The 72,089-nt window shown below is 40.3% G+C and overlaps 1 protein-coding gene across 1 annotated transcript; it reads right to left on the bottom strand.

Annotated features, from left to right (window-relative positions):
- Window positions 1–15,657: 15,657 nt before the first annotated feature.
- RAB11FIP2 (RAB11 family interacting protein 2) lies at window positions 15,658–48,349 on the bottom strand. Its single transcript, XM_083505744.1, has 5 exons — window positions 47,036–48,349; window positions 39,114–39,556; window positions 36,245–36,713; window positions 26,466–26,511; window positions 15,658–20,053 (listed from the first exon to the last, which is right to left on the bottom strand). Exons 1-5 carry the CDS (start codon window positions 47,383–47,385, stop codon window positions 19,826–19,828), a joined length of 1,536 nt encoding a protein of 511 aa, XP_083361870.1. The 5' UTR covers window positions 47,386–48,349; the 3' UTR covers window positions 15,658–19,825.
- Between the last annotated feature and the right edge of the window lie 23,740 nt (window positions 48,350–72,089).

Genomic DNA, 72,089 nt, shown 5'->3' with positions numbered 1-72,089 from the left:
CCACAGCACGTGGGAAACATCGAGCTGGGAAAACCAAGTCAACCCCATCCTGGCTAGCGCTAATGGAAGTTGAAGGACAGATTAGGATGCTCCTTCCAACTTGTGACTTCAACTAGACAAAAGAAATAACTTCTTCACACAGTGCATGGTTAAAACTGTTGTGCTCAGCTCACCGACAACTGGGAAACACTGGCCTGCGAGCACTCCAAAGGCTTTGAAGACACTTGAACTCAGGACGAAAGGGAGAAATGAGCTAAGAGGAAGGCACGTTTGGCAAACCATCACCATGATCAACTCCCGCCTGGAAACCTATGTCCCTACTGTGGAAGGACATGTGGAACCAGAATTGGCCTCCACAGTCACTTACAGAGGGGAGTAAGGGAAGGAATGATTGGCAGGAGGATAAGGTATATGGGAATGGAGTGTGCAGATCAGAGGCTTAGGAGAGATATCATCCTGTGGCTTCTTCATAGGGATGTAAGAAGACATCTATTTCTACCCTGACCTGTATTCATTGCATTCAACACTATTTCTGTTCCACTGCAGTTCAGCTTCAAACAAAAACTACGTTATTCGTTTCTCCATCTGTTGTGGCAGAATTTTTACATAATTACCGTAATTATGTTATCAATAATCATTACATTATTCCACTCCATTCCCTTTCAATGCAAAGGAAACACAATAGAACTTGGGGGGGTCATATATTACATATCATTTACAGAATGAAAATAACAACAGTAAATCAGTATGGATTATTTCTATTCTGGACATAGCATGAATAAGCAAACATAGCAATTTCCGCTCCTGTTTCCATTTCCATTGGAATTCTCTGACATCCCCACCTCTTGGAAGTAGTTTACCTATCTCAACAGGTTCCCAAGGCAGCTTGCGATAACTGCAAGCAATAAAACCCAAAACAAAATGCAATTCACAGTAACTAAGAACAGAGAGCTAAAATAAGAGCCAAGTAAACTCACTGTAAGGAGCAAACAACAAAAGCAAAACACCTCAGGTCAAACCAATGGCCACAGTGAAGAAAAATGTTTTTATGTTTCACTGAAAGGCCATCATAGCAGAAGCCCCTTGGACTCTTCAGAGGAAGAAGTTCTATGGTCTGGGTGCCACAATGGAAAAGGCCATGTCCTAAGTCCCAGCCACACAAATAATCAATGGGAATGGGGACACAGAGCAAGGCCTCTGATGATAAACACGTAGAACATGAGGAGTCCCATGTGGGAAAAGGCAGAGGGTTAACCCTTTACCAACCTGCTGGCATCATATCCAAGACTTTGCCTCCTGTAGCATATGAAAGAGGTGGCTGAATTCACTGGAAAGCACTGACCCAGTACTAGCCTACATTTATCAAATACAGTGGTACCTCAGTTCTTGAACATAATCCTTTCTGGTAGACCGTTCAAGTCCCAAAACAAACAAAAACCGAGGCGCAAAGGGCTGTCTGCAAATTCAATTGAGAAAATTGAAAAACATGCAGTGGAAACCGTTCGACTTCTGAGGAGCATTCGAAAATGGAAGCATGTACTTCTGGGTTTTTGATGTTCGGGTTCTGAACGGTTCGTCAACAGAGACGTTCAAAAACCGAGGTACCACTGTAGATTATGAAGTAGACATAAAACCAGCTATAAAACCAAGACCACCCTACCCTCTCCCAGCTTCCAATCTGAGGCAACACCAGAACTGAAAAATTGCCTTCAGCTGCGTACACACCATACATTTAAAGAGCATTATTTTACCCCAAAGAATTCGGGAAACCAGTTTCTGAAGCACTCTGGGAATTGTATTAATGCAAGGGTCAAACTACAATTCTCAGGATTCCTTGGATGAAATAATGTGCTTTCCGTGTATGGTATGCCGGCAGCCCTAGTCGCTTTTGTTGTCAGGGCCTTTTGTTTTGTTTGAACAGCAGCAGATCATTATTAACATGTCCTGAACTTTGACAATCCTGCAGCATTTCAAGCCCCGATGGGATAGAGAAAGAGCAGCAACATTTGCAAACATGCCGAACAGCATCAAAAGCGTACAAACGCTTTCGGCACGTGCCCCTGGGAGCAAACTTTTTGCATTCACCTGCAACCTAAGGCTTGATCACACTCCGAAATTCAATATTTATTGCCACATGAAATGTGAGAAATGCTTTCACTCCAGCAGAAAGTGACATTACTGCCAAATGGCAGGTGATCACAAGGGCTCCATTTCAACAGTGCACCGCATACCAACAGACTCGCAGCCGCGTAGCATCCAAGACTGCCGAACGTATTACAATTATTGCATCTAATTGCACATAAATACTTCAAGTGAAACATTTTCAAATGACAGCCTCTGCAAACTGAACAGAACTGCAATAATTATCGAAGATGCTTTATGACAACACAGAGGTTAGCCAAGACATAACTCACCCATGGAAAAATTGTCTTGGCAGCAAAGTTTCAGTTAAATATTTCATCATAATAGCTACATGAAGGCTAAGGGCCATACGTGATAAGACACCACTCATGCAATTACCAATTGCAGCTTTGCTGTTATTATTACTATTACTATTACTATTACTATTACTATTACTATTACTATTACTCAGTGCCTTTCTTCTAGAAAAAATGGTGCTGGTACTCACCATGAAGTACCCTTTTTGGCCAACCAGCTGTGGGTGCTGCTGGCTGGGCTGGGCTGTGGGCTGGGCTTGATGCAGGGCAAAAATCTGCTGAGTGCCCAGAGCTGGACTCGCCACAGCCGGGAGACATGGCCTTCATCCTCTGTGCCATCCATGAGGCCTTTGAGGAAGTTGGAGTCCTCTTGGTGCTGCCTGGTCTGGCCGCCACCGAGGTCCCACCCTGCTTGCTCTGCCTGCCAAGCGCTTTCTGCCGACCTCAGAGCTGGCTGAATGGTGGCAGCAGGTGCAGTAGCAGCCTGGAAGCTTCCTGAAGCTGTGCCGCCACAGGAGGAAGACAAGGAAGAAGCCCCACTGCTGGGGCTGGCAGTGCCAAGGGGCCCACTGCCAAGGACATGTGAGAAAAGGTGGACCCTTCTCACACACTTGCTTTAGAAGCCAAGATTTATTTTTTGGAGGGGGAGTGTCAGTACTGTGTACTGGTGAGTACCACCATAAAAGAAGCACTGCTATTACTATTACTGTTAGAAAGCATGGCCCCTGGTCCATATTGGGCTCTTGGCAGGGAGAATAGATGGACTTTAACCTGTTCTCCCAATATGGGGTCTCAATCGAAACTGAGGCTGGTGCATAGCAAACTTAACACTAGTTCTAGTTACAGGTAGGTAGCCGTGTTGGTCTGCCGTAGTTGAAACAAACAAACAAAATTCCTTCCAGTAGCACCTTAGAGACCAACTAAGTTTGTTATTGGTATGAGCTTTCGTGTGCATACACAATTCTAGTTATTTAGTCCTTTACTTAGTAGCCCACCTTAATGTACACAATCTAAGCATTTTGAAGCACATCAGAACTATATGGGTTTTGTACGTTAATATTATTTATAACAAATACCACAAGGAAAATGGGGAAGTGTTGTGGATAGACATTTATTTTATGATGATTTGAAATCTGAACTTGTGTGTTGGAAACAGAGCTGAATATTCTTTCTGGCATGGTTTTAGAACTTCCTCTAGATATGATTAAGAAGCAGGTTTGTCAGATGGCACCGCTTTCATCGTAGCACATGCTGAGCTGCTAATGAAACCATGGGGACTGCAGAATTTTAATCATTTGCCGTGTCCTACCAACCTACACAGAGCTGTGTAATGCATCGCCTGCATGGAAACATTTGCATTGTACCTGTACATTGTACAGAAGGCTGGCGGAAAGGCTTAAAATGGAAAGCTTACAGCATACTATGCTAAAGGGTGAGCCATTTGATACAACAGCAATCACTGCCTCTTATTCCCATTTTAAGCTCCGAAGACACCTTCCTGCAGAAGACATTGGTATTTTCAGTTGTGGTCTGTACTTAACACAAATAAAATAGTGGGGTTCTGGACAGGCACAGACAATGCTTGCTCTCATTAACAGAAGTCATTTTGTCTTTTCCAAGTAAGATCTTCTTCTGCACCACAAAAATGTTGCAGAACTTCACATTCTGGATGCCAACCCATATGTTCGTATATGGAAGGCAGCTTCCAAGAATAACACATTCAAGTTTTGCAAACAAGCAGGCTCCAACAGCAACAAGAAATGCACCACTGTAGACAAGATGCCTCAGAGACAAATGTACTGCATGCCAGATCATGCATCTCAGAACAGGGATTCCCAAATTAAGTTTCATGAGATCTTTGCCTAGCTGCCAAGCACACTGACACCTTGATGTGGGATTTTCAATACTGACATATGCTGTCTTATTCCTGCACAACATACACAGACTATCAGGCTGCCATAAACAACCACATCAATGACTAAAGATCACGCAACCAAGACTGGGGTTAGGCAGTTTTGTTAGAATAACTACTCAAACCGTAGGCTTAGTGCAGCGGATGTGGGGGGTGGGGGAGCTACATTTATAAACATTTGTTTTGAACAATTTTGGCAGCATTAGGCATGCAAAAGTAACAGTGTTCAAATGTTTGGAGGCACCCTCTGCACTCAGAGCCTGGCAGAATATCATGGAAATCACAATTAACCTTTAGGCACCCCTCTTCAACACTAAACATTTGTACAGGCAAGTTAAAATATCCTATAAGTATAAGGTAGTAGTGCCAGCCCCTGTAGGCAGCTTCATAGGCATATGGCTGAGGAGAGGAGGAACATGAGATGCAAAAGTCAAATTAACATGGTCACAAGAGCTAAGACTTTCCCCCTTTACCTTGATTCACCCCAGCCTCTATTCTGGTGCTAAACATTGCTAAGATTTGTGTTCCCAACGGAACCCCAGCTGGCAAAGCATCTCATCCCCAGTTAGAAAGGTAAACAGCTAAGCAGACAGGTTGGTTCAGGGACAGGGCAAAGAAGCCAGGGTAGTCAACCTTCCTCTTTTTGAGATCATACATATCCCAACTTCCCAGGTGATAAAGCCCAACAACAACAAACAGTTATGAAGGTAGAAAGCCAAATGATGCATGAGGGCAATAGAGCACAGAATGTCCCATGTATCTACTGCCAACTGGGTGTAGACAGAATGTCCCATCTGCCTACTGGGTGCCTGGTGTATTCTTGGTACAAAAAACTTCTGGCTCTCGGGGGGAAATTTTGTTCCCTCAAGATGAAGATAGCTGTCCTACAGAAGCAGAAATGGGAGAGAGGTTTATGAACAAAGCCTTCAAAGATATGATAGCAGAGTCTCATTTGGATGACTTTGCCCAGTTCTGAGGGCCACACCTCAAAAAGAATATTGTTGAGCTGGGAAAGGTTCAGGAAAGGAAAAACAAAAGGTTCAGGGGCTGGAGCAAATCCCTTATGTGGAAAGGTTACACATTTGGAGCTACATAGTTCAGGAAAAAAGAGTAAGTTGGTGGACACAATTTAGAAGTGTGTATAATAGTGCACGTTGTGGGGAAAAAATGAACTGAGGTAAGTTCTTCTCCCTCTCTTGTAATACGAGAACTAAGGGCTATCCAATGAAGCTGAAGACTGGAAGATTCAGAACAGACAGAAGGAAGTACTTCTCCACACACCACATAGCTAAACTACAGAATTGACTCCCATGGGCTATAGTGATGCTCACCAATGAACAGCTTTATAAGGGGATTAGTCCAATTCATGGAGACAAAGCTATCAATGACTGCTAGTCACGATGGCTACATGTTACCTCGAGTATCACAGACAATGCATCTGAATACCAATCACAGTGGAACAGTGGGAGGGTGCTATTGGCCTCATGTCCCGCTTGTGGGCTTTCCATAGGCATCTAGCTGACCACTGAGAGAAACAGGAAGCTAGACTTTTGGTCTGATGCAGGAAAGCTGTTCTTATATTCTCAACTCATTCATGTTAGACTATAAACCTGGTGTGCTAGCAGAAGCCAGCTCAAAGGCTCCCACTAAAATGGGGCTTCCCTCATACACTCCCTCGTACATTCCCCCAAATCTTCTCCAGAGGTCAGGAGAACCCCCATAACATTGCATGAGGGAAAGAGAGGGTTGAACATTACATCTGGCAAGCCAAAATGCTTGTGCTGATGGAATGATCCTAATAGCATGGTGTTGAATTCTTCTCTGTGCCTTTCAATTAACAGGCTGGTTAATCCAATTAAATGCTCCCAGATCTATTTGCCAGCCTCTCACCTCCCCATTCTTGGTTATCACTAGGGCTCCAATAAGACCAAAACAACTGCAGAACAGTGCCCGCAATACTCATCTCCTGCAGATGGTTCTGGTGGAAACCATGGGCAATGGTACCAAAAGCCAATGAGAGATCTAGTAAGAACAACAGGGTCTCACTCCCACTGTCCCTCTCCCAACAGAGATCATGCTTCAAGGCAACCAAGGCAGATTCAGTCCTGAACCCGAGTCTGAACCCAGGTAGGTATATGCTTAATGCATTAAATGGCAGATTGTTTTCTGAATCCACATGAAAATTAGTATGCAAATACATATTAAGATACATAGAGCTAGTATGGTGCAGTGTTTAGAGTGCTTTACTAGGACCTGAAAGACCAGGATTTAAATCTCAAAACATCCATGAAGCTCACTGCATGATCTTGCGCCAGTCACTGTCTCTTATGTCTAACCTACCTCACAGGCACATTATGAAGATGAATGGTGAGGGGAAAACTTTGTAGCCACACTGAGTCCATTGGAGGAGAGGTGGAACAAAAATACTAAAGATATTATTACAAAATACATGTTTTAAATGCATGCATATTATTTCAATTTATACATTTCTAAATGTATTTCATTCTAAATTACATATATCAACATATTTTGATGCATTTTTGAGCTGAGAACTATATTGCAAAGTTCAGAGAAGTTTAAACTCTGAAGGAGAATTGTCCTTAGTTCTGTACTGCACTCCAGGAGTTGCACTGGAATTCTGCATTGGAATCCACACAGAAATGAAATTCTTCAAACATCCCCACATGCAAGAAGATTTTTTTTTTTTTTTTTACATTTTATTACTGAGATCTTTCCCAGTCGCTAATCTTGAACTTGGCTTCAGTTAGGCACTTTTGGATGCCAGCCATATAATTATTTAACTGATGACTAGATCAAAAACATGCTTTAGCTCACGAGAGTCAAGCATTCCTTCCAGCATCTCAAAATGAAAGGGAGCACTCCTGCAATCCTAGTCCTCCTTTAGTCCATACAGATGGACAAAGTACCTCAGGCTAAGCCCTCTCACTCCAAGATAGTTGGGTCATCTATCATCCTGCCAAGGGCTAAGGAGAATGTTATTACACATCAGGAGCAGATGCATGGAGAAATGAACAGGGAAAGATCATCTGCATCCACTCTGCCTTCTGCCACTCACACCCATTTCTTTAAGCAGTTCAGAAAGCAGTGAGTTCTCCAGCTTTGACGGATAGCTTTTAACTTGAGGTGTGATGGACAAGAGCAGCTTCTTTGTAAAAACAACAACAACTAGCCGCTTTAGAAAGTTCCTTACAGTTTTTCACAGATACCAAGGCACCTTACAAACCATTTCAACTGCTCAGTTGGGATAATCAAAGCACTTCATTTGCAAAACCTCTCTCTAAAACCCAGCAAAAATAAACAAGATTCACTGTAGTTCCATTTAAGAAATCTATCTAGCATCGGCAGACCACACAATTCCAACTGACATCAGTGTCAAATGTCTTGAGTAGTTGTTGCAAAATTGAACCATTTCCACAGTGAGCGAATCAACTTTCTTCCTTTGACTCTCATTAAACTGTGTGCTCCATTTCCCAGCAAGTTTTCCTTTCAACAGCTGTATCGATTCAACTGCACATGATAAATTCCATACAAAAGAATGCATGTTGGAGATCAAATGGGAATCCCCCAACCAGTTCCATTACCTTTCAAGCTCCAACGCTGACTGTGGGTGGAACTCTAAGTGAACATCTGAGACAATGCTTCCAGCCGCTCCCAACTTTGTTGTTGATTATCTGCCCAGCCAAACTTGGGTTTTTGGTTCTCAGAAATTCAGCAACATGCTCTATTGATAAAAGACTTCTATGATCCTGATTCCCTTCTTCCAACATTCTTGCCATAATATCATATTTTTCAACTTGATATCCCCAAGAGTAAGGCATGGTTTCAAAAGCCCCAGGAATGGGCTGCTTAACTTAGGATATTGCCTCCAGATCTGTTACTGAATTGTAGCAACATTTGCTCTGTATATTTCTTGGAAGCACCCAGCTGTAGACTTTAACTCTTGAAGAAAAGCAAAAGAAAAGACGCAGCTCTCAAAAACCATCTAAACAACTTTATTATCACAATATTACACAAGAAGCTTTTAAGTACTTTTCTATATAGTTACTTCTGCAAAATTGGTTTTGTTATTATTGAAGTGTTTATTATTACTCATTCATTTGAATTTGTATACTATGATTGAAGATGTGGCTTTTTAATAAAGCTTTGACTGACTAAATAACTTTTGTCTTGGTTTAGGTTGAGTTTTAGTGTCTGCTGGATTTATTCATTTGTGTGCTATTTTACTGGAAGTTGCTTGAAATGTTCTTTGTTTTATATTGCATTATTATGTAATATGTTAGCCACCTTGCATTTCCATGAAATGTAAGTGGGATAGAAATTGTCTGAATGAATGAATAAGTGATACTTTGGGAATGGTTAAAGTAACTCTATATTTTATGATGAAATATTAGTTAGAAAATAATCTTTGTTATGTAGTGACGCTCTAATTGTTTGTTGGCCCCTTTGACAAATATGAAATCTGTATAATATGCTTATGCTCTCTCTTTTTGTTATATCATTATCTTGTACTCAACTTTGGGGGATTTTTTGTTTTTCTAAATTTTTTACTTATCTGAAAATTAAGTAGTTTAAAAAACAAACAAACCAGATTCTTTTATGCAAAATTCTCATCAATAACTATGAAAATATAAAACACAAGTAGAATTTTGGTAGACGTAGGTTTGTCTATTGTTTTATTAATTCTATTCCAGCCCTATTTTCTTCTTATTATGTGGTCGTGGGAAGTTTCAAAAGCCGTTTTTGTTTTGTTTTCGTTAAGGGCATTGCTGAAGAGAAAACAGTCAGACAATCGTTGGTGCCTGTGAAGCTACGTCGTTTGAAATCCATCCCTCTTTATTTCAGCATCCACTTTACCTGGCAAAAGCTGGCATGGAACTTAATGAAACATCTATAAATGTAATGTGGAACTTGAAAGATTAAGATCAACAGGTTTGCCTTCACACAGAGTAAGCTCTTTATATATATAAAGAAATCCAGCAAAGAGAGAGCATTATCTCAGAACAGTTGGTGAGATTTACTATGGTTTTTTGGCTTTCTAATCAAGGATACATGTCGCTTTCAGACATGTCGATTTTCCCTACAAATCTCTATTTAGAGGTGCTTTTATCAATGAGAAAGATGAGGCTTATATATATCATGAATGGTCTGCGTCATATGTTTTACCAGTTGCCTCTCCCCAAAAACATTTGTAAACGTCATTTGCCTTTTATGTGAAGTGCTAATGTGTAACCTTGGGACATAGGTGGTGCTGTAGGTTAAACCACAGAACCTAGGACTTGCCGATCAGAAGGTGGGCGGTTCGAATCCCCGCGACAGGGTGAGCTCCCGTTGCTCAATCCCTGCTCCTGCCAACCTAGCAGTTCAAAAGCACGTCAAAGTGCAAGTAGATAAATAGGTACCGCTCCGGCAGGAAGGTAAACGGCATTTCCGTGTGCTGCTCTGGTTCGCCAGAAGCGGCTTAGTCATGCTGGCCACATGACCCGGAAGCTGTATGCCGGCGCCCTCCGCCAGTAAAGCAAGATCACGACTGGACCTAATGGACGGAGGTCCCTTTACCGTTACCTAATGTGTAACCTTCTTGCATTTCATTGGGTGGACAAAGATAGGGTTGATATTATTATTTATTAAGTTTATAGCACTCACCTTCCTCCAAAATTGCCCAGGACATACATTTCTTATGCCAGCATAAGAGTGGAATAATAAGGTTATCATGTTTTAGCAATGCCATTATGACATCAAACCTTTAAGTTGATGGGAGTCCTGCACCTTTGTTAACTATGTTCAATGGGAAGAAGCAGATTGCACAGGGACCTACTTTCCATATCAGTATAAATTTAAGAAAGGAAAATAACTATCATTATTAGAGAGGGAGGCAACCTGTTAAAAATACCTCCACATGTTAAATTTACCTTGTGGAGCCTGAATTTTCTTTTCTCTTCCTAGCATGGGCCTTGACTCTCTTTCCTACTTCAGCTCCAGGAGGTATCTTCCTTGATCTTCTTGTTGCACCTTTCATTTTCCATTGTATATTTCACACTTCTCTCTTCCTCACTAAAAAGACGAACTGGTTATTCTCACATAGCATCCTACAGTAAAGCTTCTCATCCCAAGGCAAAATATAAAATTCTTTCCTGGAGAGTCCTTGGGTTCTCCAAGCGTGCCTCTTGTCAACTGCGTGATTGGAATTGCAGTCCATCTCTATATGACCTTAGTGTTTTTACTGGCAAAAGGATGACTTTGTGTTGCTTTGTATTTGTGTTGCTGAAGGATTTTAATGCTATCTGGGGTCATTGTGGTGCTCGTAAATGTAGTTGCTGCTCTCCTAGCCATGGTGTTCTTAGTTAATTACATTTCTATCTTGCCTTTTCTCCAAGGAGTTAAAAGTGGCATTAGTTGTTCTCCCATGACATGTCTTATCCTATGGGAAGCCTGTGACATAGGTAACTGAGAAATGATAGCTGTTCCAAGGTCACTTTTAAGAACTATACCGCACTGGCTTAGTTCCTACTGACCACAGCTCCCAGCAATCTGTAGTGGAGGCAGAACTGTAGACTTTTTCTTGGTAGTGTGCTTGCTTCTTATGGGTGGAAGGTACAATTAGGCAACATTGGCATGGCATAACCATAGTGGTCATCTGTTGATTGGGGCCTTCAGTATGTAGCTAATATAGGATGGAGCCAGGACGACTCTTTTGATTGTTTCTTGTTGATAACATTGTTTGGGACTCTGTAGGAGTGGCCACATCTATTGGTACGATCACTCTCTTTTCAACTTGCATTCTTGTACTTTTGGTGTTGATGTTGCACAGGATATCACCTAATAAAAATGATCTAAGCACTGGCCATTTTAGCTGGACTCCTGCTTCTTCTGTTCTATCTTCCACCACACTACTAGCTGAAAGCAGTGTATGTGTGTTTAAAACCATGCCTTGGATTCTCTAAAATTTTGAAATTGCAAGAATTTGTGTGTTATAATCCAGTAACTGTTGAAATGGCACAAATCCCCTTTAATTGAATAAATTTGCTGAAAAGCTTCATTGATGTAATGGTTTTATAAGTCATTTAACTAGAAAAGATTTTGCTCTTTAAGCCAGCTGTAACTTGCCCTGAGCATTGTATGAATTCTTCAGTGGAACAGATAGCTTTTTTATTTGGTTGAACGTGATGTTCAGTAGTTTTGTTTATCAATGTAGAAAAACATGTCTCAACACAGTCGGTACTGTACTTCTTTCTTCATGAAAACCATCCTTCTGTCTACCATACTAATAATCCCGATAGATTGAAATTTATCAAACTGTAGTCCTAAAATTCATATCTAACTGAAACTGAAATACTTTTTGACGCCTCCAAAACTTGGAAGCTGAAGTAATATATTATGCATGTGTGTGTCTGGATATATAAAATAAGCATTCTATTGCTTATGGTTGAGGTTTTTATGTAATAGCGTAGATAAAACCATCAAGAAGGGTGACATTCTAATTAACCCTAGGTTTTGGGATAACTCCAAGTTTGCAGTTTTCTTTCAGCCTAGTTGCACCAGGTGCCTAACAGAGGCTCTGAGTCTGGGCAGAACCAAATGTTACAAGGAACAATGAGCAGCCTTTCTTTAATGTCATGTTTTAAGACTTAGCCCTTTCCTGGACAGGAGCCTGCCCCATTCCTTGCATGGAGAAGCTCTGGCAAAGTGGCATTAGTTTGTTGGTAACATTAGATCTGAAATACAGTGAAACGTTTGGCTGGCAAAACAAATCCAAGATCCAAGCTACATGAGCCATGGGAGATCTGTGATAAGCTCTCGCAATGTCCTTAATTTTCCGTAAAATATCAGCCATGGGGCATATTAATTAGAGCACTGGTTTGGGTATCTACCCATTCATTTTTCAGTTTACATCATGGCTGCCATTGCTCTAGGCACTATTAACTGTGGCATATTAATGACATATACAACATGGGCAATTTAAATAGGGGAAGCAGCCTAAGGAAAATGGGTTATTTCTCCCTCAACTTGGCTTCTAGGGAGCAGCAGCAGCAGGAAAGGGCTATCTTCATGCTTCACTTATGGACCGCCTCTTTTAGACACTGTGTAGAGTTGCTATATGTCCTCTTTTTCATGGGTAGAGTTGGCATAGCGATCCATACTTAAAAGTAGACGTTGGCAAATGTGCCCTCTTTTTTGCTGTTCAAAATATGGCAACCCTACCTACAGGAAACAGAATACTAAACTAGCTGGACCTTTGGTCTGATCTGGAAGGGCCATCCTTGTTTTCCAAACTATGCGTAAGAAATATGTTCTTCTAATGTGAAGGCTTTTAAAGAGAAGATTTGCAAAGGCTTTTCCTGCTTGTTGATATACCTGTTCATCACTTTATGTACTCCTTGTTGGAGCAAAAAAGTTTCTAACAAATTGTATTTCGGAAGAATTAGGAATAAAATTATGCATGATCGTGTTCACAAACTATTTTGAAAGTATTCAGGCATGCTCTCTCTCTCTCTCTCTCTCTCTCTCTCTCTCTCACACACACACACACAAAATATGCTCTCTAGGTGAATTTTAATAACTAGCTGCTTGTTAATTGTGCTATTTTAATGGTAAGATCTCACCACCACATAATAGCAGGACTGATAACTGATCAGCTCCACATCTGGTTAAAGCAGATTTCTGCTTTGTCTTTTCTATCTTGCTATGGAGCTAATACATTGACTTAACCAAAGAGCAAGGAGAACACAGGTTTTTCTAATGCTATTGTTCGCTCTCTTGTATAAATGGCATGATATTCATTAATGAGACCCTTTGAAGTTACCTCTAAAGGTGTCCTGGGGAGTCAATTTTCAAGGAATTCCTAATGGAAACCGCAGATATCTGAGAATGAGGCCCACATCACCTTAACAAGGCCTGCATGAATCATTTAGAGGAGGAGGTGACATGACACATTGCAGTGTTTTTCCTTGTTAAAGCTATTGGCACCAAGCGACAGGCACCTACGCAGGGCAACAATAGAAGCAATCTGGTCTGCCACAGTCCTGTGACACCAGATTTCTTAAGACGTTCCCTGCTGATATTGGTTAGTTTAATCCCTAAAGATTTATAAAAGTGTCCTAGAGACCTAGAAAATGGAGGCGACAGCAGGCTGAAGCAATACATTTGCCCCTGACATATGTCTTACAGACAACCCCTTAGTTACTAACCCATCTGCTAAACTTCCTAACATTTGTCATTGTCTTGCACTGGAAATCAGAGCTCCACACGGATCTCTTCCTCCCACCCCACAACTGAGCTGAACTATATTTAAGATTTGTTTCAGGGTGTTGTCCGAACGGGGGATGCGGTTAAGCTGTCTCCTTAACCACAATCTGTAACACAATCTGCACTGAGCTACAGAATAGGAGGACTGGGGAGGAGTCACCCAGCAGCAACCCTCTTCCCGTGAGCCAGTGCACTTACGCTAATCCCTGAATTACCTTAACATTCAATGGGAACATGGGCATTCATTCTATTTGTAGTTGTCCTGTTTTTATTGTGGTTTTATTTCTTAGATGATTTATTTTATCATTTGTGTTTTTGCTGTCCAGAGCTCCTTTGGAAAGAAAGGTGGGATATCAATTTAATAATGAATGAGCAAAAACATTTCTTGTCTTCAGGCACTTTTTCAACTGAAATTTCCAGGCAGGATTAAAAAAAAAAAAAAAAAGGACAGAGATTTAGGCATGGAGGATGAGTTGTTGGGTACAATCCTGCTGATGGTTATCTACACTGGCTGCATGGGAAGCAGGTGCATTTCCAAGCACAATTTAAAGCACAGGTTACTATCCTGTTTTGAACCAGGTTTTCTAAAGGAATGCTTGCAAATGTACAAGTCTTCCTGGGCTTTAAGATCAGCTATAGATGTAACTACATTCCCATTCCCCCCCTCCCAAAATCTTTTCCAGAAGGTGCCCCAACCCACCCCTAAAGCTGATTTTGAGGGCACTTAGGGATCAGAGGTGGGGAAAATTCTATTCCATTAGCAGAATTCTGGGCAGAATGAGAGCACTGGATACCACCTTGTGGACCAAACCTTCCTGTGTTAAACAGATTAAGTCTGAAGGAGGCTCCTATGCATGTTTGCTTGAATGCAAGAAGCTTCCAAGTGATTGGGAACCTGCTTTATCAAGGCTCCTGATCACAAAAGGTTCTACTATTATTATTCTGCCCATGTTCAAGTGAATGTGGGAAGATAGCTCCCTTTGCATAAGAATGCCAAGGTGGGGTGGGTGTGAGGGGATGCTGGGGACAGCAACCCATATCTCCTACCTGGGTTAATTCTACAGCCCTGATAATTCAGAAAAACAGTCTGCGTTGACACCATCTGTACTTTTCTGCACTTAGTTTCCTTTCTGACTTCCTGGTTTACAATTCCTTCACCCTGACTGCGAATGAAAACATATGCCATAAATAAATGTGTTAGCCTTTAAGATGCCAGAAGACTTTTTCTTTGCTGGAGGACACTAACATGGGCAACTCTCCAGGAATATAAAGGTAAAAAGGTAAAGGACCCCTGGACAGTTAAGTCCAGTCAAAGGTGACTATGGGGTTGCAGCGCTCATCTTGTTTTTAGTCTGGGAGAGCTGGCATTTGTTCACAGACAGCTTTCCAGGTCATGTGGCCAGCATGACTAAACTGCTTCTGGCACAACGGGACACTGACGGAAACCAGAGCATGCGGGAATGGCATTTCCTCCACAGCGGTACCTATTTATCTACTTGCACTGCTATGCTTTCAAACTGCTAGGTTAGCAGGAGCTGGGACAGAACAACGGGAGCTCACCCTGATGTGGGGATTTGAACTGCTGATCTTCTGATTGGCAAGCCCAAGAGGCTCAATGGTTTAGACCACAGTGAATGTCTTGTGTTGGAAATCATGACATCAGAAAATGCAGGGCTGGTGTAGGCTACAGTTGAACTTACTACATCCATCACATTATTAATGCAACTGAAACACACACTGCAAGGAGCAACAGAAGACCTACTGCTTAAAATGAACTGAAATGACTTGCTTACTTCATGACTACTCTTTTTATTTTCTTACAAAATTGCTGCTTTTATCCATTTTTCAGGTTTATGATTGAGAAGCTAAGTACAAATACTACTCTCAAAATTCCCAGACAATTTATGCCACCCATTTGCATCACTGATCATCAAACTTGTATTAGTTAATTTTTCACAGTATGAATATTACAAACCTTGAAGTGGATTTTAAATCCTTGCTGCATTGAATGTTTTAGAATGAGCAGACAAATGGCTGTGGCTATGGAGTGCACAGTAGCATTTTATTGATGTCTGACATGCAACAATAACTGGAGTGAATCTCTAAAATTAAGATTACAATTTTGATCAAATAAAACATGTTCAAGTTTACAAAAGCAGTCAAAATGATAGTTCATGCATTTCATCATTCTATATATACAGGTGTCATATAAGATGTGACTTTTAATTTTGGAAAGGGAAAATGCGTACAAATGATTAGTCATTGCACAAAAACAAAGGAACCCTCTTTTATCCAAGACATGCACCTATCTTTTGTATAGTTGTTTAAGTCTCTAGTACAGCATCTTCTTGTACTAAATACATTTGCAACCAATTCAGAACAGAATGTGCTGTATTTGCTGCAGATTCCCGGAACATAGAAATGCTCTTCAGACATTACTCATGTGAAAAGGGACATATACAAATGAGTTGTGGGATGTGCATGTGGTCCCACCCCATTGCTGCACACAAATTTATCTGTACTGTAAGCATTGGAAGAGCAGTTTGTAAAGTCACACGAGGAGCCGCCATGAATAAAGAAGGTTCTCTGCTGCAGATGTCACAGCTGAGCTCCCGATAGCAGGTAACAACTGAAGAGGCCTATATTCTACAGGACTAAGTGATGGCCAACAATGCTGCTGGCAGAGGTACCTTAATTGATAGATATTAATCTGAGAATCCTCACCAAAGAAGTCAATCTGTTAAAGTCCTGTAACTGTTGCATAATACTGCTGGTAATGGTACCTAGATTTAGAGTCAATTTGGACACGCATAAATGGGGATGTCAGAATGCAAGTCATACTGCTGCACAACCTGCTTCTCCTGCTCAGCCCTTAGAACGCCTGGGAGAAAAATATTTTAACAGAACCCACAACAGACTTGTTCATCTATCAGTGCTGTAATCCTTCATTAGTTGCTTGGGAGCAAAGAATTTTGACACACAACAAACATATTTTAAAATACATACATGTTCAAATTCTTCCACTTCTACAGCTTTTAAGGACACACAGAGCTCAGCTTGTGGGGAAACCCTTAGCCTAAGTTACATTTTTAAAAAATATATAGTTGTAAATAATGTTCCACTGCAGCAGGAAATATATTTTAAGTTTCCTTTTTAATTGAGCGAAGAGCTTGGGGTGGGAGGTGGGAATAACGGTTCGTTAAAATGCTTAATTGAGGATATGACCCCATTCATAAAGCGCTCAAATACAAGGCAAGGTTTTAACAGCTGGAACATTACAACTAGCCCTTGATTTACAGCAAACAACAATAGATGTAGCTAAGCATAATCTATGAATAAGTCTACATTCATTGGAAAGTGGCAATCAAGTTGAACATAAACATTTAAAATACAGCAGTGAAAAGTAATATAACACTAAACATTCTTTCTGGTAGTAACTTTTCACTTGATAGCTACAACCCTAAGAATGGCCTTCATATACTTTACAAGAAATGCTAGCCATTCTGCTCTTAGGTGGTGCAACTTGAAAAGGAATAAAGTATGATTGCCAAAAAGCCCTTCATGCTAATTTTTCACAAGACAGAGAATAGAAGGATGGGTAAAATGCGGGCATTCCCAATACTGTCCATCTTGGTGATGAACTGTACGTGGCATGAAAGGGTGGGTTTTGAAGCTCCTAAAACAACTCAGCAGAAATTGCTTAATGCTACAGGTAAATAAAAAAATATTGGGGGCAGTGTTTTATTATAAAATGAATATTGTATATAGTTTAAATAGAAACATAGAATCTGAAGACATACAAATACTGGAGTGTGCTCTCACCAAAGTTATTCTCAGGCCAGAGTTGCCTTGCGAATTGCCGAGGTGGTACAGGAACAACCACCCTCCTTTCATAAGCAGCCTCTCCTAATTTCTGCTTATAGCTGAACCTTGGTCATTGCTCCTAGAAGCATATATTTGTACAGGACAGTCCTGTGCCTACCCTATAGTGTAGCTCAGAATTGCTCAGAGAATATGGATCAGTATTCAAAGTTATATTTCCAGTAGTCACTTTTTGTCACAAATTATGAAGAGGTTTTGTTGCTTATAAACACTGTATTTTTCTGTCTTAACAATAATAATTTTATGAATGTATTTGCCATTGTTTCTGATATTTGCACTTAAATATTGGAAATACAAAGGTGCTTGAATTCACTTATAGATCAGATTGAAAGCACACGACAACCCTTCACAAAATGTTAACTAAAGTTCTGTGTATGAGAAAAGCTCTATAGTCAAACAGTTTGATCTTTCACATTAAGATGCTAACAGAAGTAATTCGAAAGGTGATTGAAAATAAAAGAGTTAATAATTAACATGAGTTCAGAATTCTGTGGCTTATACTCTTCTGTTGTAGCTGAGGAATGCTCATTGAAGACACATAATGAACTTGCATATAATGGAAGTTCAAGTTAAACACCAGCGGCCCTGTAATTTCCAGTATCATGGATGGTAGTCATTCAGTATGGTACTTTGGATCTGCAAGCTTTAAGTGAGCAATGGAATTTTAAAATACATTCTGGTATAAATGATGATGGTAAAGCATCTGTTTCAAACACAGTAGTTAACCTTAAAACACAAAAATAGCTTAGAATATGTATCCTTTGGTATTCATCTAAAGTGAAAGTACACAGACTTACAGAAAAAGATCTTCATGTTCTTCTAAGACACAGTCCCAACATTTAGAGTTACTCATGTATTAGGAATGACAAAATTGCTATAGGAAAGTGGAAATGAATCTGTCCATGGCACAATATTCTGCTTAATGTGGCTGAGGATATTCAATAATAGAAACACTCCCCTTTCCATCATATTCTGATGACAGCTCTGCCCTATTATTTTAGTTAAAAGAATGTTTTGATCAAGGAAAGGTTCTTGACCGGGTAACAACAACAAAATAGAGCTATTTCAATTAGTATTCTTTATCAGTCTAAAAGGAGGGGGAAACCCTCTTTAGGTCTATATTTGAGAAATGTAGATTACAAGCAAGAAAAATGAAAATCTCAAAAGAAAAAGAAACCTTCTTAACACTTCATGTACCTTATGTTTAAACCTATATTTCACTTCATGTTAGCAAACATTCTGTTTAAGGTTTTGTATAAAGCAAATTAAAACAATGCAAAGTTTTTATTACTTGTATAGCAAACTATCTTTCTCTTCACGGCAGTGCTTCCCATTAGAATTGCATTTTGCTACTTTGCAACAGGCACACTATACACAAATGTCACCAAGTCAAGAGACATGCTTAACCAAATATATCTGTCACTCATAAGTGAAGGTCAATATTTGATTTGGACAAAGAATATAGTACTTAAGAAAAGAACAACAACTCCCCATTTTAAAAAGCACTCTCCTAGATTGGGAAACACAAGCGAGCACACAATTTCCATTTCCCAAATTTGGCAAAAGCCAAGGAAATATGTAAATGCTGACGTGTCCATCAGCATTATCTCCCATAATTCATATAAACTTTCAGAAAATGAGGTATTCATCCATCACTTTCCTATGCTTTCTTTACTTAATGCATATTTGCATGCCATGTCCTCATATTTAGTATCCATACCAATTTTAATAAATTGCTACTTGCCATTTCAAAAGCCCCTGACTCTTATTGGGCACAAATGCTTCAAATACATTCCGTCCAGGAACCATTGCTGTCAGCATCCTTATGTAAAAACACATGACACTTCCTCACTGATAATCCTCTACTGGTGATTCCTAGTCATAAAATGCTAACAATAAAATCTCACATCTTCAGATTTTCCTTCGTTTAGAGCTGCAAAACACATCCCGCTTGTGCGCATACACATAGACAGCATGCTGTAACATCAAAGAGACTGATTGAAGTGCAAAATAAATATTCAAGTATGTGTCTGGGATTGTGTAGCTCACAATTGTGTATACAAGTTACTACAAAATTTAAAAACAAAACAAAAGACGCCTGCATGTAAATGGTAAGAGGAATGTTTCATAGCAAATGGAATTTAAATCTTACTTTTCCAAAAAGCGTTATGCAGCTCGTGTGTGGGTTGCCAGTTTTGACAATACTAATCAGTATTTGGAGTAAAACTCTCTCAGGATGTAAAGAGTTAAAAAGGGAAGCGAAGATATCAAAACACTGAAATAAGCAGTCCACCTTATTGAAGAAATACCATCGGGTGTTGGCACTGGCTTAGCTTTTTGAAAATTTGCCAGCTCGCCGAGAAGGTTCATATGGCACTCGGAGAATACTAGGAGTTTCTTCCATTACTCGCACAAGAAGATTGTCAATATAGTCCTCAAGTTCACGAATATGGGTGTCCTTCTTCTTCAGTTGTTCTTTATGTTTCACTAATTCTTGTAAGACCTCTTCATGTGTAAGGTTACGATACCCTGCAGCAGCATCAAAAGGATTTGCATCCTAGAATAAAGAGAGGTGGGTTTTTTTGAGGGGGGACATTACAGAACTTCAAACATCACATTAATACCAGTACTAGTACTAGAAGAGAGGATGCGAATCGGAAACCACATATAGCAACTCCTTCCCCCTTTGACATAGTATCTGACTAGCACAATAACAGCCTATTTACATAAAGAGGAACAGAGAAAAGCAGCTGTGGTACCTTGAACAAGCTGTTTATCTGGTTCAGCTAAAGCATAGCTAGATGATTCATCAAGTCTATGTATACCTTGTAAAGGCATTTTTACAATGCTCAAAATTCATGCTGGCTTAAAAGTGTAATATGCCAAATTCTTTAAAAATGTGAAAAGTATAGTCAAATCTTGTCTAACCTAACTCCTCCACCCAGTCATTAAATACTGGACTGTAATACATCAGGCACTGATGCTGTGTAACTCTCATCTTCATGGAACATGAGGATAACACCCAGTGGGTCACAAACTTCATGAATTAGTGAGCAGTTTGCTGTAACAGAATCCCAGATTCTTAATACCTTACGAATCATTATACAAAGAAATGTTGAAAGAGCACCAGAATATAGGAATACTGTCTCACTAAAGTACATATCCTTTGCACCAAATGGACTGATGTGGACTAAGGACTTGATTCTTAGGCTACACCTACCATGTGGAGCCACTGGAGATATTTCTACTGGGTGGTCAGATCATCTGAGAATATTCACTACAGGGATCTCCCACTGTGTGTAGTACAAGCTTTACATGGTACTTTGTAACCCATGCTAGCATGAAAACTACATGTAAGTTATTTCAAGTGTTTGCCCGGTGTATTTCTGTGTGGTTTAATTGGAATAGGCTCTGATAGCCAGGACAACAACTGACAACACCACCTGTGCCAGCGCCCCCTGTGCTGTTTTTCAGTCAGTTCGCCATTACACAGGAAAACATGGGTTGAACCATTGGTTGACAATTCTCCTTTTTCTAACAATGACTATGTTATATAATGAAGTCAGTCTCAAACAACATCATTTCTGATTTGTGAGCATTTGCTTACATATAGTCTAATTCATTAAGCAATCACAGTCCCAGGAGAATATTGCAACCATCAGAATGATTTTGCTGATTAATTCTGGCAGCACTTCAGTAAGAAAGGAAAGAGAAGTTGCAGCAAAATATAAATACTGAGGAGTTTATAGTACACCAACTTTTCAAGCTCTCACTGTTGGTCTGTAGCAAAAGCAGGAGCAGATTGTAATTGAGATCTAAGGGAAACAGGCCTCCATCTGGGACCCACAGTATAGCATTATTAAGTGAACATTTCTCTGGAACATTTCCCACTTTCCTGGCAGAAGATGCTGCAAGGGAACCAGTCTATATTTGAAAAGAATCCAAAACGATTAAAATGGATAATAGATGTGGTTCAAAAACATTTCTTGGTTGCTTCCCAACAGTGAGATAATTCTTTTGCACTCTTGCTTTTTAATGAATCCAGGCTCTATTTTAAGACTTGTCTGCATCTATCACTTTCTATATTTAAATAGCAAGTTATGGATAATTCACATATGCACATACCACTGTTTGCTCAAAAACCTGTGGCTCAATGAGTGAACTGCCTCCTTTGAGAAGTATTGTATTCGTGGTTATGTCTGGTATGGTGATTTGTCTGCGATGACCATTCCACAAGTGCAAGTCATCATTTGAAGTTGCAAGTCATCAAATCACAAATATGTATAAAAATACTGCTGCCTTTTGAAAGCAGTTATATTAGTATCAGGAACACAAAATAGCGTTTTTTATTTAAAAGTATAACAGCCAGACTCATCAGCACTGTCAGACAAACAGAACTGGACAACAGTTCTACAAAAATTTGCCAGATTCCGTAGTTGCATCCCAAGCACTTTGGCAGATGGATGGCCAATGAAGAACTGACAACTGAAAAATCCCTGTTTAGCTGAAAGCTTGCTGAACCTTCTGAGTCCCAGCTAACCCCAATATCTCACCCCAATATATTTATCTATTGGCCTCTTTAAATCTGACCCCTTGCCCTAATCCTATGTGTGGAAGGGAGAGAAAACACATTCCTCTGTGCTTCATTTTTCCTTTCTTTTGGTAGCTCCTCTCTGCCACTTTACATGCCAAGCCTCATCTACCATGGGAATGTGGAGAACGGAATTGTGTAAACCAAGGCATATCCAAAAACTACTGTTTGAACTGCCTTTCTTTCACAACTCAACCTTTAGGAATGCAGCCAAGGATTTATGTAGCTTCTTAAGCCTTGTTTGTCTAATTACCCATTCTAGTCCTCCTGTGTCTGTGATACAAAAATCAGAGCACTTGGATTTAAGCAGATTTCAATGGGACTAAATAGTTTATGGATCAGGCTGCTTATGTTCTTTTTCCAGACTGCTTAATGTGTGTTGCAACGTTTGAACAAAGTAAGAAATATACTACAATTATGAGACAGCAGTTAGCTGGAAAGGAAGACCTATTAAAACTGACCTACGGGGCTGCTGATGTTGCATACAGAATTTTGAGCTAGCCTACAAAATAAAATTAGAAACTCACAAAACTGATGGGCAAATTTAATTGATTTACAGTCCAATCCTATACACGTCTACTGGGAAGGATTCTCCTCTGAGTTCAGTAACTTACTCCCAGGTAAGCATGTAGTGAAGCTGTGGGTGGGTGGAAATTTTTTAGGGGGAAATTGAAATATATGCAGTGCTTGTATGCCTATCAAATCTAAATATGTTTCACACTATGATGACACACATAATTCATAACTCAACATATACAATTGTACAATCTGATAAATTTATTATATTTTCAGTGCGATTCTATGGATGTTTATTCAGACTCACTCAGTTTAGTGGGGCTTAGCACTGCAGCCTTAGAAGTAAGCATAATGAAATGTCAGAGGCTGTGCTAAGAATTGTGGGGGTGGATCCCTGGAAAAAGCAAACATTTTCTCCGCCCCAAATTTCCTCAGACCTTGGTAATAACTTGGATAATAGCATAGAATTGAAGTATTTTAAAAAAATATAAAATTAGTGTGTAAAATATAGCTGATTAGAAAAGGCAAGCTAGTGAGCTAGTATAAATGTTACAAGTTAAAACATCAGTCAACTGTTAAATTTTTGAGCTCTTGATAATCACTGTAAGCAGAAGAATTTTTGACTGGTTTACACTTCAGCCAACTTTCCTTTATCAATTACCACAATTAAGAATATTTACATCTTGAGATAATATTTTGTAGATTAATGTGTTTAAGAGAAACTTACAATGTGGTAAGTTTTTGTCTTAAGGATTTGAATTCAAAGCCAATTCAGTATATTCATGCATAGTCATTTTATCTCTGCATTACAAATGAGGGGTTTGGATAATCAAAAATGTTTGTGTGTATGTACACAAACTAAAACCATGTTTGTAAACAAAAGTAATAAAATCTGACGTACTTCTAACCTACAAAAAAGCTAGTAGCAGTCATATAGTTTTTAATTATATAATATATCCCAGATGGTTCTGTGTGATGTATCTTTAAGATGTTCATTTATAAAACAGACCATATGATTATTTCAAGAAAAATGGTCATATGCATACAAGTGCCATAGCTATTGAAAACTACAATTTTAGTACTTCAAGTAAAATGAAAACATGTGTTCAATGACTGAGGACAAATCTTGCTGGAAAATAAATATTCTGCTGTAACTTTCTAAACAACAACAACAACAAAATCCCACAGACTATGATACCTATCATTCAGGAAAGAGCAAGGAAAAGGGTAAGATTTCAAATGTGTAAACATGTAGAGAAAGCCTTGATAACCAAATATTATTTGGGTACAAACTGATAGTCACAACTGCTGGGAAACGGAGAGATAAAATGACAACTTGGCATACTTTGATCATCTGTTTATTGTTCTAATGAGGAACTTTGCTTTGGGAATATCATCTAAACCACTTTCTCATCTCTTGTCCTACTTGCTTCATCTCCCTTTCAGTTCCTAATTAGGCTTTAAAGAGCTCTTGGTGCCCTTTCAACTGGCTATTGCTCCTGTTTAAACACTGTTCATTCAAAGACAGGTGTTGGCATCACCAGAGCACAAGGCATATAAACTTAATTACCAAACACCACTTCCAAGGGAATAAAAGAAATAATTCATTGGAGGAACGTCATTTAAATTACTTCAAACTACTTACAGAATAATCTTACAACATTTGAATTTTTACAATAGTTATGTTTCAAACTTACTATATAAAAACATACTCTAACTGTATTTTGCCCAAAATGAACTGGGCATCAGCATTGCAAGTAACAAAGGTTAGCTCATTCCTAGAGAGGAACAAGTCCCAAACTGGATTATTTTATCACCTTTAATTTCTCTAAGGAAAACTAATTGCTTTCTTAAAAAAAATTCATTCGCTAGCAATTTATTGCATAATGTTGGCTGTTATCATTAAAATACACAGAAGCCAATTAAGCATTTTCCAGACAATATACTGAAAATCATCTCTAAGGCTGCAATCCTACACACACCTACTGGCAGTTAAGTGTCAGCCACAAATGAATTCAGTGAGTGATATTAGTCATACTCAGAGTAGACCCATTTTAAATAATTGATTTCAATGGGTATACATTGTATGTGACTAATGTTGGATATTAAATATATATATATGTAAGATATGCCTATGGACTTAAGTTATGACTAAATTTCACTAGAATGCACCCCAAAACAAGTTAAAACATTTTTTATAAAAATATTACCTAACTCATAGAATAGGCTTGAGCACTAGTATATTTCTAAAGCAATGGGAAGGTTTTTGTTTTGTTTTGTTTTTATTCTCACCACATTAGCTATTCTCCTGAATTTTCAGGGTCAGCTGAATATTCCAAACAAAAACAGATTACACTTTGTGAGCATTTTTAATCATCATGAGAGTTCATTTGTTATTTGTATTAGCGATCTTGATATATTTACTCATCAACTTAGCACACTCACTTTGTTAAATCCTCCTAAAACATCTCATAAAGATTCACAGGATTTGGAATTGTGAAAGACTAGTTGAGTTCATTGTCTTCCAGTAAATCTGTTCCTTAAGAGTGTGTATTCCACTGAGCAGACTGAATAAAGACTATTGCTGCAGCTAATTTATTAACCATAACACCATTATGGTACTGCATGCTGACTGCTCTGGTTGTCTCAGTTAACATGACTAAGAGACTGGAACAACTTCCCTGCAAGGAAAAGCTGAAGAAGAGATGAGGCTGTCCATTCTAGAAAAGGGAAGAGGGACATGGTAACTGCTCTTAAAATTATGGATAAAGGATTTTATTTTTCTTTCATGTAAGGAATGCTCACCTGCTAAGAGGGGAAGTGGGGTTATGTTGGTGAGCACACCAGCAAACCAGTCAAACGCACTGCCGGCTGCATGTTAAGCAAGTATGTGAAGAATCCCTACATGAATTCCAAAAGACATGTGTACAACTCCTCTACATAAAGCTGGATCCTAGGTCAGTCATGATTCCACCCTCCACTTCACATGAGGAGGAGCTCTACACATGTATGTCAGAATAAAAGGAGAGCACATTCTTACAACAGGTGGTGGTGGTGGTGGTGGTGTGTGTGTGTGTGTGTGTGTGTAGTCGGTGCAGCAAATTGATGCTCCATTTGCTAGAACTCTTCATAACAACCACAGAACTAAAGATCACCACGTTACATTGATTGGCAGCCAGTTTAGGACAGACAAAAACATTTATATAATATAAATAAATATGCCATTATCATAATCTACTTATGTAGATCTATGGTGTGATCACACTTGAAAACTGTGTTCCATTCTAGCAGCTGCATTAAAAAAAAAAGATGTAGAGTTGGAAAGGTTGTATGGAGCAAGACAAACCAAGAGACAGTATGCCTTTGAATGCCAATTGCTGGGATGGGACTCATGAACAGGAGTGCGCTATTGCGCTAATGTCCTTTTTCTGGGCTTCTTATAGGCATCTGATTTGCTGCTGGGAGAACAGAACGCTGGACTTTGATGACCCAGCAGGGTTATGTTCTTATATAATTAACTGAAACTCACTACCACACTAGCTTTGATGGTGGTTGCTAAATTGAGTCCACATGTTCAGAGGCAGTAGACCCGCAAATATCAGGTGTTGGGATGAACAACAATGAAAGACTGCCTTGCTTATGAGCTTCTTAGAAGCATCTGGCTAGACACAGTTAGATGCAAAATGCTGGACATGCAACACCCTTGGGCCTAATTCAGTAAGGTAATTCTTATGTTTATATATATAATACAGCAAAGTAAATATTTATGACACACTTAAATAGGGTTAAATAAAATTTACCCTGTTTTATTTTAAAACAACTCTCAGACATCAAGTGGAGTATTGATTAAGCAGTAACTTACCACAGTTTTCCTGAGGTCTTCGATATGCGCAGGATTCACATTAAAACTATGGAAGCAAACAAAATTGTATAATAAATTCCTTTTTCCTCTTTCCTTTGTTCATATACAGGTAGAACAGAGTCACCTTCAATTCCCACCGGCAGCCTTATCACCCACAAAATAATAACATATAATGTTACAATCAGGTTTGCCCCATCATTTTCACTGAGGAAGTCTTTATTCATTACAATCATACACGGAGACTGAAGGAAGGCAGAAGTGTGTTAGTTAGTTAAAATGCTAGTGAAAGTCACATGTAATCCAGGTGTTAACTTAGAGACCCAGTGGTGGGTGTACCATTTTGTGATCCCTCCTCCAAACTCAGTGACCCCGCCTGCCACATTTGCAAATTATTGTTGTTTGCAAGGCACTAAGTAATGACTTGCTACTGTTAAATGGCAAATACGTCCAAAACAAAACATCAATTGTCCATGATTCGATCCTGCAAAAGGAAGCTGGCACAATTTATATTACTGAGATCTGTGCGGAAGAGCTAGGACTAAATTTCTCCTAACTGTGCCTGATAAGTAGGGGGATTGGTTTGCTACAATCTATAAAGATTTGATCTCCCATTCCAGACTTGACAGTCAGGACTGAGGACTCTGTTAGAGTACCATCCACCACATTGCCCAATAGTTTCCCTGCATGAGCTGACAGAGGTGGCATGTATCTGGTTTGGTGTTGAGGACTCCCATGATGCAGACTCTGAAGGACTTCAACATCCTTGCCAAAGCTACCTTCACAGTCACCACGACAACCATGGGGCAGTCCCAGTGTGTCATCAATCCAACAGAATGACACAAGAAAAAAATGGTTATTTTCAAGCTTACTCTTGTGTCAGTGAAGAAGTAATCCTTCCTAGCCTTCTTCAAAGCACCATCCAACAGGGGTGTTCTGAAACTCATTCAACAACAACAACACCCATGTTCTTGGCTGAAATGCCAATGATGAAAGAAGAAGAAGAAGGGGGAAAATGTTTTAGCAAGCTCTTCAGGACACCAGTGAGGCAAGGCCTACCCTGAAGTGCCGGAGTCTGTTGTTGGAGGAGACAATTAACAAGCTGACCTTCATTCATACTGTGTAGGAGGGGCAATCATGAAGGATGAAAAATTTATCCTCTCCACTTACCAGAAAAAGGGATTTATGAATCAATATTATTATTATTATTATTATTATTATTATTATTATTATTATTATTATGAAACTGTACTGACTCCACAAAGGGTTGCATTTTTAAATTCAATGCATCATCAACTCTAAATTGCAAGAAATAGTTTCTTAAGAGCTAGCAAACAAGGAACAGTAGATAATTTTTCCTAGTTCTCTCAGAATGACTATGGGAAAATTCACAGGGACAACTCTAAATATAAAAGCCTTAAGATATGTTTTGGCACCTCAGATACACTCCTTGGTATAATTACCACTATCTCTGTATTGCTATTAATTGTGCAACTGCAATAATTATAAGATGACTTAAATGCCTTTTTGAATCTCAAAAATAAAAATGCCCTCGTGGAACATAATTTTCTAAAACAGTTTATACAAGAAACAAAAAGTTGTCTTTATGAAAGGCAAGATTATAATTGTACATTTTTTAAAAAATAAGAGTTGCTAGGATCAAAAGATTATAAATTTAACTGTCACAGATTAAAAGCCCCTACAGTTTGGTATGTGTTAGTAGATCCATTTCAACATTTGCTGTTCAAAGATCTAAATGACATTCATTTGACTTTGTACTTAAAGATCTGAAAATCAAGATTATTTATTGCCAATTCTTAAAACCAATACATTTTAACCCTTTTGTAAGGAGGCTATTGGAACAGCCTCAGTATGACCAAGGTAGAATAGAGAGGGACTATTACTTCCCTTGATTGGGACACTCTACTTCTTTTCAAGCAGTCTAGAATAGCATTAGTGGGGGTTTCGGGGGGGGGGTTGTTTGTTTTGCAGCACACTGAGTACTCATGTTATGCTTGTGGTTTACTAAGACCCCCTATATTCTTTTCACATGTACTACTGGTAACACAGGTGTTCCTCATCTTATATTTTGCAGCTGGTTCTTCTTGCCTAAGTGTAGAACCTTTCATTTGTCCCAACTGAAATTCATTTTGTTAGTTTGGACCCAGTTCCCTAAACTGTTATGGTAATCCTGAATTCCAATTCTGTCTTCTACAGCATTAGCTAGTTTGGTGTCATCCCAGTTTGGTGTCACCTGCAAATTTGATGAGCATCCCCTCAATACCTTCATGCAAGTAAATAATAAAGACACTGAACAACAGTGGGCCCAGGAGAGAACCCTGCAGCACTCCACTTGTCACTTTTTTCAGGGATGACAAGAAACCATTAGGGAGTACTCTTTGGGTTCGGTCAACCTGCTACAAATCCACCTAACTGTTACCTTGTCCAACCCACATTTTACCAGCTTCTTGGAAAGAATATAATGGGGGACTTTGTCAGAAGCCTTACTGAAATCAAGATATACTACATCCACAGCATTCCCCTGATCCACCAGGTTTGTAACTCTATCAAAAAAGAAAATGATTCGTCTGGCATGATTTGTTTTTGAGAAGCCCATGCTGGGTCTTAGTAATCATAGGATCTTTTTCTAAGTGCTCACAGACTGATTGTTGAATTATCTGTTCTAGGACCTTTCCTGATACTGACGTGAAGCTGACTGGTTGGTAGTTACCTGGGTCCTCTTTTTCCCCCTTTTGAAAGATGGAAACAACATTTCCCCACCTCCAGTCTCCAAGAATTCTTATCAGGCCCTGGAGATGTGAATTCATTTAAAGCAGCTAGGTGTTCCCTTAACACCTCTTTCCCTATCTTTGGGCTAAATCTCCCTCCTTGCATCATTTATTCTGTTGGGCACTGCTTTCCTTCAGAGTGAAGACAGAGGCAAAATAGGCGTTCAGCAGTTCTGCCTTCTCCCTGTCACCCAATAGCATTTTCCCATCATCTCCATGCAAGGGACCTACTGCTTGCTTGTTCTTGCTTCAAACATAGTCAAAGAAACCTTTTAAATTATCTTAACCTCTCTTGCAAGCCTGAGGTCATTCAGAGATTTGGCCCTCCTTACCTTCTCCCTGCAGCTGTTGGCATCTCTTTATGATTTCTCCTTTCTTCTATTTCTTATATATGCACTGCTTACATCTCATATCATCTGTAAGCTCCTTATGCAGCCACACCAGTTTCTTTAGGTGCCTCCCACTTTTCTTTCTTGCTGGAACTGTCTACCATTGTGCCTTCAATATTTCAGCCTTTTGAAAGTCCAGAGTGCATGTCCAACTTCACTCAGCTTTCCCTTGCCTGTGGTGTTTACCTCTCCTACAATTTTTACCCATATACTGTAAGTAACCCAGGGATTCAGAGGGATTCAGAATGACACCTTTCTCTCTCTCTCTCTCTCTCTCTCTCTCTCTCCATTCCATCTGAAACACGGGAGACATATCCATTTCATCTGGCTTCTGGGTTCCAGTTCATTATGACTTCTGTTTGGCTATTTCGTAATTGAACTGCAAATTGGATAATTCTGTAATATTACAGTTGTTGTTTTTTTGTATTTTAAAACCAAGGGACACTTTGTAATTAACTTCACTCAAATATAACACACACACACACACACACCATTTTTGTGCTTTTCCAGTACTTCTCTAGTATCTACCAATATTCAGGATTATTAAACACACTCTCTCACACACACAGAGGGAGTAAAAAAATAGTTCATGAAAAGTGAAAAGAACCACACTTTGCAAATATGGAAAAACAGTAAGTCTCAAGACAGAAAACAATGGAACTATTAAGACTGTTTGAAACTTTACAAATACCTGTATTGTCAACAAGAGGCATTCCAAGTTAATGCCCAACACCCTAAAGCCATCAAGCCTGAACATTAAAGCTCATCAGCGTGCAGAAGAATGAAAATTCACAGATGAGGCAAATAATGTTGCAGCTGAGACTGACAGACAAGAAAGCAGAAAGCTAAACATAACAGATGGAGATTACTTAAAATATTTAATTTTTTCCTTAAGCTGTGATTTTTTTTAAAAAAAGAATGTTTGAAGTAGCAAAAGAACATTTCAAAACATAAGCTGTAAATATAGATTACAAGATACAAGTCAAACCTGCTTTGCTTCTATTTGCCATGATACAGCAAACTAAAAAAAATGTCAATCTGCTCAAAATCACTTTAAAATTTTGCTATTTTCATTCTTGTCTTCAGAATGTTAGTTTTGCCTGTAATTAGTTCCTTTTTCAGGAGTTAGAAGATCTTTTAATCAATTAGTGTCTTTCCTAGGGCAATTTATTAGGAAACAAAAGTTGAAAAACACAATAATCACTTTCTAATAAACACATTAACATTTTTTTTAAAAAAACTTTATTGCATTATTAAGTATATGTACTTCATTAGTTCATGTTGGCAGATTTACAAAACGCTACTCTGGTAATCTAGGAATCATTTATATTACTGCAAAAAGAGGTTTAAAAAAGGAAGAGCAATTTATGATTACCATTTTTTAAAAAAAATCACCAATAAATAAAAGCACAATTTTACTTCAAAAGGAAGAAGGGGCACCCTTCTGACTAAACTAACATGCAGCATATATATATGTTACTTTGTGACACAATTATCTCAGTTTTCTGTTCCGCTGTTCCCAAAATGCAACAAACTCCAGATGTGATCTGGGGTTAATCAATCTCACTTTAACGGGTACATCCCTAGCAGTACCATCTTAAATCATTTATTTCATTGGGATTCATGCCACAGTAACTCTTTGACAGGACTATTGTGGGGCTGCCTTTGACAACTTCTTGGAAACAAAATACAGGTGCTAGATTACTGATTGGGACTGTTCCCAAGCACACTTCAACATGCTGGTTGTTACCCTTTGAAACGCTAAACAGCTTGCAGCTTGGCTACTTGACTCTCCCTCTAAATGACTGGAAAATGTCCCAAGCGTTAAACCATCAATTTTGGTCTTGGTCAGCATCTGGATGGATGATCACCTGAGAACCATGTGAATGCCACTTCATGTTCCACGATGGAAGAAAAGCAGGGTATAAATGAAAGTAAATCAAAAAATGTTATTTCACCCCTACACACATAAGCCTGCCTAAACCCTCTCACATTCTTCTCTTGAGTGTCTCTGCTAGTTGAGGGACTTCTCAGTTGGATGTGGAATGCCCTCTTCAGAGAAGCTTGCCTGGAATTAACTTTAATGTCTTTTCAACACTAGCCCAAGACTTTAATTACCTGGGCATTCTGTTATGTTTTTATAGGAGGTTTTAGAACTGTTTTATAATGTCACTAAGTTTTTGTGAATTTTAATTTTATTAAATTTATAAAAACTCTGTTTTATGAAGTACAGTGGTGCCCCACAAGACGAATGCTTCGCAAAACGAAAAACTCGCTAGACGAAAGGGTTTTTGTGTTGCTTTGCTAGACGAATTTCCCTATGGGCTTGCTTTGCAAGACGAAAACGTCTTGTGCTTTTTTCTTAAAGCCGCTTGAAGAGGCGCAGTTGCGACGGACCGTGCTTCGCAAGACGAAAAACATCGCAAGACGAAAAGACTCGCGGAACGAATTCTTTTCGTCTTGCGAGGCACCACTGTACAGCTGGCTCATCTTCTGTGAAAGAATATAAGCAGAAGGAAGGAGAGGGTGATGCACTAAGCAACAACCTTTACTAATGTCTGGGAAATAACTACCAGAACTTACTTTTCTAGAAATGCATGAAAAGGTGGCAAGAGATATCAAAGAGACAAAGATTACAACTTCCACAAGAGGCTGAACTTAGTGGAACAGAAGCCAAATACATGATAATGCTACATGTGAATAAAGCTACAGATCAGATAAAGCTGGAATACAGCTACTCCAGCAATAGCTTCTAAGCAACAAGTTTAATACAGAATATTTGAAATATGTTACAGGAAGGTCATACTGACATCTGACTGTTCTGGAGTCAGGTATTTAGAAAGCTTCCTTCCCCAATTTCAAAAGATTCACAGTAAAAGAAGAACTTTTCAGTAGAGAAGTGCTCATATATTTATTTTATTTTTATTTATTTGGGGACACAGCCTAGACACAAGAGGGACATAGCTTAGATGGTTATATAAGCATGTTAGCCCTATTGCTGGGATGCAATCCAGTGGTCTCTGGAAGGGCATTCCAGGGCCAGATGATAAATCAGATTTGCCACGTGATGTTGAAGACAGAGATTTAATGTTGGAAAGGCCAATCCAATGTCAGAGACTCCTTCACCAACACCTCAACCCAACCAACCTTCTACCTACTCGTATAAAAATAACAATAAATATAATAATGATATAACTGTTCTCATTGGCCCAGTTATTATCAATTTATGCTGCCAAAGGCAGAGTGAAACAAAAATGAGTGACAATGACAAAACTGCCTAGTGTGCATGTTATTTACAGCCCCATACTTATGTTAGTGGGTACAGTCTTGGAGCCTAAGAACTTAATAGGAGTATATAAAACTGCACTACTAAACTCACAACCATCATGAGTGCTAGTTGCAAGAAAGACCCAAAAAGGGAAATATTTAAAAGATGTTCCCTCTAGAGCTTAACAGGGAAAGCATGCAAAAATATATAGGGATGCAAAGGGATGCAAGGCCCGGTTCCAAGAATAAATAAACAATTTAGTTGCAAAGTAATATGGTTTAGTGCTCGGATTTTCACTTAAGGATTTACTTTTCATTTAAGGAAATATGACGTGTCAATTGGAAACTTGATTAAAACTGATGATTCCAAATGACATTTTTCTGATTTAAATTAATGATTTCATTTTAAGTTGATCTACCCTGTCTAGACATAAATCCCATTTATTTCAGTGAAACTGTGAGTTCCACCTAGAACCCTCTTTCAGTTAGGGATGATCACTTTCAAGGTGGGTTGGGGCACAAACGTCTTTCAGTGCTGCCGCCATTTCAGCTGATACCCACTTCTAGGGGTGCAAACTTGAACAAACTATTGGGGGGGGGGGGAGGTCAGTCCTGCCCCGCATAATCGATCACAAGATTCAGTGCACACACACCCATCAACTTTGGGGGGCCCTGGTCCCCTCAAATATTTTACTGGGAGGAGCCAAAGGGACCTTGGCCCCTATAAACTGGCTCCTATGCCCACTGCTAAAGAGCCTTGAATGTTGCCTGGGGCAGGAAAAGGATCCGTTTCCTAAATCTTACAGGAAAGGGCTGCCCCTCTGGGATACAACCTTTTATGTATCCCAAAACCAGCACAGAATAAAGGTATTACCTATCGTGGAGGACAAAGGGCAACAAATCTCTTCAGCCTAATCCCACCACCGACATTCAAGTGACGTCTACTCCAACTTTGGCACCTTTCGTTCTTGCTGCTATCTAAGAGTGAATTGTGCCTCATTCGAAGATAAATTACCTCATTAAAATGCTATTTTCTTAATATGCCATTTTCATTTTTCTCTTTTCTCCCTAGTAATCATTGTAAAGGGCACTACATTCATTGCCAATTTTTAAATGAAATTTCGATCTTAAAAGGGTCCTCACGGGTGGGTGTTGCTATTACCCTGACTGTTATATTGCAGAAATGTAATCTAAGGAGTTTATATATAATAAAAAAATACTAATTAGACACCTCACTGAGACACCTATCTATTCACATTCTCAAATCTGGCATTTGATCATGCTAGTAACAACCTGTCCCCTTTAACTACTGGACTATTTGTTACCCTGTGTCCAGTGCCTAAGAGCTTGTTAATTACCCAAACTCTCTTTCTGTAGGTCTTGTTAATTACCCGTCTCCTGTCTCAAAGGACCTTGTTAATAACTTCCACAATCCCTCTAAAGAGGGCCTAACAACACATTAAAATTAAAGATGCTTTTCTTTTAGCACCTGTCAAGTGCTGTAAATTGAGAAATTTTCACATCAGTGTATTAGCCTACTGTAGCGTAGCTTTAAAAAACAAACATTTTTTTACGGAAATGTTGCACATAGTGCTAGCTATTTTATGGGGAAGTTTGTGTATTAAGTTGACATTTGTCCTCTGGTATGCTCACTGTACAAGACTGCCATGACAGAGAGCTGCAGATTAACCCTTTGAAAGCCAGTGCAATGAATGATTGCAATTAGACTAATGAAAGCAATCAAACAGCTTGCAAATGCAAACTTTCAAAGATGTGGATTGGGCTTAAAAACAACATAACCCTATTACCACCAAATGCCAACAGGTAGGAGCTACCAGAGCCTAACACAGACTTGTTATTAACATACAACCTTGTCACCATTGGTGACTAGAAATTGCCTGCTGTCCAAGGTAACTAGGCAATAATTCAGATTCTCTGATGTAGCACCCATTTTTAAAATTCTCAACCTGTGGGTCCCCAGATGTTGTTGAACTACAACTCCCATCACTCCTAGCTAGCAAGGCCAGAGCTCAGGGATGATGGGGGTTGTAGTCCAACAACATCTGGGGACCCACAGGTTGAGAACTGCTGCTAGCAGCATGGGGGGGGGGGTGTCAGTCCAACATTTTGTCAGTTGCAAATCCACGCAAGAAGATTCTTCCTAAAGCTTTTGCAAAGGCCTTTGCTCTTTGAATTCTTTTTGTGCCCCATCAAGACCTAGTAAATTATGACAGAGATTCAGTCAGCTGAATTGTTCATGTTCTCAAAATATAATCCATTTTTTAAAAATTTAGGCTCCAGGCAAATGATTCTTTTTCACCCAGGGCCTTTGGATCTTAATTTTTGGCTTATCTTTCAGTAGAGTGAGCTTAGATCTGTTTTTAATGTGCATTTTATGTTACCTTTAATTTCATTTGGGGGGGGAGCAACTAAATATAATAATTAATAATTATAAAGTGTGGAATACATCTACTTTTTACTACTTCACTACTTTTAGTAGCATAAGAAAGACAGTATGCCCATTCAGATCTATTTCCAAAACCATGATTTAATGCTAGCCAGCTCACAAGCTTTGTGTGCATTACTACCTTCTCTGTTTTCACACACTGTGAAATCAGAGTACACATGTGTGAAAGTGAGAGTGACCAAAACATGGGTCAGCATAACATTTCTAGTCTGTTCCTCTAAAAAGGTCCACCCTACAAAGAAGGGAGCATTTCAAGGACAATAAGAGGTTTTTCTTGTTTAGATTTAATTGACTTAAATCCTGCATTTTTAGCCCTAAGCCTTTTTAAGTAGCTAAAAATGTTAAATAATTATAAAAAACACCACAGTATAAAAAGCTACAATACAACCTTTTTTAAACTAAACAAAAACAAGCCAGTTATTCAATAAAACAGAACTCAAACAATGCAGCCAAAATGCTTTCCTGAATAAAGTTTGTGTAAATCTTTTTTTAAAAAAATAACAACTGGGCAATGAATCAGGCAGGCTAGCTTTTTAGCTATTCTAAGGCGGATTTGGGGGCATATTCCTCCAGTGCTCAGAGAATTCAATCTAATCAGTTAAGGTTAGAATTGGCCTTTGCATGCTGAGCTATGCAAGGCTGTTATTGGGGGAAGGAAAGGATAGAGCTTCCCACACAACAGCTGAGTGAGCTCCTTTATAGCATAGCAGTAGCCATCTGGGGTTAAATATTACTTTTGAAATATACTTCTAATAAGAAAAAAAATGATAACCTTGATGATTTTTTTTAAAAAAAGGTTTGCCCAAACTCTGTTTTCATTTTTATAAAACTGACTCCAAGACATCATATCTCAAATACAGTAAAGCTTACCTAGAAGATGGCAGCACTTTTGTTGGCTTGAAGCTTGTTGTAAAGGGATTAGTTGAATCAAAATCAAAACTGTCCTGATGATTTTCGCCGAGTGCACTAGGTGATTTCAAATCAGCAGAAGCATCTGATCCTCCATTGCTAAGTCTGTCAGACCGCTTGCTATCTTTTTTCCCAGTCACTCTTTCAAAGAGACTAACCTTCTCCTTTTTCTCTTTCTTAATGTCTTTTTTTATTTCAGCAGGTTTTGAAAACAGACCTACGTTTTGGTCCCATGACATGGGGCTTTCTTCGAATGGATTCTTCTGCCTTGGCAGGGTGGCAAACTTCTGAGGCAACGAAGCACTCACATTTTTAAAAGGGTCATTTTGTGCTCCAAAAGCTGAGTCGCTGTCATCAACTGTGCTGTCTGGCTGACTCACTTTAGTTGTATCTGCACTTAACGTCCGTCTGTGCGGAGATTTTACATTTCCTGCAAATCATTTTGTCATTAGTATACAAGAGACATCACATCATATTTGGCAATACCCACACAAAAGCTTGCACAACTGCATTTAGAACAGGAAGGGGAACCTGTGGCCCTTTGGGTATTGCTGGACTACAACTCCCATCATCTCTGACCAGGCTGGCTGAGATTTCCCATCCTCATTTCTGAATGTACTCAATTGATCAACCAGTCAAACGGTTGTTGATTTTTTTAAAAAGGGAGGGGCATGATCCACCCAAACACAGGGATGTCCAAGTCCCATTGATTTAGTAAGAGATTTGGGTACATACTTGGTACTCCCAATGAAATAATGTTTCTATATTAAAGATTTATTGTAACATTCTATATGCACTACAAAAGGTTCTGGAAGGCTGTCATGGTTTAAAAGAAAAGTGGATATGATTGACTTAAGTTTTTTATAAAATGGCAAAACAATGTGTTATTATTAATTTCCTACACTTCCTTCAAGGAACATAGGGAAATGTAGAGAAAATAGAAAACACAGGCTGGACCAAGATCTCTCTGAGGTATTGACGGTCGAGTGGGAATTTGAATCCAGGACTCCTCGATCCTGGCTTGACACTCTTAACTTAGGGGTGGGGAACCTCTGGCCCAGCACTTCTCCCCATTTATTACTATTATTATTTATTGGACTTATATACCACCCTTCATTAGGGCTGAGGCTGGCACTGTGGGTTAAACCACAGAGCCTAGGACTTGCCAATCACAAGGTCGGCGGTTCGAATCCCCGCAACGGTGTGAGCTCCCACTGTTCGGTCCCAGCTCCTGCCAACCTAGCAGTTCGAAAGCACATCAAAAGTGCAAGTAGATAAATAGGTGTCTACTACTCTGGCGGGAAGGTAAACGGCATTTCCGTGCACTGCTCTGGTTCGCCAGACGCAGCTTAGTCATGCTGGCCACATGACCCGGAAGCTGTACGCCGGCTCTCTCGGCGAATAAAGCGAGATGAGCGCCGCACCCCTGGGGTCGGCCACGACTGGACCTAATGGTCAGGGGTCCCTTTACCTTTATCTTTTACCACCCTTCATTATAAGATCTCAGGATGGTTCACAAGAGTAAGAACAAGGTAAGAGCACAAATAAACAGGTAAAACAAAGCAACCAAACCACTCACCTCCCCCACCCCTGACATCATGTCAGGTGTGAAGAAGGTGGTGATGTGGCTAAAAAGGAACAATCAGGAGCTTAAAGTAAGCTCCCAATTTTTCCACTGAGGGAGCAAGATATCCCAGCACGATTAGCTGATGGGCGTGTGAAGTGTACCATGCTCCAATAGCACCAAGCAATTTGCACTGAAACTCCTGCTAAAAAAGAATGGGGAAGCTCCATTTCAGCAGTGGTTTCAACACAAAATGTTTGGTGCTACTAAAACAGCAAAGCCTCTTGTGATGTGATTTCCTAAAAACACAAACAACCCATTGGATTATGAGTGCTTGGGAAGCTCTGCACAACAAACTTTGGGAGTGGATGGGGCAACTAATCACATGGCATCATAAAGACAGCTACACTGCCTGCCTAAAGATGGACTCTGGGGATGGGGGGGTCAGATAAGGATCTGGTCCACCAGGCTAAAAAAAAGATTCCTTACCCCTGTGTTCCAACCACTAAGCTACACTTGATATATTTACAATTAGCTTCAGTATCTACTTTATGTTTACTATGCTATGAAATTGGAGGACAATATTATAACAAGCTCCTAAGACTCAATGAACCACCAGATAAATGTGCAAAATGGGCCAAATGGTCAACACAATATTATAATCTAGTGTTGCACTGGTCCAACAAGCTAACTTATATCACATCAACAGAACGTAACTTTAATTGGGAACAGACAACGTGAAAAATTAACAATTCTGATGTACAGAGCTCTAAAGTTTCTTGATTTCCCCACGCTTTTCAATCACTAATCTTGTTGTATCTCTGCTGGTTCCTTTTAATGTTTTGATACTCCCAGTAATTATTGTTTTATTGTATTTGTATTTTGTGTTTTATTGTATTGTTCTTTCATGGTATTTTATTTACCAGCCTGAACATTTTTAACTGAACGGCACACTGCAGCTTGAGTTGGACCTGGAATTATTTATCTCTCAAGCTTTCCTAAAAACATCACCCACCTGTCAGCTGTTTCCAGAAACCTTTGCACCTAATATTTGGTGATAACCTGCTTGAACAGGATTTCTGCTGGTACATTACTGATGTGCCCCATTTGCCTTTACCTTACAGTGTAGTCAATATACACTGCTCTGTGAGCTTTTGCAACCACACATTTCTATAAAGTAAGAGCGAAAAGATAACAGGCTGGAAGCAACGAGCAAGAGTCTGTCGAAGTTTCTTACATCAAACAGCATCAACAATTTTCACTTACCACTTTCATCTGCAGAACCAACAGACTCAAGCTGACGTCTGAAGAGGTATGCATTGGCAACTGTGCCCGATTTAATTTTTTCCGAAGTCACCTGGGGCCCAGTTAAATCGGACATTGAATGAGCTGAAGATAGTCGCTGAGGTCCCAACAGGAAAGGCTTTTTTGGTTTAGATTTTAACTGTATTTCACCAAGGGAAGTTACAGTGTTAGTTTCTGGTATGTGACTGCTTGGAATGATTGCAGAGGATGTATCCAAAAATGTTCCATCAGTCTTCCGACCCTTCATTTTGTCCTTTAGTTTAGCAAATGGAGATTTAGTTTTGTCCTTCATGGAAAGGTCAAACATGCTTGCTGTCATATTGTTCCTCACAAACTGAATATTGACCTTTATTTCTCCTCTGTCTTTAGTTCTCTTTCCTTGTTTGGACTCCAGGCTAAACCACCTTCAAGATAAGATAACAACACACTGTAAATTGTGTAACATTGTATGAATTTTTTTTTTAAAAAAACTGCTGGTTTTTTTAATCTCCCTTTAATCCTGTTAGATAAATCATGTAATTGTTAAGAACAAATAATCCAAGAAATAAAAATTGCCTGCAACCAGAGATTTGGGCTGGTGTTTTAAATATATGTATTTCATAATAAGAAAAGCTGCCTTAAATCAGGGCAGATCACCTGTCTACCTAGCCCAGTAAGGTCAATGCTGCCTGGCAGCAATTTCGGGGGGGGGGGGGTCATCGCATTACCCTATATAGATATGGGTATATGCTCTATAAGAGCATTTGCATTACCTACTACTTGATCTTTTTTTAACTGGAAATGCCAGGGACTGAAACCAGGACCTTCTGCATGAAAAGCATGAGATCTACCATTCAGCCTCCTGCAAAATTCAGTTAAAATGATGCCCATGTAGACAAATACAGAAGACAAAAATTCACTTGTCCACAGCCATGTATTTGGAAAGCTACAAAAAAGAATTAAGACAACTTCTTTTTTAAAACAAACCAAATAAACCACCCTATGATACAATTTGATGAAATGTTACTTTATGAACAATTTTTTTTCCAAATAAACACTGCAGTTGTAAAAGGCCCATAAGAAAATAACTAAATTTGTAATGTGAAATCAAAAGTGATTAAGACTAATGTATCTTCCATTATGCTTCCTTTAATGCAACACATAAATGAAAGTATCAATGTTCAATTTAGGAAATGATCCTTAAACCAGCCAAAGGCCAGCTGAGGGACTGTAGGAAGTGATGTCAAGTGCTGCTTTGCTAATGGAGATGGAAGTCTTGCAGCGCTGGAGTCCCGCTCCCCACGCACCCATGGAAAGCTCAGCAGGCGCAGATGTTCTGCTGCACCAAATGCCAAAACTGGGCTTGTCAGGAGTGGGCAAGGATCCACCGGATCCTTTGTGAGTAGTTCTTCCCCTGACATCCTCCCAAAGAGAAGCCTTCAAACAGACCAGCCCGAGAGATGGAACAGTATATTCCCACCTGCTGACTACAGTTTGCGGGGTGGGAAGAGAAAAAAAATAACGGGGCAAAAAAGATATGAGAATCATTCTGCACCTCCATCCCTGCTGGAGTCAATTGGCAGGGCTCAGGAAGTAGCGGTGGCTCTGCCACAGAATCTCACCACGAAGATTGCCAAATTTGTTCTGCCTGATGCTTACAGAGATTTAAGAGTTTCCCCAAATACAGAGATTAGAAAATATATCAACATGCCCTCAAAAGTACAGTAGTTCAACACTTTTGTTTACTCCTGCTGTGATACTGATCCAAACCAAATACAAAATGCTTTCCAGTGAGAAATGCCAACCGGGTATAATATGAACCAGGCTGTGCCACTTACTATTCAAATGAGATATCTTATCTCTTAGATTGCTGTAAAAATAATAATAATAATAATAAATTCCATTCTTTCTGGGAACGGACTGAATGAGGCATCACCCTGATCACCTAACAAAAGTGGTACAGCCTTATTCATTCCTTAACTCTCTTGACAAGAAGAATGAGAAGAATGAGTTCGCCCAAGCCCTGCAGCAGGTTACGATTTCTCCCCAGGAAGTAACTAGCAAATAGGCCTTACGCCAGCACATATTGCCATGCTCAACTTCTAATCATGAAAGATATGAATAGCTCGGGTGTTCTTGGTATAACAAAACTAGGACTGTAAATAAAGCCTTGAAGACCACCACCTGCTCCAAATCTCAACTAGCCGTTCCAATAACCCCTTATTCCTTTTCTTTAAAAAGCTAATGATTTTTCACACTCATGAAAGGGAGAGCCATTCTGGAATAAAAATATTTATGTGCTAAGCTATATTAGCTATTGTTTTAGTTTCTTATATCTTGTGCCAGAATGAAGATATTAAAATATACGACAGGGGCCCTCTCGTAACACCACTGCTTCAGGAAACTTCGCTGCCTTTATTTTTAAAGGCATATGTTTGTTTTAAGGTGCAACCACCAGCAACTTAAAAAGTGTTACGTGCAGCAGGCTATTAGTTTGTGGCTTAATACGTGGTTAAAGTCACTATGGGCTGGCATACACACTTCTCTCTGTTAAAAGAAAGAAAGCCCTGCATGTTGCATGCGCTGAAGCTTTCCTAGAAATTCTAGATCAGCTGGTAGCCTTCATTTTTCTTACAAGAAAAAACACACATGGGGGAATTGCTGACAAGGTTCAGCATTGTGCAGAATATTAAATATCTTTTTTTGTAATACTCTAGTGACTCTGAAGTCTGTCTCTTGGAGAACCATATGTACAGCTGTGTTGGAAGGAGGAAGCTATTAAATATATTAAAAACTAGAAATATTACCAATAAAGACACTTCATCAAATATGTGGATCTCATTTACCCACAAACTAAGCAATGTTCAGGTTACATCAACTTTAAAAAGTCACTTTGGATATAAGGCTCTGGGTCTGCTAAATGCATCTGAAAGCAAAAAACCACTATTTAATAAAATTTGTATTTATCATCAGTTTTGAAAGAAATCAAAATTATATTGTTAGGTATCAACTTTTGTTTTAAAACTATGGGGTCACAGCTGTGTGTCCTTAATTTTAATTTAAATAACTGAAATTTTACTCTGTATTTCAATAATTGTGTTTTTTTCCAGGCAACACATACACAATTCAGCCATATACCATTTGAAAAAGCAATAGGCTACCTGCCTCCCAGTTGTGCTGGCAAGTTTCTAAACACCACAGTGATAACATTTCCCTAATTTTTCCACTCCTGAACAAAGAGCATCTTCCATCTCTGCAGTGCATTCCTGACAGTAATGTCACACTATTATGTTATCCTATCTCACAGTTCCAAAATCACAATGTACAGAATATTCAATTTCAGTAGTACATTACTGAAGCTATAGTTCTTGTAAACAACAATATGCAGACTGAAAATGGATATGTATACAGTCATACCTCGGGTTACAAATGCTGCGGGTTGCAAACCGCGCCGAACCCGGAAGTACCGGAATGGGTTACTTCCGGGTTTTGGCACTCGCACATTCACAGAAGTGCAAAATGACATCATGTGCATGCACAGAAGCACCAAATCACGTCGTATGCGTGTGCAGACGTGGTGCTGCGGGTTTGAACGTGCCTCCCACACAGATCACGTTCGCAACCCGAGGTATAACTGTACAGGTAGATTTCTGGGCCAACTCATAGCCCTTTCCATGTTACAAAAGTCAGAACCAGACATTCCAAATAGCAGTTAAAAACAACATGATCTCGCCCCTATTTTCAATGCTACAGCAAGAGTATTCCAGATCTTGAGTTAGTAACGCTAAAGCCCATATGCTGAAGTCCCTAAAATATGCATAGTCATGGGTCAAGATTGCACTGCCATACACACTCCAGAGCCCGGGATTTCACATTTGCATAGGAAGCTTACTCAAGCAGAGCCTCAAACATATAGATTAGAACTGTGCAAACTGTACACCACAATATCAAGCAATATGCATTGAAGTTTGGGTCAACAGACACTGGCTTCTCTATGTACATGTGTACGCATGTGCACATGGCTTCTATGCGTTCTGTGTGTACATCTTACACAAATGTAAAAGCCAATATACAAGAATCAGAAGTTTGTGGCTAATATTTTGTCCCAATACAACCAACAGAAGACATAGCCTTACTGAAAAGAGAACAGACTGCTTTTTGATTCTTTCCCCCCTCTATCTCTTTTTGTCTATTTTGCATGCTATGTGCGCTTCAGAACTAGAAAGTGGATCTTCTTGGATGGGCACTGTATGAGAAGGTGACAAGTAGCCTTGCTGGGTTTTCAATATGTGTGAAATTGCGGGTGGGGGGGGAGGGTGGGGGGAAATACTGTATTTTTCGCTTCATAAGATCTAAGGGGAAATGTCTGTGCGTCTTATGGAGTGAATGTGTGGTCCCTGGGACTGGGGGGGGGGACCCGGGCTTCCCCCACCAGCCCCGAACTGCTCTTTGGGGCTGGCGGTGGGGGAAAGCCAAGCTTCCCCTGCCAGCCCCGACAAGCTCCTGAGCAGCTCTGGGGTAGCCCGCGAAGCCTCCGCAGGGCAGCGGGGAGCCTTCATCCCACTGCCCTGGGGAAGCTTCGCGCGGCTATCCCTGGCTTTTGCAGGAGGTGGGGGAAGGGACAGAGCAAGGCTCTCTCACTTCCCCCACCTCCCGCAAAAGCCCCCAAGAGCCGCATATTTATTTTCTTGAATCCCCCCCCCCAAAAAAAAGTAGGTGCGCCTTACGGTCGGGTGCGTCCTATAGAGCGAAAAATACGGTACATGTATTATTGTAGTACCATGGGGAGTATTCAGTCACCAAGAGCAAAGAATAATTTGAAAACACTTTGTTAAAGGTATTTCTTAATGGCACACTCATTAAGGCAAGAAGTGGGAGAACCGCTTGTGAATGGTTTCAAATGATGGCACAGATACTAGCCAAGAGATACTCCTAATACTGATGCAATTGTGGAACAAACGGAACTCCAAACTGCAATTTGGGGAGTACAGCGGTAGGCAGAGGTGCATCACCTTTCTCCAACAACAAAATATTGTTTATCGCTTGGCAAAAGCAATTTCTCTTTAATAAATTCACTTATTGGTGTAAAAGAATAAAAGGCAGGCAGATGCTTCCGCAACTACAAATAACAATTTCACATTTATTTTGTAATAAACACTTAACTGAAACAGAACTATGACTGCTGCAGTAAGTGTGTACGCTTAGGCATAAATCCTAAATTCACATAGGATAATAAAATTGTAGATAGGAAGGCATCATAAGGGTCACCTAGTCTAACCCAGCAAATGCAAGAATCTCAACTAAAGCCTACATGACGGATGGCCATCCAACCTCTGCTTAAAAGCCTCCAATGAAGTAGAAAGTCCATCACCTCCAGAGGGAGGGTATCCAACGTGAGGACATGGAATCAATTTTGTAGCTCCAGAGACACAGCATGGCCCCTGACGGTCCTGCTCTCTTGTGTCACGTTCCTCCAGGGGTTCATCTCCTGAATCACTTTCCCTCCTGCCACTAGATAGCACTGCCTCAGAGTAAGTTCCATTGAACTCAGTGGAATCTACTTTCAAATGCAAGTGCAAAGGAATGCACTACAGAAGTTGCAAGATTGGAATTTACAGTCTCCGACACTGAAGAAGTTCACATACAACAACAATTTATTATTTAAATCCCACCCATCTGGCTGGGTTTCCCCAGCCACTCTGGGCGGCTCCCAACAAATTAAAAACAGAATAAAATATCAAACATTAAAAACTTCCCTAAACAGGGCTGCTACAAGACAAGCAGATTAAAAATGCAAATTATAAATATACAGGCAATTCCTGATTTAGGCGCATCCTATGTGTGTGCGATCGTGCACATGCGCACAGTCTGGAAGTTTTTAGATATTTCTAGCCCACCTTTCCTCCAAGAAGCTCAAGTGTCAAGGTGGGAGTTAGGAACCAGTCAGCAATAACTCACAAGGTGTCAATGAAGTTAATTTTTTACTCAAGGAAACAAAACAGCTCAGGCCTATTGAGCACAGCAACTCTTCCCAGCAGGTCTTGCCCAATGGGGGAATTGCAACTGAAGGTCCACAGCTCCCTAAGTTTCCTCCTCTCCCAGGTCCTTCCTAAGCAATCTGAAACACCAATGTCTAGTCTGTCTCTGCTCCACCCTCTTCATACCTTTGTGGGTTCTGAGAGACCAGCAGGGAGGGGACCTGATCACAGTCAAGCTTTACTTGTCAGTTTATTTCAGCGTGTTTATAAAATGTAGGGTTGCCATATTTCAAAAAGTGAAAATCCAGGCACAAAAGTTGTTGAGTATTGTTGGAAGAGTTGTAGAACTTTTTTGGGGGGGGGGGAGATTTCAGAAGAAGAATCTTTTAAGCTGTTTTTAAGGAAATTCGACAAAATCTACACTTCTGACATGGGTTGCCATATATATGTTCGGATCTGATTCTGCTGGCCAAATCCCAGCAATGTCCAGGAAATTCTGGATGTTTGGCAACCCTAATACAATGGATGTGGTGATGTTGCAATCAGTGAATCACGTCCCTGTAATGAATTCATTTGCATTTCATAAACATTTCAGTTTGACTGACTACAAACAACATTTCATTATTTATTCATCATGTCATTCCATTAGTCTTCCATTAACCATTTTTAGCAGTGATCTGTGAATAAGAAACTATTTAATGATCATTTTACCTTATTTTATCTTACACTTTGAAGTGGTGGACATTTCAACCAGACATTCTATTTTGACATGGTGTCAAAATTTGAATAGTAAACATTATGAAACCTTTATGGTTCTCTTGCAATGCTTAAGGCCCAGAACTCTATCCTACAACGAACAGCATTGCAGTTAAGAGTCTTAGACAGAATTCACTGCCTGTTAAATAATAAATTATATATATAGGCTGTTTTGTAGCATGTAACACATGAATGAGGGAGATGTTAAACATATAACAGCATTATGGGGACAGATATCTATTAGCAACAGTTATGTGCAAAAAACCCCAACCCTGAAATAGTTAAGACTTCCAAGTTTGGAATCAAGGGTTAACTAGGAAAACTAGTATCTGAAGAAGTGTGCATGCACACAAAAGCTCATACCAATAACAAATTTAGCTGGTCTCTAAGGTGCTACTGGAAGGATTTTCAAAATTTTGTTTCGACTACAGCAGACCAACACAGCTACCTACCTGTAACTAGGAAAACTAGTTATTCTGAGATGTTATACCATCCCAATAAACCAAAAGCTGTATGACCGACACAAGTAGATACCACATGCTCATATTGTGTCTGCCATTATAAATTACAATACCAAAGGCTTCATTGGGAACAAATTGATTATTGTCCTAAGGGATAATGTAAAAGAACGCAGTACTGTACTGAAGCATGTAACGGTTCAGACATTCATGTGTTATGGAATAACAGAACAACCAAACTTATGAGTGAAAGAACAGAAGACAGAGTGAACCTACAAAACAGAGTAGGCCAAAATGGTGTACAGTATTTTAAAAATAAACCATTTCTTTCAAATGGCTATTCCCAAAATAGCAAACTTCATAGTATGGAGGTATACCAGTGGGATTTTCTTTCTTCTGCATTTCAGATTAGCATTTTGGTTTCATCCAAAGTGAAACTCCTGCACAGCTTGTTCTGCATCATCCAAATACCTTCTGTTGACAGGCTAGCAATCCTCAGCCCCCAATTACTGATGAGACCCTACCTACCATTTGGGAATAATTACTATGTATGACCACACATCAGTAATGAAGTGTGCATGTATAAATTTCAAAATGATAATACAGTCATACACCTATTAATACTGCTCTGCATATAAACTGGTTTTTGGAGCATATGGGTAAACCTTAAAGCAAAAAAAGTTCCCAGCATATATAAGAAAATAACACTTACTCAGTTTTCCTTCTGAGCTTGTCCTCAAAGATATCATTCAGATTTATTGCCACTTGTCCCAGAAACTTATCAAGCCCAACAAGTGACCTGTGCATCACTATCAGGCAGAGGACGTATTTCTCAGGATTCCCTTCCATCAGCAATCCGGGCAACTCAAAGGAGGCCTCTTCTTTCCATACAGGATCCAGAGTCTTCTCTGCCACGGAAGTGGAGTATTTCTCCTTTCCCAACTGTATGATTGTGTATGTATCATTAGTGCCACTTTTGCCCTTTGGCTTCAGGTCTCTGGCCTGCAGGACTGTGACCTGCACGTGAGTTGGGAACCACTTCTGGGCTTGCTCAGCCAACATACTGTCGGCCGGGGTGGGGGGTGGGGTCTTCAGCAGCAACAGCGACACAGGTAACCTGTTCTACAGGCAGGTACACTTAATACTAAGGCAGCTCACTTTAGGCTGACAGACCTTCGAGGACATACAGGCACAAGGGTCTCAACTGCTCCTTGGTCAGCTTCCTAACAAGTGGGGCAAGATTCTAGATTCGATTATGCCCTCAGTATTCATTTGCACTGTTTCCCTCCCCACTTTCTAGCACCAGCCCTGTTTCCCTGCACTTGTGTTCAGGGCGCAGCTTATTATCTTAAGCCCCCTGCTCTGACTCTGGCGAGCGGGATTTCCACCTGCTACCCCCTTTGCTTTTTAAAAAGTGGCGGGGTGGAGGAGAGGACAGAAACCAGCACTGCAGGATTTAAAGAAGCAGGGAGAAAGTCCCCAAGGGAAACTTCCCTCTCCCTCCCTCCCTCTCTGCGCTTCCCCCACAGCCTCGGGGACGAACCCAGCGCCCTAGGAGTGGGGCGGGGAAACCCCAAGAGAGCGGCATTTAAAAACAACCATTGGGAGGTGGGCAAAGGGGGCTCCTGCTGAGGGAAACCTGCGCCCGCCCGGGCGAGGCCTGTCTCCTTGCTTCCCCTTGCGGTTCTCTAATGCCTCCCCCCCCCCCCCACTGAAGCAGCTGGGGGAGCCTAGCCGGGGCAGAGGGATAGGCAAAGCCGCCGCTTCCCGCCCACGGAGGCGTCGCTTGGGGCGAAGCAGCGGCGCGTCCTACCGCGGGAGCGAGAGGGAGAGACGCCCCGCCGGCCCCTCAGCGCTGCCCGGCCGCCTCCCCTGGGCAGAGGCTGCGAGGCCGCCGGGCCGAAGCCGCCACTTCCGCCTTCCCCATTGTTGCCTTGAGCCGGCGCCGCTGAGTGGGAGAGGACGAGCAGCACAGCAGCAGCAGCGCCGCCTCTTTCCCTGGGCGGTCAGAGGGCGGAGGGCAGGGTTCACACCGCCGCCGCCGCGCCTCTCCTCGCTACTCCCGCTTTGCCCTGCCCAGATCGCAGCTGCCTCCGCGCACGGGGTGGGGGTGCTTTTATTTATTTATTCCCCCCCCCAAAAAAATCCTTTCCCAAGGCATACAGAGGAAGAAGGACGGGGGTCCCTGGCAAGCGGAGCATTCCCCGCAAGGCACCGATGCGCCGAGTTTGGGTGCGCGCAGCTGAGCACCCTTTGTAGGACATCTCTCCCTCTCTCTGCGCGCGTCTGGTGTGGCGTTTAAAGTCAGCGCTCCCCCCAGGACTGAGAGATCGGTCTTGCCTCTCTATGTACCCAGAGTGGGGTCTTTTTCTTAACACCGCGCATCGGACGGTGGGGCAGACGCGGGAAGCCTCCCGATGGGTGCCTAGTCCTTTCGAGCCGATCGGTTTTGTACTTCTATGCCGCTATCCCGCGACCAGCTGTGTGCCCAAAGCGGCTTACTACACAGCAGACATCCCAGAACAGCAAAACGGAGAACGTTGGAAATAACAGATGTACAAAAGGCAGAACATGTCGGTAGTTTAGAAATAACTTGAAATTTAGCAAGCACAGGATGCTAATAGTGCTAGCACAGGACTCACACAATTTTGAGCTTTGATTCGCACAAAATCAACCCTGGTGGTTGAAGTCAATGGGTGATAGTTAAAGCTAGTTATGATGGGAATAGGTCCACTGAAACTAATGGTCTTAAAAGACCATTGATTTCTACTGGTCTACATTGTGTGTGAACAGATTTGTTTTAACACTCATTATTCAGTATGTTAAAACCATGACCTCTTTTCTGCCACAATAGAGCTGGGCGGTATTCTGCTAAATTTTACTTGGAGTGAAATTAACATAACGTAAGTTAGATCCTTTAATTTCAGTGCATCTGCCCCGAGTAAAACTTAGTTAATTATCACCTTCAGTGCCAAAGAAACTCTTATTCAATTGCCCATAGATTAAAAATTATATTTTTATGGGTCATGATGGCCTGAGAAACTACAGTGAAAATAAGAGCCAAACCTGAACTGAAAGGTGGAAAAACTCCAAAAAGGAATCGTAGGGAATGGGCACAATTGATGTGCAGTGACTATAGTGGAATGACCACAAGAACAATGAAGTAAAAGATCCCCCAAAGTAGGAAAACAGCACAAAACAGAACAATGATTTTCAGCATACAGGAAAAAAGTGGAATTAATATACTGGACGCGGGTGGTGCTGTGGGTTAAACCACAAAGCCTAGGACTTGCTGATCAGAAGGTCGGCGGTTCGAATCCCCGCGACGGGGTGAGCTCCTGTTGCTCAGTCCCTGCTCTTGCCAACCTAGCAGTTCGAAAGCACGTCAAAGTGCAAGTAGATAAATAGGTACCGCTCCGGCAGGAAGGTAAACGGCGTTTCCGTGTGCTGCTCTGGTTCGCCAGAAGCAGCTTAGTCATGCTGGCCACATGACCCAAAAGCTGTACGCCGGCTCCCTCGGCCAATAAAGAGAGATGAGCGCCGCAACCTCAGAGTCGGTCACGACTGGACCTAATGGTCAGGGGTCCCTTTACCTTTACCTTACTGTTCTGAAGCAGAATTATAGTGCCACAATAATTCCACAAATGGAGTAACAGCAATTAAGAATGGTAAATTCTGAGAAAAACTAGTTTTAGTATATTATAATTCCCCAAAATATTCAAGTCCACGAGTTTTAATGATAGTAGCATTTGTACCATACTATTGTTGCTGCATACTCCTTTCTCTCTGCCTTGCTCAGCACCTGAAAAAAGGAGATTCAAGCTGAGCTCCAAAACTTTGAATGATTGGTACTGTGTATTACAGGGATTATTCTGGGATAAAAGTGCTGCTAGGAGTGAGATGTTGGTGGCATAATCTTAACTTCTTAACGGTAGGCACAGAAACGGAATTACATTTTCTGGAACAGTATGACCATGGAATGGCAGTCCATAACACAGAATAGTATAATAAAGCCTGCTAATGCGTGTCAGGGTATAGAGAGGCTGGTATGACATTGTACAGAAAACAGGAATGTCATGTGACTAAATCATAGTTGACTAATCTTACCTATTTCATTAAAATGTATTATTGAATTAAAACTGTGTGTATCTGTGTAAAAGCAAAAGCACTGAATAAGAAACATGCTTTGCTTGTATTTAATGTATGTGATGTCACAGCAGGCACCATTGTTGGAGAAGTAGTTCTGCTGTGTTAAAGTGAAGGCATAATACTTAAAATTTTGCATTTCTTTTCAAGGTTGATCTTTCTTCAACTTTGGGTTCCCAGGTGTTGGACTCCCTTCCCCTATCATCCCAGCCAGCCTCACCAATTATCAGGCATGATCAGGACCCAGTGCTGAACAACACTGATCTAGTGAATGCAAGGAACAAAATAATACATCAGTGTTTGTCTCCCCTCTACAGCCTCTCAGGTCTTTTTCAGCAGCCTAAGTATGTCCAAGACCATACCTTGTCATTGCCTCTTAAAGCAATGATGTTATTCCTTAAAGCTATTCCATAAAATAAGCATTTTTAATTGTAAAACCATGGACTCACTGTACCTCAGTTTGGTTCCACAGACCAAACACTGGAAGTGGCACTTTAAATCATACACAACTTGGTATGTGTGCAATTCATTAATACAAATCGCCAAACACTTTTGTGTCATATGTGCCTTACATTGCAATAGGATTACACAAAAATAAGGACTATTCCAGCTGAAACAAATAGATCTTGTTTGCCCAAGACTGGGGCTTGGTGGATTTAATCCTTGAAAATCAAGGTAGGGTTACTATTTTGATACTTCAAAATGAAAATGCAAGAATTTGACTATATTTTTCTCAATCAACAAAACAGCATTAATGTAGTAAACTACCTTTACCTAACCTAAAATGAAGATGAAAAAATAGCCCTATCTTTAAAAGAACTATCGTGCTGTCAATTAATTAAATTGACAGCACACTAATATGCAAGTATTCCAATCCTATACCCACTTATTATGAATAAGGAGGACTTCTAAGACCACGCAAGACTTATTTTTTCTTACTGTTTATTCTTCATGTTGATAATTTTTGCCTGAAGATAAGCTACATAAAGCTCAAACCAATTGCTCTGTTTTTCTGTTTCCATCAACAAATGATCTGTTCAAGGAGGCCTTATCCATTGGTAATTAATTGATTAATTAATTGTATGTCATGTGTCTACAACTGAGATGTAAAATCAACATTAACTAGAATTTACATCCAACAAGAAAATGATTCTCTTTATCTTCCTGTTCCACTTTCACATTCACAAGCAATACATCCCAGATTAAAATGTGTTCTTGGCATCCAGTTAAGGAAATTATCTAATGAATGACAAATAATAATACATATTTCCTCTATGGAGAAAACCTGAAATAAGGAAATACCCACCAAAATAATTTGACATGTATGAATTAGTGGGTAAATACTTTCATCAGTAATTGTTATCTGTACACATGGGAATAAAGACACAAAGTATGATTGTGCACATATATACACCCTATGTGAAATTAAATTGGTTTGAAAGCAGCCTCGCTCAGCTCAAAGATCATGATTTTTCAGGATTTTTTTCTCCATGTCTGGAGCTCATTATGATTTTCAAAGGGGCTCCAGTTTGTAGGAGAGGGCAATTCCTGGCACATCAACTCCAAGACTTGATTCAGCTGCCATTGAAGCTTCTGCACTGGAGATATCCAATAACTTCAGCGTGAGTGGGTTTCCCCTGTCCCCAATATGGGCACAATCAAAAGACATTCAAGCCATCTGTTAATCTCTCTAAACCAGAAATGGTTCAATTTACTTAATGATATGTATGTATGTGTGTTTGTGTGTCTCCAGAGCACAAACATATGCATTTACATATCTGTCTCCATACAAACTTAGATCATTTAGGCATACAGGAGTATCTTCATATTAACAAGACTACTATTTCTGCAATCCTGAAATCACTTCATGTGGAAGAATCCATTGACTTCTATAAATCTAGCCCTATGTTTATGTTTTGGGGGTTGCTGGTTTGCTGCATTGGACTTCAAAATGTATGCAAGGACAACCACAAGCACATCTTCCTAGCAATGTTTCTGGGCACAATTTGGTGAAGTAATGGGATTTACTCATCCCAGCTGTTTGCCAATCCATAGCATTAGCCTGCAGAATTGTTAAGTGACAAGCTGGTGGCAACAAACAACCTTAAATAACAGGGTGAAGGCCCAGGGATTTAAGATCCTTGCAAGGGTTCCCTTCTTCACAATTTACCAACCTTTGAAAGGTAAGTTTATAGATCAAATGATGAATCTTTAGATACAACTGAACTAGATTACAGATTATGGGGTGTTATGTACTGAGTTGAATAGGATCCAAAAGGCAGCAGTCTGATTGGTCCTAGAACAATAGGATCCAGAATGCAGCAGTCTGATTGGTTCTAGGATCCAGAATGCAGCAGTTTTATTGGTCCACAGGAGCCACCCAATCCAGCTCCAGGTGGAAGGGAATCCGCAACCTGATTGGCCTACAGGAGAATCCCGGAATTAGCCAATCACGTGGGGCCCATTGTGTAAATAATGTAAATAAGGCAGACATTCTGGGGGAACTCCATTCTTCCTCTCCTCTATGAGCGGAATAAAGAGCATGAAATCCACTCTTGACTCCGAGTATCTTTCAAGGATGTTTATGAGGACCACTATATTCATTCACTAAGTAGGCCTTCCTCTCTAGTACAACCTAACCAGTTGAATCCAGCAGAGTGGGCTCAGCTGAGCTACTAATTTACCCAGTGGCCCTTCAATAATTACTATTCAGTGACTGGCCTTGATAGCACAACAGCTTTCTTGTATTTACAGCTTTGTTTAAGCAGAGTTTGGTCCAGCCGCAACTGTTCAGATAAATATCACTGTATTGGAAACTGCTGCATGGCTTCTGAGCCATGTGCTATTCCAGCTCCTCCCAGGCATGCCCATGTTTTGCCAGATTCTAAGTCTCTCCACGAGTTCAAGTCGCACCACAGGCACTATGGCAGTTGTTCTATTAGCACAAGCAGTGATGGGGGGTGGGGAGTGACTTTCCCATTATGGACAATTTTGAAATACTAGTAACACAGCATGAGCAAAAGCAGAATGACCACACATCCTTTAACACAGTATGGTAACAGACAGAGGTTCAGGCCTGCTTTTGATGTTGCACCTGCGTGAGTGCAAGCTGAGGGGGCAGAGTGACGCATGAGTCAGAAGGAGATAAAACATCACAGTGCAGCTCCAAACCTCCATCTCAACTCCAGCTAATAAAATGGGAGTCAGAGGAGAAGGAAGACACAAGCAGAAATTCACAGGTGTAAGAAACATATTAAGGTTTCAGCAGACCTAGCATGCCGTTTCCTTAAAAACAACAAACCAGTTTTACGTAGAAGCTTCACAAGAAATGAATGAGCCAGTTCCTAATTTATTGGCTATTATTTGATTGATTTCACAGAATTCTAGATTTTAATATTCCTAATTATTATTTCAAATAGTAGTAAGAACTCTTGTGATGTAGTTGCTCAAAAATGGAGAATATACACATTAGGTATGTAAACTAGGCAAGCATACTGTTGTGTCAGCTAATAGGGTAAGTTAGCATGGTTTTGGTTTGCTTGGGCTCCTGTGGTTCTCTCCTTGTTCTAACTGATGGGAAAGAAAGGTTGAATTTGAAGGCCTGGCTATGCATTGCTTACTTCCTGAACCCCCCCAAAACAAAACAGTATAAAATAATAAGACTATATATTCCAACTGTTTCTGTTAGACACAGTCCATTTTTTCCAACACCTGTCTCTGGTAAATTACCATCCTTCTTTTTGTCTTATGAGGAGCTCGGGGTTTGTGTTCTATTTATTTATTTACGGTACATTAGCCTGTGTGTGTATGCGTATAGACAAGAGTATAGACTCCCAATAGCAAATGTTACTGAGTGTGTTCTGAGTTGCTACTTTTCTATGCGTAGATCCATTGCATTCTGTTTTATCATTCTTACTTTCTTGAAAAACAAATATCTTAGAGGGCTGAGTTAAACATCAGCTCAGCTGAACCTGCAACAGTTCTAAAGCTGGCATGTGCATTAGCGAATACCATGTACAATCCTATGAAAATCCTTCAGCAATATGTGACAGAGTGTAAGTGCATTGAAGTAGTGATCCTGGCTGTGAAAACAAGGATCATATATAAAGTACTCAGCCCTATTTTCAGTTTTGGAATGTTGGGGAGTGCATAGAAACAGAGTCATACAAATGTTGAATGATGAAATAATTGAGAATGTTGCTGAATCTAAATGAATTGTGTGGGTACAAAGAGAGCATGTTTGGACCATGGTGTGGTTCCAGATAATCTGAGGAATCCCCCCCCCCCGACCCACATACAGTACATACATACACTATTTTTCAAATAGAAAAATTCTAATTTAGTATGTGGTGGGGGTAAAATGGTTCTTGAATTTGTACATAAAATGGATGCTGTGGTCTGGCTGGAGGCAAGTACTATCCCATTCTTTGCCAAGATAAGAATGATTCAGTGTTTCACTCATTCCAAATAGCTTGTTGAGCATCTTCTTTCTGACCCCCAAATCAAAAATGATTGCAAGGGCCATGGGAATTGTCTGAATTTACTTTGGCACTCACAAGTGTTAGAAGAATATTGGAAACAAATCTTGGATATGTTCTCGTCATATGAATATAAATTAGCTTTAGGCAGATTAGTTGGAGATTGAACTGGGAAACTCTAATTGAGGCCAATAAATTGCTACATTAGGGCCAAATCTTCTTGTCATTTGCATTATTATAAATTCTGAGGAACTACTATTGAAAGTCAGTGTTGGAGTTACCATGGATTTAGGCCAGGGGAATCTGGCCTTTGATTGGTATATGAAGTTTGAGGGATCATAATTTAGTATTAGAAATCCATTCGCTCTTACTAGCCTAGTCTGGAACTTGAAAATGGGCCTAGGTTCAATTCATACAGTACCTTATCGGTTTCCTCCTATGACTAAAATCAGCCTAAATTAAATGGGTGCTGCTTCACCCAAGTGACTATTCAACTGGGTCAGGATCCTGGTGACTACCACTGCATCCTGATACCATTTGTTGAGGGCCTTGTGTTTGGCAGAAAGGAAAGTTGTATAGCCTGAATAGTCATTTTACAATGGATACAAAAGAGACACTGCTTCCTGCAGTTGGAGGAAAAGAGCATTAGAATTCACTTTTTTCTTTCTTAAAAGAGTTCTATACTTAATTTGTTGGGGTGAATTTGAGAGCTGCTCTTCTAAACACCCGCATGCCAAATCCTGGATACACTCCACCAGCAACTGCCTTGTCCCAGAAGCAGACATCTATGTATCTGGTCTACTTCTAATAACACGTTTTGTCAGATTCTTCCATCCAACAGCCACCTTGGCTTTTACAAATATGTGAGGTGACTGCAAAATAGAGTAGCAATACTTTTATTTCAACAATTAGAAAGGGGAGATACGAACCCTAGCCTGAGTGAGAGATACAATCTGAACTTTCCCATGTGGCTGTCCCCTGTTGATGACATTCCAGTCCTTAAAGCATTATTCTTTAATTAAGTGAATAGCTAGACTTAATAGTTTTCTGTAACTATAAGTGTCAGTGATTTATCCTTACACCCAACCCAAATTACTCTTATATTTCTCCAACTGAAATAGTCCAGCTGAATTGGACTAAGAATGTTAAGAAACAAGGAAAATGTCTAGTCAAAGCATTCCTTTTGCTTAAAGTGCCTACTGATGACTTTTTTTTGTCAGCATGGCACAGAAAATTTATTTAAAACCTTAATTGCTTGCTTTGGAAATTTAGTCCAAGGTTGCAGTGCTACGAGCACTTCCTTGTGAGTAAGGCTGCACTCCTAGTGCTGGGAGGGGGGCAGCTGTAGCTCAGGCCTGCAGAGAAATTGTGATGATGGACAGGGATAACTGCAGTATAAGGTAGTAAAGAATTGCCAGTGGGCTATCCCCCCAATGGAAAGCTCCCTATTGAGGTGTTTGGTGCAGGGACAGAGTGCTGGAAGTCTTGGCTGTTTGGCTCCTAAGCTGTGCCATCCTGGAGCTGGCACAGAAAAATGGATGAAAAGCTACCCTCTCCACCATCAGCAGCTTCCATTCCTACTGACCAGAGCCAGTCCTGGTCTTTGCTGACTCCACCACTCCAACATGAGAAAACAGTTTTGGACTGAGAAACAGGCAATGCCATTACCAGTATCACTTCACGCGCACACACCCTCTTCGAATATTAGGGGAAGGGCCTGTAGCTCAGTGGTAGAGCACTTGCTTTGCATACAGGAAGTCCCATAGACAATCCTTGGCATCTCCAGGTAGGGCCAGGGAAGACAGGTCTGACTCAGCTTCCTATGTTCCTAAGATGTGTACATTCGGTGACCCTCAACATCTGTAAACCATAACAAAACAAGGCTCCAAGTACACCAGAGGAGGAATTGGCTCTAGAAGAAGAAGCATCAAGGATCTTAACCATTTTTCGTTGTACAGAACTTGGACACGCTGTCAGTGCGGCATTCAGGACAAGAACAGTGTTCATCCAATAGGTGAACTCTTTGTACACTGACCCACCCTGTCCTTTAATGCTTAGCTGTTTCAGAATGAAAATTCCATACACTTTAAGTCCTTCATTTTCTTGGCGACCCCCTCAGCCTTTTGCATTCTGCCAGCTTTGAAAGCCAATATATTATTTCCATAAAGAAGGATTGTCAACAGAAAACTCAGATAGTTAGTGCTTACAGAAATAGAGCCCAAACAGGGACAGTGAGAATCAAGTGGAAGGCACCAGCAAACTCAGGGAATTCTTCAGGTTTGCATACATACAAAGCAATTTTGAAAAACCCAACCACTAAAAGCACACAATCCTATATAGGGGGTGGGAAGAACTCCAAAATAACCCAATGAGGACTGAGCATGCTAATTCCTCCTCACTGGACTGTTGGAGAAGGAATAAAGATGAAGGGAAATAGAATGCCCTGCATCTCAAGCTCCAGAGCCTGAACAGGAGCACTTCTGTTAGGAGGTAAGGACGCCCTGAAATATGTATCATGTATGAGATAATGGCAGAAACAAACTTATTCCTCTTGGCTCAAAGTGCACCAAAAGCACCCACTGGATGTTCTATGTACCTTCATACTTTGAAATATGATGCGTTCCTTCCTGACTTTCAGTTTAAATCAACACTATAAATTGATTTTCATTTAAGAAAGTTTTGAGTTCCCTAGGGACAATCTTTCATCTTCTTTATATATCATGTTTGTCGTATTTTCTTTACAGTAAGGTATTATATTGGGCAATATATAGGTTTCCTTTGGAGAAACCAATAGATGCTTGAGTTAAAAATTAATTAAAAATATTACTATTGATAGCTCTGCACACTCAAAGTGAAATCCTTTGGATGTGTAGGACCAGAAGTTTATAAATAATAAGACCTGTTTTCAATGGGGCCTATCCCAGAAAATGTGGGCACAAGTTTGCAGCCTTATAATGTCTTCATATAGCTTCTGTGTGCATCAATGTGCATTGATTTTGTCTTGTTTTGAAATGTAGTTGTTTTATAATGATATGTAGAATGAGCACAATGGAAGAATAAAATCTATTTGAATAACTTCCAATGTATAAAGTTTCAAACAGCCTTAGACCAGATTACCTGAATTACCACCTAGATCACAGTGGTCATCTGGATAAGCCTTCCTGCCTGTCTCACCATTAACTCATGATTGTTTAGTTTCTATGTGAACTGTGTGACACCAGGATTTTGGAACACTGTTCCCACTGTAACCAGGCAGGCATCTACAATTTTGATATTTTGTTTCCTGCTGAAAACATTTGTGTTTCACAAATGTTTCTGTTAGAGAATTTGATTCAGTGTTAGTAACTTGTTTTGTACAGTATGTTATTCTTACAAAAATCATAAATTTATGTTTTAATGATTTGATTGTATGCTGTTATATTTTTCTTACGGGGTGGCTGTTTTTAAATATTCTTATAAACAAAAGGCGGGGGGAGTAACAATATAACATATTGTTTATTCAGAAGGAAGCCCCAAATTCAGACAGACAAACTCTTTGTGTATCATTAACAAAAGGCTACAATATTTTTAGTGCTGTTCTGGATAGTCCGTCCTATGATTTACTTCAGCCTTGTAGTAATTTAAATTTAGGCATTCTGACCCCCGTCTGTATTTTGTTCTCGTTGCAGGTCAAACACCAAAAAGTAACTAGTAAATGACTAGTTCAGCCATCTTGATGGCTTGTTGTTAAGGCAGAAATGTGTGCATGAGAGCGCTCTCTCTCTCTCTCTCTCTCGCTCTCTCTCTCTCTCTCTCTCTCTCACACACACACACACACCTATCTTGGTGCCTAGGTTGAAATATTTTCTGCCCCAGATAAAATACCTTTTTAAACCTTCCAGGCTTTCTAAGAGACAAATCATTTTTTCTTAGGACTGAATGCTGTTTTAGAATGATTTTATGCTACAAGTGTTGGCTTTATGTGAGTATTTATATTGATATTATACTTTTAATCCCATTTTATTGTTTTTTATTAAAAAAAATGTCACCCATCCAGAGGGCATGGATGAAAGGCAGTATGTAAAGTGCCAAATATAAACCAAGAAAGAAATAAGCAAATAAGGTACCAGTGCCACTAGTCTCCTTATAGTGTGAGGGCATCTCACAGTATTTGAGAATTGAGGGGAAATGGAGTAATCGCTTACAAAAGATTGCATTCCCATTGGTGGGATCAAGAGGGAAAGTCTAGGCAGCTCAGAGCTCTCTCCCATTAACCTGGTCCATCAGAAGACAGGAAAGAGATCCCAGCTGATGAGGTTCTAATGAACTATGACCTGTAAATAAGCCCTCAATGAGACCAAGTTAAATTCTCAGAGTCTTTCCAAACTGACTGCTTATATTCCCTCCCTTTCATTAGATCAGTTGGTATTTCATCCAGCAACTAAACTCCCTGAAAATACTGTTTTAATACTTAACAATCCACCTTTGTAGCTTAATAGGTATTAATGCACAGATATGCCTCCCCACCCCCACCCCCAAAATTAAATAAATTTGATTTGGAAGTTGCTGGGTCCTTGTGTTTGTCATGCAAATTCTCAGTTCTGTTCTTTTTATGATAATGTAAAATAAAGTAGTGTCTTAAGTAACACTATAAATCATTTGCTTTCTATTACACACAGCTGGTTTTGTTACAGTAATGGTTTTGTGTGGGTGCACACTTGCCATGCATTTTAAAGGCATTCTTTTCACATGGCCTGCCTGCAATTGATGTTTGCTCAAATATAAGGAGATAAAGACAGAAGAGTAATTTATTCTAATATATTAACATGTTTTTCCCCCAAATGCACCTACCATATAAAGCACTTACTTCTATTTACAAAAACGACTCTCTCCCTCCCTCCCCAACTCTCCCTGACACTGCCTAGAGTTTTCAGCATACTAAAGATCCAGAATGAAAATGAGAACCAGCTGGGGATGTTATATGGGTTTAACTTACTCAAAAGAGCACAGGACGAACGGTAAGAATTAAACAAACCACAAATTATTTTGGACTGTCTGGTTTACATTAGAAGTAAACTTTTCACTGCTGGTTGTTGTTTCAAAACTATCGCCTCTATTTTTGATACCCTTCCTTGTGATCTAATACAAACGATGTCCCACTTGTTTAATCCATTGTTAGTCCAGGATTAATTTTTTTATATATATTACACTCATATGCCCTGAAATATTTCTCACTCTGTTTTTTTGGCTTTGCGCCAATGAGCAATACTGTTTCAAGTTGAATGAAAATGTAATATTAAAAGAAATGTTTCGCTTTGTTGTTGGCACATACCGATTTCACACCTTGAAAAGAATCTAACCACATCAAAAATGGGCTCTGTCTGTTTCCAATACTCAGATGAGGCAGAATGTTAAAGGAAGAAGTGGAGAGTTGTTGGTGGGGGTGGCGGTGGGAATAAATAAGTCAGTGCAGTATAGTGGTTAGAGCAGGCATAGGCAAACTCCGGCCCTCCAGATGTTTGGGACTACAATTCCCATCATCCCTGACCACTGGTCCTGTTAGCTAGGGATGATGGGAATTGTAGTCCCAAACAACTGGAGGGCCGGAGTTTGCCTATGCCTGGGTTAGAGTGTTGGACTAGAACCTGGGAGATGAGGATTCAAATCCCCATTCAACCATGAAACTCACTGGATGACCTTGGGCCTGTCACTACCTCTCAGCCTAACCTACCTCACAGGGTTGTTGTGGGGATTAAATGAGGAAGAATATGCAAAAAAGGTAAAAAAAAAAAGTAAAGGACCCCTGGATGGTTAAGTCCAGTCAAAGGCAACTATGGGGTACAGCACTCATCTCGCTTTTCAGGCCAAGGGAGCCCGTGTTTATCCACAGACAGCTTTCCATGTCACATGGCCAGCATGACTAAACCACTTCTGGCACAACGGAACACTATGATGGAAACCAGAGCACATGGAAATGGTGTTTGCCTCCCCGCCGCAGCAGTACCTATTTATCTACTTGCACTGGTGTGCTTTCAAACTGATAGGTTGGCAGAAAGTGGGACAGAGGAATGAAGGTTCACCCCATTGCAGGTATTCGAACTGCCGACCTTCCGATCAGCAAGCCCAAGAGGCTGAGTACGCCCCCTTGAACTCCTTGGATAAAAGTGGGTGGGGATATAAATGCAATAAAATGGAAAAATAATAAACAAATAAGCCTAAGGCAACAGCACCACTGTATGATCAACTTGTTGTTTTGCATAATGAGTCATTTTAATAAATGTAAACTACTTTAATGAAGAGCAGGGCCTGTCTGAACTACTACTTCAGCCTTCAAGGTTCAACTGGGGTAATAAACCTTTCCTTGTTGGTTTCCAGCTTGCAAATAGGCCATCATGTCTACCCATTGTGATGTACAGGATTTAGCCTGCACTGGCATATTTAGGGTGGTTTGTGATACTACTGCAAAAGCTGGATTCTAAGTGTTAGCAGCAAGGATGTCAGAATTTATTTACAGTAGGCTAGGAATGCTGGGGAAAACCATTCATTCTGAATTCCGATGTGAACTGTTTTGAATTGCAAGTATTGAAATAATGTACAGTTCCAATTGAACCACTGGCTTTTTTAGTTCCCAAATCTTCTGATACTGCTTGTTATATACTAACCTTGGATCATAGAACAATAGGCAAGTAGAATCCTAGAATGCAATAACTGATTGGCTTGCAGGAGAAGGCCAATCAGGCTCCAGGAAGAAGTTAATCAGCCTATCAGACTGATAGGATCGTAGAATGCAACAACTGATTGGCCTGCAGGAAAAGACCAATCAGGCTCCAGGAGAGAAGCAGAATCAGCCAATCAGATGGGACTCACAGTGTAAATAATGTATATAAAAGCCTGAGGTTTGGGGGGGCAACTCAATCACTGTTTTACAAGCTGCAATAAAAAGCATGAAATCACTACAGGACTCTGAGTATATTTCACTGCTCTTGGCTCAAACACCACCCAAAAAATAAATACATCAAAAACATATACTTGAAATGTATATGTTTGCAGGCTAATTTGGACTTGACTTGAACATATACAGAAGTGATATTAATGAGAAATATATTTATTCACTTGTCCCTGTTATAGGAAGTAAGGCAATATAGGAAAGATGTGTGAAAGGCCCCCTAATTTCATTAAATTACCAAGTTTTATCTTGTACTGTTCAGATACTAAACTGAAGCAGTATCTGTAGAATAAAGTACCCTCACAATCAGCTATCTCAATCCAACTCATGCTTAAGAGCCCATGGAAATCAATGAGGTTTAAATCTGTCACAACTAACTTGGCCTATATATATTACAAGTGAACTCTCTATTTACTGCATTTGCTATTGTTTAAGATAAAACCAATTTGGGAAAGAAACTCTTTTTGCCATTTTTAATGGACGTTTAGTGTTTGTTTACAGATACAGTTGTACCTCAGAAGTCAAATGCCTTGTGAGTCAAATGTTTTGACTCCCGAACGCCACAAACCTGGAAGTGACTGTTCCGGTTTGTGAATGTTCTTTGGAACCCAAACGTCTGACACAACTTCTGTGGCTTCTGGAGCTTCCTGCAGCCAATCGGAAGCCACACCTTGGTTTCTGAACGTTTTGGAAGTCGAACAGACTTCTGGAACGGAATCTGTTTGACTTCCAAGGTACCACTGTAGTTGCCCTGGTGATATTATCTTGTACCACAATGAAAGCAGGATGAGTTCCTAATGACTAAACTCCTCCCTTTGCTCCAATTATAAAGGTAGGGAGATTCCTATCTTTTCTATAGCATATCCTTTGATAGATGGCCTAGTGTCAACCTTTCAAAGGAAGTGCAATATTTATTCACCTTCCTGCCAATCTGGGCTTGCATTTCTGAAGATTTGTGTATCATTAGATGTCTACTCCATATGACTTCAATTGTCTGGATACACTGACTGAGAATGAGAGAGACATACCAGAGATATTAAAATGAATGTAGATCTCTGAGCTTTGATTCAAGATCACCAGAAACCACTGTCCCAAACGTGGTGCTGCTCAATGGTTACATTTCATGTACCTCCTGTCTCTACTGCTGCAGCAGCCATGTCTCTATGGGCTAATGTTTGTGCGGGCTCCCATGCCACAACAAACATGGGTTTTGTGTGTTGCGGTACTATTTCTTTTAAAGATGGTGGCTGCTTTCGTAACAGCACAGTAACTTAAGAAACCTGGGAGATGTAGATGGTGGCAGTGGCAAGTTTGTGTCAGATGCTGCTGGGATTTGCAGCTTCTCCTTCAGTAAATCACAAGACTGCAGGTGGTTGACCCACGGCCCCAGTCTGCAGGGGAAAGATGGTTAGGGTTGAAAGATCAATGTATAGCGTGGGAGTCTGAAGCCTAAATTGCAAGTCAGTATAATAGACTATATTACTCACATGGCATGGAAGTTGGAAGCTGGCGCCTGAATGCATAATTTTCATGCCTTTTTTGGTGCATGAATGAATAAGTGCTTTAACTTTTCTCACAAACCTGATCCTAGAAAATTGGTGGCTGCATTTGAAACGAATGTGTGAAATGTTGGTATTGCTGTTTTGTAATTGGGGGAGAGAGGGAAAAAAAATCTTCAAATAAAGAAGTTCAAACAAACAGATAAAAATAGGAACCGGGACTGATTGTTTTCCAACACAACTTTGGCCAAAAAGAGAGAGGATGCCTTACTTTCAGAAGCAGTCAGGTGGCTTGTCTGACTGCACCAGTGGTCCACAGAGAACCAGCTGAAATCGGTGCAGGCAGCTGTACATGCGAAAGATTTATCTGCTGTCTGCTGCAAGCTGATGGAGTGTCATTATCAGTACCATTATTATTTGCAGAGCAGAAACAATGTTTGGAACTACACAAGCAGAAGAAGGCATGGTCTCTGACCTTTGGAGCAGATCAGCCCAGTAGATCAAATAGATTAACACAGTGAGTTATTAGCCTTAAAAGCCAGGCCTCCAAAAGAATGGATTCTTTTAAAATAAATGTCTCTCCCTATTAGGGAGAGGGCTCTAATGGCATGTGGTTCCTTTTAGCTGTTAACTGCCGTCGTGGCATTCTCAGAGGCCTTTTAAAACACCCCACTTTTGTACTGATGTGTTAATGTGCAGACACAGCGATAATGGATCGGATCTATGTAACCTTAAAGTAATTTTTGTCCTTTACACCAGACCCCCAGATGTGTCTGGCTTGTGTCTTCCATGCAGCGTGTTGCTCATATATGGACAAAGAGAGGGCAGCAGGCTGTTCCAAGCAGCCTTTGTTTTTCCACTCCTTTTTTTGGCCAAATTTAAATTTCTTTTGCATGTATGTAGACCTTGCCCCAGGCTATCCACCTGCCATATTTTTTTACAGGTGGAGTATTTATCTCAAGAGCAACCAAATTACCAGATTCACAAAGGGTTGGATGCAACACAGAGAATTGTTTTATCCCAAGGCAGACTATTGATCCCAGAGTTCAGGGTCATTTACATTGATCATCTGTGGGTGTCTTGGGTTTCAAGCAGGGGCCTTCTCCAGCCTTACCTGAAGATGCCAGAGGTTAAGCCAGACAGCATGATCTCCACCAATGAACTGCAGCCCTTTCCAAGTTTGTTTGCATAGGTCTTTTTTTTTTTTAAGGGTAAAGGACCCCTGACAGTCAAGTCCAGTCGTGAACGTTTCTGGGGTTGCGGTGCTCATCTCGTTTACTGGCTGAGGGAACCGACGTTTGTCTGTAGACAGTTTTCTGGGTCATGTGGCCAGCATGACTAAGCTGCCTCTGGAGAAACCAGAGCAGCACACAGAAATGCCGTTTACCTTCCCGCTGGAGCAGTACCTATTTATCTACTTGCACTTTGACATGCTTTTGAACTGCTAGGTTGGCAGAAGCAGGGACCGAGCAGCGGGAGCTCACCCCATTGTGGGGATTCGAACCACCAACCTCCCGATCAGCAAGTCCTAGGCTCAGTGCTTTAGACTACAGCATAGCTGTCAACTTTTCCCTTTTCTTGCGAGGAATCCTATTCGGAATAAGGGAATTTCCCTTAAAAAAAGGGAAACATTGACAGCTATGGACTACAGTGCCACCCGCTTCCCCTAGGTCTTATTTACTTCAATGATATTTAAATGACTCATGATGACTACTTCTTCACATTAATTTGAACAGCCTACATGCAAGTATATCATTAATTTGGGTTGGACACAAGCCACAGTGACCATTCTGTATCTTGTGATGTAAATGATTCCAAAATATAGTTTGCAATCATTATGGAAAGCAATTTTTTAAAAAATACTTGATACTAGATTAGAGCTATAATATCTGTTAAAAATGATCAAACTTGCATGAACACCATTATCCAGACCTTCTCTATATGGATATATCAATCACAGGAGCACTGGAGCACAATGTGTTCTCCAAGATCTATAATTGTAGCTACACAATACATGCAAAGCTGATACCATACTTTTCTGCTGGACATAGCTCCTTCATGTGTGTGTGTGCCTCCATTAGGTGGTTTATTACTGCTGGTAAATTTGCTATTTCTGGTGAATGGGGCTTTCTGCAGGCAAGAGCAAACCTTCATTGTCAAACCTGCTTGAGAGAATCGTAATTTTCTATAATCAAGTTAAGGTCATTTAGGGGTACATTAAAGAGGCTTTAGATGGGAGCTGTAGGTATTAAGAATACATTTAGCACTTAGCCTTCTCAATTCCAAGGGATTTATGTACACTTGCATTGTGCCCACTGGATCAAGGCTTGCAGCAGAGGGAAGTGAAGCTTTTCTTAGGCTGTGCCATTTCAGGCCACAGGAAAGAGCGCACATGCCTGAATTCTTCTCCTGTAGACCACTAGGGCAGGGTTCAACATTGCTATCTTCCTGCCGTGCTGCTTTTCCCAAGGGGGTATTCAGACATGTCCACCTATGACGCAAAATGGTACAGTCCAGAACCACTTCATAAAGAAGGCTTCCACTTTCTTTGTCGAGGTGGTATGCCTCTGAAAGCCAGTACTGCTGTGCTCAGATCCGCTGTGAGAACAAGATGCTAGATGGGCCAATGGCTTTGATCTAGCAGGTTCTTCCTATATTCTTATCCCAGTATCTGAAGGACAACTTCCCACTTTAACCGACTCCTTCCAAAACTGAAATCCTCTAGCAGGCACGAATAGCTTGAACCTTGTTGATAGAAAGAAAATGACTACATCAAGGTTGCTGTCCTATCTTTAGTAGCCCAATACCTTCTGCACATTTTAAAGCCCTTTACCTGACTACTAGTCAAATTTAAAGTATTCTCCAGCTCAACTACCTAATCAGGATTTAATTTGACAATTTGTAGATGGTATTCTTGTATTACCCTCTTAGACCTTAATAATAGTTTATTTTTCCCCTTTAGTGGAAGATTAAAACATTAAAGGCCATAAATTCCACAGTCACCTGTATCCATTTATTTCTAATTTATTATGGAACATATCATAAAACTTTGCTTGACATATAGGCCTCTTCATAACTATAAATCTTTTTTCAAATGTTTAGATAACTTATGCTTAAGTTCAAGAAAAGACCTCTAGGAGCAAACATTTAATACATCTATTTATTATGCAATAATAGGTTAGCTATGCTGAGTGCAGTATGAAATATTAATCTGCATTCTGGTTATTTATCACATCAAGCTCCCATTAAGACAAATTAGAGTCTTCCAAAGAGATAAAGAAGAGAGAGAGAGAGAAAAAGCCAAGTTATGTGTCATATTCTGCTTGGTTAAATGCAGCGAGAGCATTTAAACAATTGGCCTGCTATTTGAGTCACTAGGAACATGACATTTCACAGTGCAATACACATTTATGCAGTTCAGTAGCACATGCCTCCAAAAAGTGTGTATAGTATTGCAGTCTTAGTTCTCTTCACTACCTACCAGGATAAGTAAGGTTGTAATTCTGTGCACACATACCTTGGAGTAAGCCCCATTGAACTCAGTAGGATTTACTTCCGAGGAGACATGCACAATAAGCCAATAAAGAAGAAGAAGAAGAAGAGTTTGGATTTGATATCCCGCCTTTCACTCCCCTTCAGGAGTCTCAAAGCGGCTAACATTCTCCTTTCCCTTCCTCCCCCACAACAAACACTCTGTGAGGTGAGTGGGGCTGAGAGACTTCACAGAAGTGTGACTGGCCCAAGGTCACCCAGCAGCTGCAGGTGGAGGAGCGGAGACACGAACCCGGTTTCCCAGATTACGTGACTACCGCTCTTAACCACTACACCACACTGGCTGAATAAATCATTTGAAACCCCGATTGTCCTGTGGGGAGTACACTACCAGAGCAATCTAAACTGGGGAAGCAGGAACAGAGTCCTATACAGTATATCTAGCCTTATCCTTTTGCTAACTAGGGCAAAAATTGAGGTGGTTACATTACCGCCAAGAGCCAACTGGTCCTGCCATTAGGAAGAATGAGATAACTGCTTCAGGTGATTTTAATTCTCATTTTATTTAGAATTCTTATATTATGCTTTATAAACTTGAGAGGCTTACAAAAAAAATTCTCACAATAAAAATGATGTCCAAGAAATGTCTCTATAGTGACAGGATTACTCAGCTGGCATTTCCTCCTGCCTTCAATCTCCATCTTACTTGATGCTGTCCTCTGAAGCAAGAGTGGTGGACTGAGAATTATAGAACTGTAGAGCTGGAAGGGACCCTGAGGATGAGCTGGCTCTCATTCAACCCATGATGGAGGCAAGTCAATTTCCAGTTGCCATTAAGGTCCTCTGGGGGCAAAGCTGTGTCTGTTGCTCAGTCCATAATGGAAGCAAGACTTTCTTTACTGGAAGCCAGTGTTGGAATTTGGAGTGGTCTCTGTGATGGAAAGGATTTGCTACCCCAAACTGAACCTGACAGAATGCTTTGAACTTGCCATTCCTTGGACTTTGATCATTACTAAAGAGTAGCAAATGTTGAGCTATTTATTGTATTATTATAAGGCTGTTGTATTTTACAGTAGGGAGGTGCTATTTGGATTATCTGTCTCAGACTGTAAATGTGACTGTCCACCGTCTTCTCCCTTTCTAATTTCAAGTTCAATATGTCTGCTTTGTAAAATATAGTCCAGACGCCTTAAAACAAAACACAGTGATTAAACTCATTTTATCCAGCGCAAGCAAAAAAGTAATTTTCTGTTGTAGAGACTGCATTTATGTTCCACCAGCAACTAAACACTGTATTGTGTGCCCTGCAGATATTGCTGGAATACTGCGGCTCCCACTATTCCTGAGCATTGGGCATGCTGGCTGGGGCTAGTGGGACTCTTAGTCTTATAACATCTGGAGGGCTACAGCTTCCCCGTCCTGACTGAACAGGAAGCGCCACAGGAAAAATCACAAACAAATCCTTATGCAGGAGCAAGTCTCTTTGTAGAGGCTGAGATACATTGTGGGAACATCCAAGAGAAACAGTCTTCCCCCCTCCCTCCCCACTGTAAAGTACATGTCAATAATACAAATGTACAGTATGCATCGCAACATAGCGTAATAAAAACTCCACTTCCCCCAAGTAGCTTTAAACAAAAGATCTTTATTTGCTGTGTCATTCAAAAATGTTATTCAGAATCTGAACATCTGGAAACTAAAATAATATGCAGAAAGGTTAAAGCAGAGTAATATATATGAGATGATTTTGAGTCTGGTATTTTTAAGAAAGCCATACTGAAGATGAAATGTGATGCACTGGCACTTCCAAAATATTGTTTATACTTTGCCAATGGTTTGCTTTATTTTACAATTTCCATTTTTGTAATTTCAGATTTGAAGCAAATATAGGAACTTTAAATTTTTTAATCCTTGTTGGGGCTGAATATATTTATAATTACAAGAACTTATAGGTATGCAGTAAAGAAAATATGGTGCATAAGTGTAACATTGTACGTATTTGTAGTGCACTATTCTGTGCGACTGGCAAATGAGCACCTCAGTCTGGTGAATTATTGTGGGCACAGGACCAGTGATGTATCCATACAGCTCTTCTGCCCACAAAGACTTCCCCTTTTCTTTCTGAGCAAACCAAGCACCTCTCAAGTTCTACATCTGTGGAATGTCCTCCCCAGAAGAGACTTGCTTGGTGCTGACTTGGATATCATTTCAGCACCAGGCAAAACCCCTTTTATTTGCCTGCGTAATGTAAGGGAGCCGTTATCCTGATTTTATATATTCTGCTGAATTGAGGGGGTTTGCCTTAATTGTCGCCTCTGCTATTTTATTTTCCCAGTGTTTTGTATATCAACTATGCTTATGATATGCCAGCATGAAAGTGTTTTCTGGATGGCAGCACAGGAACGTTCCAAATAAATAAATTCCACCACATTCTCCCTGGGCTTTTCTCATTCTCACCTTGGTTTCTAAGGTCCCAAGGGGAAATCTTTTCCTGGTTGCAGGGTTAGCTACTTCACAAAATCCCTCTAGTGGCTGTCCCTGTACGCAGCAAAGATAGCTAACATTTCTGCCCAAAGACCTTTCAAGGAAATTTTCTGCCACCTGCTTTGTGATTTTTTAAAAACCAGTTCTCTATGTTTGTTTCCTTGCCCCATAGATCTTTGGGAAATGGGCATAGATTTGTAAACACCACAGTGATTTAATTTACTTCATAGGCAACCAGCATACACTTGAGAAATTTTCTCTGAAGCAATCTAGATTTACAAAGGTCCTTGGACAGTCGTCCTGTTTTGATCCTGAATTTGCCACTGTGTTCTCATAGGAGAGCCTTCCCCAACCACATGCCCTCCAGATGTTATAGACTCCAAATGCCATCAGCCCCAGCCAGCATGGCCAAAGGTCAGGGATGATGGGATTTGTAGCCCAACAACCTCTGGAGGCCACTGGATCTGGGAAGAGCAGCATAGAAAATAGCTATCGGTGAAAAAGAAGTATGCTTCTCAAAGACCATTGCAAGCATTAGATTGACCCTGAAATGTTGAGGAAGTGCTGCTGAGACCCATCAGAGTTAACTCTCTCTCATAGTGTAGTCACATCACAGGCATAAACACTACACCTTTCTTAGGTCCAGCTAATATTTTGCTGCCTATTGACATCAGTAAGGTAAAGGTAAAGGGACCCCTGACCATTAGGTCCAGTCGTGGCCGACTCTGGGGTTGCAGCGCTCATCTTGCTTTATTGGCCAAGAGAGCCAGCGTACAGCTTCCGGGTCATGTGGCCAGCATGACTAAGCCGCTTCTGGCGAACCAGAGCAGAGCACGGAAACGCCGTTTACCTTCCCACTGGAGTGGTACCTATTTATCTACTTGCACTTTGACGTGCTTTCGAACTGCTAGGTTGGCAGGAGCAAGGACCGAACAACTGGAGCTCACCCTGTTGCAGGGATTCGAACCGCCGACCTTCTGATCAGCAAGTCCTAGGTTTAACCCACAGCGCCACCCGCGTCCCATTGACATCAGTAGGCTGATGTTTTAGGCTACGGTCCTACATACAATCCCATTGAAGCCAGCAGGACAAGCTTCCAAATAAACATGCGTAGGATTGTGTTGTTAAGTATTACAGATCCTGCTTTTGGGCACTTCCATACCACTGTTTATTGTGGATGCCATGCTGTTCATCCATGCAAATTTTGTCCATGGACCACCCAACACCATCCTCATCAGAATGCCATCTCATCTTTCCAACCCCAGCCTTCATTTAATCCAGATTTACCATTTCTATGTTGTTGTTGTTTTACTTACTGGATTTTCTGCAGAGACTGTAAATCCAGATTAAATAGGAAAATAATAATGGGGCAACATTTTGACATAAATAACGTTGTGTAGGCGCTCCACAAAACTTCCATGCATTGGCAGCACCAAGTCCATAATAAACTGTTATGTGGAAGTGCTATTAGTGAATATGAGTGTTCCATACATGCAGTACATTTAAAGCACATGACTTCCCCCAAAAGAATCATGGGAACTGTAGTTTGTTAAGGGTGCTGGAAATTGCAACTCTATGAGGGGTGAACTACAGTTTCCAGGATTCTTTGAGGGGTAAACATGGGCATTTAAAGAATAGTGTGTACACAGCTAAAGGCGGAAGACTCCTAGGATTCCTTTCAGCCTCACAATTCAATTTATTTTGGCAGCAATACCATGCACAATCTGTCTGGGGTCAACCGTGTCTGTGACCACAGCTTTTCTTTAGACATCATTGCATAATATTTTCTTGTTACAAGCTTCCTTGTTTATCCTCCCATCCTTTTTTTACCTACCTTGAAGTTGTACAATATATTGGTTTCTTTTTTAAACATACCTATATCTAGAGCAATAGGAAATGATAACTGATTTTATTATACTGGCTTTTTCTTCAAGCGTGGTAATGTTCCTAAAGTGGAAGTACTAATGGATGGTTTAATTATACTACCAACATGTGATGGAACTAACAGATGTCTGTGTTATTTATGATGCTAGGGTTAGCTAAACTGCGTATAAAACGTCTGTGTGTTTATGAGCATAAACCTTCTCAAGTAAAGAAACACACCAAAGAAGGCTAATATTAGACAATTGGCTTAAGCAATACTGTACTCTCTCTCTACAAATATTTCTTAAGGAAACGACAGGAGAACCTGTCACAATATTTATAAAAGAAACTGGGAAGAGAAATAACATACCAGGCTCCTTTTTTTGCCTGTGGTAGATTTGCACTGAAGATGGATTTGCCCGCCTGTGTTTCTTCTAAATAAATTAGGGGTCATTTGGAAAGCTGTAAATAAACCTTTCAAATTCTTTACAGAAAAACTAACAAATCTTCAAGAGGAAAAGGAGAAAAAAATGATTTATTCTATTTTCCCAGCATTGCTAGTTTCCAGGTGTTCACCTTTTGATCTGGCTACAGGCAATGATTTTCTGAAGTGGTTTCTGATGGTGTTTGACATCATTTATGGCACTCTTGAACAATCCTGTAATGTGCTAAACTACACAAAATTAAGTGAGTTAGTGGCTAACAAAGAACACTAAAAGGGCCATGGCATCACAGGCTTGTTCCTACCTGAAGCAGCTTGTGGCAGCTTATGGGGGGGTGGGCAGGGGAGTCCTTTGTTTTGGCACATGGACAAGGATAATTGACAATAAAAGGATTGTTATTGCAGAACTGACCAGTGGCCTCTGATCAGAACCAGTT

The sequence above is a fragment of the Podarcis liolepis genome (genome assembly GCF_965112155.1).
Source record: "Podarcis liolepis genome assembly, chromosome: 5".
Classification (NCBI taxonomy): domain Eukaryota; kingdom Metazoa; phylum Chordata; class Lepidosauria; order Squamata; family Lacertidae; genus Podarcis; species Podarcis liolepis.
Note: the sequence above shows the minus strand (reverse complement) of the source record. Positions and strands in the feature narration are given on the sequence as shown.

Coding starts and splice junctions, on each gene's coding strand:
- RAB11FIP2 (XM_083505744.1), bottom strand. CDS start 47,385: ATGTTGGCTGAGCAAGCCCAGAAGTGGTTCCCAACTCACGTGCAGGTC. Junction 39,557..47,035: donor AAGCTCAGAAGGAAAACTGA/GTAAGTGTTATT, acceptor CTTATCTTGAAG/GTGGTTTAGCCTGGAGTCCA. Junction 36,714..39,113: donor TGGTTCTGCAGATGAAAGTG/GTAAGTGAAAAT, acceptor AATGATTTGCAG/GAAATGTAAAATCTCCGCAC.